Below are 71,425 nucleotides of genomic sequence, written 5' to 3' on the forward strand. Positions count from 1 at the left end.
GTCTCCAGACAATAATTCTGATGGCAAAAGAAACAAATGGGACAGGCAAAAAAGGAAAAAAACGAGAGAAACTGTATTTCGTTTCAGCCTGGGTATCACCATACAAAATGTCAATAAGCCTCTTCTTGAAACTTCTCCAATCTTGACAAACAAGCATCAGCTGATGAAGTGCACACAGTTTCAATAAAAGCTGTCACTTACTGTTATTTATTCATCTTTCAGTCACTTTAATTTTTAAAACTGTAATTTTAAAACTGTATATACTGTATATTCTGTGTATTTATTATTTCACTCCTATTGCCTGTTATTATTGTCTTTATCTTCAACGTATGCTGCTCGGTTGTTTGTTAATTGCCCCTTGAGGATAAATAAAGTTTTCTGATTCTGATAAAAGTGATATGTTCTTCACCTTTTGTGTTGATGACATTTATTTCCACTGTAGCAGCTGAGCTGAGTCCAAACGGCTGAAAATGTTCACCTGGTGCTCTGTCAAACTCTTCTCCTCCTGCTGATCAGCTGGGACACAAAACAGTAACATCACAGTGAGACAAGAACGTGAGAGGGACGTGTCCCAGGATTGAATTTAAAGCCATCATATTTACAGTTTGGATTTGGCGGACGCCCTCTTTATATATAAAGTTGTATATAGTATTTGTATTTGTATTCTATTTTTATCTTATTGTATATTTATTTTATTTTATTCTATTCTGTACAGTTGTGTACTGTATTTATTCTTATTGTATTTTTGTAATTTTTGCCTCATAACTTTTGCACTGTCCACTTCCTGCTGTGACAAAACAAATTTCCCACGTGTGGGACTAATAAAGGTTATCTTATCTTATCTTATCTTATCTTTACTTTTAGGAATAGTAACTGTGAAACTATGGCACTCATGACCATTGATCGATAGTCACGACATTACAACAAGTATTCATCAAGATACTTTTAAGAATATTCTTAACATGGACTCGGATTTTTAAAAAAATTATAAAAAAAAGAATTCTCTCCATCAATAAGAATTTACTGACTGCAACTTGAACGTTGACTCAAAATGACTTAAAATCATCCGGGAAAGATGCATTTGACAAATTATAGACAAAAAAAGCCTGATAAAGGACACATGTCTGTAATGTGTCTGTGAAATGGATGAATGTTATTGACTGAGCGGATAATGAACAAGTGTGTTCTAGCAGCTGCAGTTTCAGCTGCGTGTGCTAACACACACACCTTCCTGTTATCACTTCAAATAGAAACGAGGCTGTAGAGGTTTGGTGCAGGCAGAAAAACAGCTGCAGGGACAATGAAAAGCCTTTTCTGCTCCAACTTCTCCCAGCATGCTGAGCTAATGATTAGTTGGTGTTTTTCTCCAAACACTCTCTCACTCTTCTCTCAACGTGTTCACAATAAACTGTGAACAGACACCGAGGAGAGCAGCAGAAGACCTCATTCAGGAGCTAAACTCAACATGAACTGAACTCACAGTAAAGTTAGCTCGGTGCTTACCTTTAGATGAGACCACAAACCGAGAGAAACTCCGCGATGAAGCCGGAACTCTTTCCAAACACAGGAAACAGATCAGGGAGCAGAGACCCACGTGGTTCACGCTGATCTCAGCTACGATCCAGGCTACAAGGGTGGGCAGATCGATGCAGATATCGACCAGGACGTTGGTAGTGGTTTATGATCGATACTTTAGTTCGTTTCTCTCCTCTAAGTTCACTACTTTACTCCCGTTTCATGAAAAAGCAGCTCTCTCTGCTCGACTCCCTGTCACTACCCGATCCGTACCGGAAACCCGATCGGTACCCCGCATGCGCGAAAGGTTTCTACTTCCGGTCGTAGCGTTTTACGATAGTTATGGGTCAGAGTATCTGTTAAGAATAACAAGTATATCTTAAAATGTTTGCAATAATGAAGCATTTCAGTACAATGTAGACAAAAACGAAAAATAAAAAGAAAGTTACGGATCAGGACTCTCCGATCCTTACTGCGCATGTGTAAAGTCTGACCGTACAAATCGGGTCTACCCGATCCGTACCGCGCATGTGCAGATGTTTTCTTCTTCTTCTGTTCGTTTAATGGCAGTGTACTCCCCAGTGTACGAGGATACCGCCACCTGCTGACCGAGCGAATAAACCCTATTATAAACTGAATTATCGTCATTACAAACGTGTGTTAAATTTGATTTAGCGATAGTCGAGTGTGTTTATGCTTGTCTGTGAGGAGAGGATTGTTGGAATAGTGATGATGATGTGCGCTATCACTGCCAATTGTCAGTAAACACTTCATCTGGCTGATGAATCTACACGTGAGATATTACAAAGTCTGTATTATTAACTCTGTAATTATGTAATTAGGCGCCATTCTTCTTATTTTACGGCGCTGTTGCTCAATCGGGGGACGCTCTCTGTTGAGGAGAAAAGCATGAATTTCTTTGTATACGGATTATCCATTGTTTAAATGTCCCGGGCAGTCGAAAAGAAGGCAGAGCTGTTGAGAAATGCTAGGAGCTAACTGGGCGCTAACCGCATCATTCAAATATATTGAATGTCGCAAAGAGAGGAAGTGACGTAAGATTTGCGCATGCGGGGTACCGATCGGGTTTCCGGTACGGATCGGGTAGTGACACTCCCCTCCTGCACAAACACTTTGCCCCGCCCCCTTCTTCTTGATCTGCTTTGATTCGATGCTGTTTGGACACGTGACTCGAAAAAGATGGCCGATGTTTTTTTTAAATAACCTTTATTTGTCAACAACAATATAAACATATAAGGCACTATTATTTATCCATGCATCTAAATATATACGGTTGAGCATTACAATAAGAGAAATAACAAGAGAAAGAAAGAAAAAGATGCAGAATGTGAGAACATAGACACAAACAGTGTGAACAGAAAGGGAAATCATGATCCACATCTCAGATAGAGAGGAGGCCTCCTTTTAACATAAATAGAACTTATTGAATAGAAATATAAGTTTAGGGGTTTTCTTTTCATTTATGTGTTTCGGCGATGTGAGGGAAGTTGCCCCCCCCCCCTTCTTCAAATCCAATAAAAGTGGTATAAAACGTTTGTGCTACATTTGTGCTGGTTTGTGCTGCAAAAAAAATTAGTTAACGTGAGTGTTCTCGGTGGTCAGGAACAAATGTAATCGCATGGCAGGATGCTGTAAAAGGACCAAACTTCAGCCAGGAGAACAACTGAGATAATCCATCCACAATACGAGGTTAGTCATTCATATACTGCTGCATGGGCTGGGCTGTAGTTACATCCTAAGGTTTTAAAAACTGAGCTTAAATAAATGATTAGCGGTAATAAAAGCCGAGGGAGGTCAACAGGGATCACTGACTGTTTTAGGAGCTTTTTAAGATTAAATAGAAGAAAATACAAAACATTAAACATGTTAACAACACAAAAGCCATATTAAACGCAGACTACTTTAGGCCCGGAAGTACTGTAGCATTCCAGCCGGACTTTATTCAGACGATGCACTTAATGATCATTACGGATGGACCATGGTGGGGTATTCCAACCCATTTATTCACAAATTACCATAGACACATTGTAAGAGCTGTAATCATAACATAAAACAAAATAAACATTCACTTGATATAACCACGTTTCCGTTATGCTAATTAATTCAGAGAAAAGGCACAGGAGGTGCTAGCATCAGCCTACTAGATCACTCATAAACTTATTAACAATCAAGTAATACATTTACAAATTGTCTGAAATGTAAACAACAAGTACAACACAAAAAACATACCTGTTCGCCTTCCAGCTAGATGCTAATTTAAAGATAGATGGAAAACGATAACCTTCTCATTAACCTTTTCTGCAGCAAGCGGTAGCAGTTCGATCTTCCTTCCCGGAAGTTGCCCGTTCCGAATTTCAAAATAAGAGTCTAATCTATATTATAAGGTATAATTCGTTCAGGGATTTAACTGTTTGAAAAATATCAATAAGATAAATAATCTGGGTCATTTACAAGCAGTATTGGTCAAGTTACTTGAAAAAAGTAATCAGTAACTAATTACTGATTACTTCCCCCAAAAAGTAATCCCGTTACTTTACTGATTACTTATTTTCAAAAGTAATTAATTACTTAGTTACTTGGTTACTTTTTAAAAACACGATTTACAACCTGAATAGGTGATAAAGCGATAGATCTTTCAGCCCAATTCTACTTTTTCTACATAATCCATCATACAAAATGTAATCAAATGGAAAAGTCTCATTTTAAAACTTGTTTTATTAGTTTTAATCTTTTAACTTTATGCATCAAGCAAAAATTTAATTATATGCAACATTCTCTGACTTGTTTAATATTTAAACCTATTTTCTGCACATTCCAGCACATAATTTTTTTTGTGTGTGTGTTTACACTCAGTCTTTCAAATAGATGCAAGTAAAACACAGCAGAAAATAAATAACATCAAAGACTAGCGGTCCTTTTGCTCTATTTTCACCTGTAAAGCAGGAGTGGCATGTAATCTAATTACCGTTTTTGCAATAGTAATCCCTCACTTTACTCCTTACTCGAAAAAAGTAATCGGATTACAGTAACGCATTACAAGTAACGTGTTACTGCCCATCTCTGTTACTGTCTCTTTCTCTCAAGTAGGATTCGTCATGTCATCACTGAACAATCGTGCATTGGAAATGTGGACCCGTATGAAATACGGCCGTGGAGTAGAAACCCTGAAGACCAACCGCTATTGATGTAGCCTGACATATTCTCGTACCTTGTCTGTGGAGTCAGTGTGTACAAGTCGTCATTCAAACAAAGGTAAGTCAGCTCGAGTACTGCGAGTAAAATGCGTTTGATTTCCATCCGAACATTCACATTAGTGCAGCATAAATTCATTCATGAAGGAAAATTACAGTGAGAACATGTGGAGGCTGTTAGAGGGATAACATAGTGAGTTCAGTGCATTGATGTGACATTGTCCTGAAGGATTTAGTTATTCTTTATGATTAAAGAAATTGCAATGATTTATTCATATTTATTATAAATAATACTAATTATACATCTTGCTTCCATATTTGTATCCCGTGTCACTAAAATACATTTTATTTTAATTTTATACTTTGATTAATGACCTGCAGAATCTCCTTATCATATTAAGTGATTCATAATTGTCACTTTATGCTTTCTCCATCTCTAAAGTGATGACATCCTTGCATTACATACTTTAGGTTCATTTTCTGCAGGCAGGTTTCTGACAGAGAACAGGCAGATTTACACTATAACCTGCAGCGATGGACACATAAAGAAATGAAAAATGACATGTATGTGCTAACTTTCTAAACACTTTGTTACATTTATGATAAAGTAGATAAAACACATTTATGTCGGCCTTGGATCATAGTTCTTGTTTTTGAACTTTGTCTGTGTGTGTTTCAGGTCCTGCACTCTCAAAGACTGAATGAACCAGCATTGCAGCCACAGGTCATTGTGAGCATCACAGGGAAGGTTGAAGCCGCCCACTGCACCTGTATGGCCGGAGTCGCAGAGACCTGCAGCCATGTCGCTGCTCTTCTGTTTAATGTAGAAGCAACAGTGTTGATTGTGGCACAAGGACTGTTACAGATGAACCTGCATACTGGGTTTTGCTGGGTAATATGACCAAGATACAGCCAGAGGTTGGCCATAAGATAGACTTCTCCTCTTCAGCTGCTCAAAAAAGGCTCTTGATCAAAACATAAACAGACCATCCGTATTTTGTGTTTGGAGTGTTATGGACAGTGTTGGGTAAGTTACTTTAAAATAGTAACTTAGTTACATTACTAGTTACTTCTCTCAAAAGTAACTCAGTTACTTCAAGTTACTCGTTACTTTCAAAGTAACTAGTTACTAGGGAAAGTAACTTTGGTTTTGCTCAGAATTCTCTTGTTAATGTGTTGCTTCCATAACTTTGCCAGTCTTCTAGCTTGCTTACTTGCCACAGTGCACTGTGCCACCTACCAATAGAAAGGAAAAGATAATGTGCATATTTCCACGAGAGAAATCCCACGCCTGGACCGTCATTGACTGCTGCCATGATTCTAGCCTACGTCACAGCGTCATGTGCGCCTTTTACATCCAACACAAAAACTGCAGTCGTGGTGCTTTTGATTGTACTCAGAACTCGGAAATTCTGCCTTCTGAATAGGAAGATGTAGGTAACACCAGACTGCAGATGAGCTGCATACAGAGCTGGACTGGGACAAAAAAAAAGTGCTGGGCATTTTAACTAGAGACTGGCCCACCATTATAGGAAAAATCATAAAGTCTTTGAATGACAATAAACACTGTTGTGACAGTGATGTACACTGTTCTGATGGTATATATGCATCAATCTATCAATCGTTTGTTGTAAGATTCAGATAATTATTTTTTAAAAGCGAGACATTTTAAATGAGAATAAGAAAGAAAAGTATTTCTTTGTGCCCCCCTTTCCCTGTTAATGCCCTACCTGCCCCCCTGGCAACACTTTGCTAGATCCGCACCTGCACAGTTACCAGCTGTCAGCTACCTAAAAAAGGATCCTGGGGTTATTTGTCTCTCAGAAACAGTTCATAACTTCCCTTCAACTCATTCATGTCACCTAAAAGGTAAACCTGTTTCTCCATCACAGCTCTGATGATCCAGTAAGGACATCTCCTGGTTTCATCTTCATGTTTCCCTCTCACCAGATAACCAAACCATATCATGACCAGCAGCTTTTTTGCAGCTGTGGCTCCAGCAAACATCAGCTGATACTAGAAATTAATATTATATAAATTCTAACAATAGCTGATCAAGCTTAAACGTGCTGCTGTTGTTTAGCGCGACATCCGCTGGTTTCCTCTTTCGGCGCAAAGTGAGCGATAAACAAACAAGAGAGCCGATCAGCTGATCATTGATCAGTTTCATGATTGAAGCAGAAACGGGAGAGGGAGGGGGGAGAATGAAAGAAGAAGAGGCAGCTGTGCAGCAAAGACACAGAGTAACTCCAGCTTTGTGTCTTTTTCATTGTAGCTGAATTAAGGGACAAACTGTTCCTTTTCACCTCAATAAGAAACGCGTAATATTTTCTCTGAATACCAGACGGGACGGTTGGCAACTCTAATAACTAATGAACAAAATAAAGTTCAACATCATTAACTTCATAGCACCACCCAGCTGTATAGAAACTCCGTCATGCTAGCTAGTACGCAGTACGGAAAAAGTCAGAATAGCGAAAATAAACTCCAACTAAACTTGGTTCATATCTGACCCAGAGAGACTGCAGGTCATAACTTCTTACCTGAAGTTCAGTTCACACTTGGACCGGCGGCCGCCTCGGGTCTCTTTTCCTTCTGTGTCCCTTTTCCTTCATCCACCCGCTGGCCTCCACCACTTGCTAATGTTACTGAATCTGTGGAAGCTCCGCGATGCCACCACACGAAGTAACGAGTAACGACCCTATCTAAATCCCAGTAACGAGTAACGCGTTCCTGATTTTGGCATAATAACTACCGTGCTCGTTACCACAATAATAACGTAGTTACTGTAACGCGTTACGTAATAACGCGTTAGTCCCAACACTGGTTATGGAGTTTGCAAGTGTTTTGGAGTTTGTACATGCTTTGTCTCTAGGAGCCACCGTACTTAGGGACTAATAAAGCGCTATATAAATACAGGCCATTTTCTAAATAGAGCCGGAAATCCCATCACTACTCAGCAGCACAAATGTGTTCTCTCGGCTCAGCTGTGTCACACGAACGAATCACAGCAGAACAGAAAAAGGGGCGGAGCAAAGTGTGTGTGCAGGAGAGGAGTCGTCTGCAGCCCAAATGTGTTTTCTCAGGGCATCTGAGTCACGTGATCGCACAGTAACGAATCAAAGAAAATCAGGAAGAAGGGGGCGGAGCAAGGTGTGTGTGCAGGACAGGAGTCGAGCAGAGAGAGCTGCTTTTGCATGAAACGGGAGTAAAGTAGTGAACTTAGAGGAGAGAAACAAAGTAAAGTATCGATCATAAACCACTACCAACGTCCTGATCGATATCTGCATCGATCTGCCCACCCTTGTCTCCTGGATCGTAGCTGAGATCAGCGTGAACCACGTGGGTCTCTGCTCCCTGATCTGTTTCCTGTGTTTGGAAAGAGTTGCAGCTTCATCGCGGAGTTTCTCTCGGTTTGTGGGCTCATCTAAAGGTAAGCACCGAGCTAACTTTACTGTGAGTTCAGTTCATGTTGAGTTTAGCTCCTGAATGAGGTCTTCTGCTGCTCTCCTCGGTGTCTGTTCACAGTTTATTGTGAACACGTTGAGAGAAGAGTGAGAGAGTGTTTGGAGAAAAACACCAACTAATCATTAGCTCAGCATGCTGGGAGAAGTTGGAGCAGAAAAGTCTTTTCATTGTCCCTGCAGCTGTTTTTCTGCCTGCACCAAACCTCTACAGCCTCGTTTCTATTTGTATGGACTCAAATGTCGTCATAAATATTTTGTATTTGGGTTTGTTTTGTTTTTTTTGTTTTTTTGTGTCCCGTTTGGATCTTTAGCCATCAGAATTGTTGTCTGAAGGCCAAGAAAGATGCCAAGCGGATTTATTTTACCAAGTGGATCATCATGGCCTTGCCATATTGGTCCATTTGATTGACCTTTATTATAATTATGAATTTATTTTATTTTCAGTTGCCACAAACGGGACAGACACGACTGGGGGACAGGACAGGGAGAGAGAATGAAAGAAAGAAAGAGAGGGAGAGAAAGAAAACCAAAGGGGAGAAGAGACGGTGAGAAGGGGGAGAAGAAAGAAAGAAAAATAAACAAAAAAAACAAAACACCTGGGTCACCTGTAACACCTGGGTCACCTGTATGGAGAAAAAAAACAGAAGAGAAAGCAAACAACAAAGAGCAACATAATAAAAAAAACAGCACCATCACAATAAACTAGCTAGCAGTAGATATCAGTAGATACTAAATAATAAACGATATTGTGCAGCACGCAAGATAGACAGTGCACAGTGTGCTTTGAGGCAGCAGCCAAGAAAGCTGTAGTCCGCGTCTGTGAATACCCATGTGTGCACACCTGTGTGGATCAGCATGCTTGCATTCCAAAGGTTTCTCCATGTAACGATCTGCTAGGGAGTGTGGGGAGCCACAGCCCCGTCCTCCAGGGTATGAAGCAGGCATGGAGGAGATCAAAACTCCAGACATCCAGAGGCCCCCAGAACACAAGAGACCAAGGAAGACCAACAGAGGGGCAGCCGCGCCACTGTCCCTGTAAGAGCTGAGGAGAGTCCCAGATGAGGGCTCACTCAGCAGCCGCGGAGCGAAAGCCAGGGGGAGTTGCAGTGACGCGCCCGTGAGCTCCGCCGGCAGCCAGCTGTGCCTGAGTGACTGAGCCCCAGGCCGAGAGGCCGGGGGCACCCCACCTCCGAAGTGGCCCGAGCGAGCCCCAGGCTCCAGGCCCCGATAAGCGGCCGCCAAGGAGTGAGCCGGTGTGTACCCGGACGCCCACCCCCAGACACAAAGAACCACCAACGCACCGACACCTGAGGGAGTCCGCCACTGGCAGGGGAAGTGGTGGGTGGAGATAGGCCTCCAAACCTTGGAGGGCCTGAGATGTCCCCAGAGAGGTGGCGTCTGATACCCAACCTGACATATAGAGACAGACATACAGGCACACACAGACACAAACATCCATCCCCACCCTCATGCTCTCCTATGCACTTACTCCACACTCAACCAACATGGAGACAGACATAAAGAGACGATCTACACACGATCACACTCCCCAAGCGTACTCTACGAACCGGGTCTAGGTACCCTTGCCCCTGGAGGGGGGAACTGCACCCAGACCCAGGTGGTGTTATCCTTTTCCCTGCGGTGGGGAGAGGCAGACCGCCCCGACTCCGCAGCAGCAGGGAGGCCCCAAACTCCAGACCGCAGCTGGACGGCCAACTCCTCCTAGCCCCCCCGCTCCAGCAGGCTGCAGAGAACGGGGGTGAGAGAAGACTCCAAACCTCCCTCCACCCGCTCATTGTAGTGTTGATGCATGTGTGTTCTAAGGTGCAATTAAAACCCAGGAGGGCATGGAGCTACCTGCCAGAGAGCAGCAGGTAAGTGCATAGTCCCTCCTGTTAGCCCTCAATGTCTACGTGTATTCAAAATTGAGAGGTGGGCAACGACGCCAGGGGTGAAGTGTACACCCTGATGGTAATTTGGACTCTGTGTATCGTGCCCACCCCCAAGATCCTATATGTATGTGTAATGAGAGTGTGAGTAATGTGAATGTCTAAGTTGTGGGATAAAATTGAGGCAGAGGCAGCCAGAAGGGGACAGAGGGGGGGGGTAGCCTCCTCTGCACCCTGGTGACATACCCCTACTCCAAGGCCCTGCATGTGTGGGTGGTTGTGGTGGAGCGGGAAGAGGGAGGCAGCTGGAGATGGGGAGGGAAGGAAGGGAGGGGCAGGTGACCCCTCCCTGGGGCCAGCTCCCCCGCTGACCCCAGTAGGCACTCCCATACTCCGCGACCCGCCAGGAAAAGGGGGCCCAGGCCCATCCAGACTGGGGCCCAGCGCAGCAGCGCCCCCCGGCCCCACAGAGCCCGGGACAGTCCACCCAACCCCACCACAGAGAAAACTGCACCCACCCCACCATCCATTCATCTTCCAGACTACATGAGACAATAGACGCCCAGGCTGAGATCTTCCTCCACCTCTCCTGTATCTCCCCCTCCTGCAGAGAGTTCCTGAGGAGAGGAAAGCTCCTGCAAGATGTGACAATCTCCCCCACCAGTTGAAGAGCCCCCCAGGCGGCTCGACGCACCGGCGGCACCCTGCGCCAGGGATGGGCCCCCATTCACCCACCCGCCCACAACCCCTGCAACACACAAACCAGGACCCAAGGCCCCGAGGCCCGGCCAGGGCCCCAGCCCAGAGACGGAGCGCCCCCAGAACCTCACGCCCATCCCGGACCCACCCAGGGGCAGACAGGCTACCAGGTCAGTAACCCACGTCCGTCAGCACAGACCCTCCCCTAGCCCCGCTGCACGCAGCCGCGAGGAAACAGTCACCCGAGAGCCAAAAGAGCCCCCACCCGGACATGACCGCTACCCCGGGTTGAGCCCCCCAAGGAAGATGCCTCCGGGGAACCCCCCGACGCCCTAAGCCTGTCCCTACCCCCACACCAGTCACAACAGTGAAGGCGGGACCAAACTATGACCCCTCACCCCCACTAGGTGATGGAGCTGATCAAAGGAGCCCAGAGCAATTGATCTGATGTGGTGGTAGAGGCTGTATCAAGACTAATGTAATCTAATAGATAATTTCTATATTGGTTAGAATTAAGATTGTTTTTATTTTTCCAGTTCATGAGGACAGTTTTCTTGGCTATGCATAGGGCAGTGAAGATCATATGGACGATATTCTTTTCTGAAGTGACATTATCTAAGCTGCCCAACAAACACACTAAGGGGGAAGTTGGAATGTTACATTTCAGACACTTTGATAAGTCTTCACATATCTCGCGCCAAAACTTCTGCACTGGTGTAATTGTCTGGTGTATTGCCTTGACAGTGTGAGCAGTTGTTGGAAGATGTAAAGCCCATCTTGAACATCCGATGACCTGTATAGTGCACTCTATGTAGTATTTTGTATTGTATTAATTGCAGACTGGGATTTTTAATCAATTTAAAGGTTTTTAAGCATACCTGAGACCAGAAGTTTTGGTCTAAGCTGACTGATAAATCAGCTTCCCACTTTGCAATAGGAAGGGATATTGATTCATCTAATTTAGAAAGTGTTCTGTATATTTTAGATAATAATTTGGGGGATTTAAGAGTAAGGAAATGTGCCGCACTTGGTGGTGTTTGTAATTCAACTTGACTGAGGTTAAATTTCTTTTTTACTATGGATTTAATTTGTTGATATTCTAAAAATCTTGTCTTGTTGATCCCATATTGTGCAACTAGTCTGTCAAATGGAATAAATTCTGTTCCCTCTAATATATGTTCTAAGTATTTAATTCCTTTACAACTCCATTCTGGGAAATTAATCATATTATTGTTTTGTAATATGTCAGGGTTATTCCAGATAGGTGTACGTTTGCATGGGATTAATGAAGACTCCGTTATTTTTAGAAACTCCCACCATGCTGTCAAAGAGAAGCTGATGTTGATACTTTTAAAGCATTCATGTCTTTTGATGTTTGAGCTAATAAATGGTAGGTCTGAAATCTCTAGATCCTTGCATAGTGCCTGTTCAACATCTAGCCAGGGCTCATCTAAGAAGGTATGTTTTGACCATTCTGAGATGAACTGAAGCCTGTTGGCTAAGAAGTATTGGTGAAAATTAGGCAGATCTAATCCTCCTCTATCCTTGGTTCTTTGTAGCGTTTTTAAGCTAATACGCGGGGGTTTATCTTTCCAAAGGAATTTGGAAATATATGAATCCAGAGATCTGAACCAATCTTGTGATGGTTTGTTAGGGATCATCAAAAATAAGTAGTTTATTTTTGGCGAGATCATCATTTTTATCGCGGCGACCCTTCCCATGAGTGATATGGGTAAAGGTTTCCATCTAGTCAGATCGCCTTCTACTTTCTTTAGAAGTGGGATGTGGTTTAATTTATTTAAGTCAGAAAGCTTAGGAGAAACATTAATACCTAAATATTTAATATTTCCGGATTGCAGTGGGGCAGAGGAAGAATTATGGAAGGAGCAGTTAATGGGGAGAACTGTAGATTTTGGCCAGTTAATTGAATAATCTGAAACTCTTGAAAACCAGTTTATTAGAGTAATTACCTCAGAGAGGTTGGTTTGTGTGTTTTGCAGAAAACACATCATCCGCATAGAGACAGGTTTTATGTTCTATGCTCTTACATTTTATGCCCTTAATTGTTGTAGCCTGTCTAAATGCTGCTGCTAGAGGTTCGATAAAAATTGCAAAAAGTGAAGGGGAGAGTGGGCATCCCTGTCTGGTGCCCCTCAGGAGACAGAAGCTGGAGGATGTCTGGTCATTTGTTCTGATACGAGCTGTTGGGGAATTGTATAATATTCTTATCCAGTTTATGAAAGAGTTTCCAAAACCAAATTTGTGTAAAGTTGCGAATAAAAATTTCCAGTTAACTCTATCAAATGCTTTTTCTGCATCTAGAGATAATATTATGGTTTCGATGTTTTTATCGTATGAGTAGTCTATTAAATTAAGTAATCTACGAGTGTTTGTTGAGGAGTGCCGACTTTTTATGAAACCAGTTTGGTCAGGATGAATTAAGAGGGGGGTTATTTTCTCTAATCTCTTTGAGAGAGCTTTGCAGATTATTTTAAGGTCTACATTTAACTCATTCACTGCCATTGACGTCTACAGCCGTCAATTGCAGTGCATGAGTCAATGGGTTTAACCCATTCACTGCCAATGGCTGGCAGTGAATGAGTTAAAAGAGAAATTGGACGATAACTTGAGGGAAATAAAGGGTCTTTGCCTGGTTTTAGCAGGAGACTAATGTTGGCAGAATTCATATTTGGTGGTAGTCTGCCATTTTCCTCGATTTCCTGCAACATGCCGTGGAATACTGGTGCCAGAATAGTCCAGAATTCTTTGTAGAATTCTGCAGGGAAGCCGTCTGGACCTGGAGCCTTATTATTGGGCATACTTATCAGGGCTTCCTGGAGTTCACTTGGCGTCAGTGGCGAATCTAGTTCCATTGCTTGACTGTCTAGTAATTTTGGAAGAGTTACGTTGTCAAGGAACAGATCAATTTCATTTTTAGATGGGTTTATTTGTGGTGAGTATAAAGTTTCATAGAAGTCCCTAAAAATGTTGTTTATTCTTCCAGGGTCATATATTGTATTCCCCGATAAATCTTTAGCAGCACATATAGTTGTTTTTTCTTTCTTTATTTTTAACTGGTTAGCTAGAAATCGACCTGATTTGTTACTGTGTTCAAAATTCTGCAAGCGAAGTCTTTGTATAAGGAATTGTGTTTTTTTATTAATAGCTTCATTTAATTCTAGTTTTGTCTTGTGTATTTTGTTCAATGTTTCCTGATCTTGGTTGCACGCGTAGGCTTCTTCTAGTGATTTGATGTTTTTTTCTAATTCCTGAATATTTTTGTTTTCTTCTTTCTTTTTGTGTGATGAGAAAGAAATTATTTTACCTCTCATTACAGCTTTCCCTGCTTCCCATAGAACAGCAGCAGATATTCCGGGAGTGTCATTAAAGTCTAAATATGAAGTCCATTCCTTTTTAAAATATTTAATGAAGTCTTCATCTTTAAGCAATGATGTATTAAATCTCCAGTTTTTTCTTGGCGTAGTGTTATTCTTGTACATTAGTGTTAATGATACAGGAGCATGATCGCTGACAGCTATAGGATGAATCTCAGTGTCTGAAATGTCACTCAGCAGTGAGCTGCTGACCAGAAAATAATCCAGACTAGAGTAAGAGTGATGAACATGCGAGAAAAAAGTATATTCCTTACTGTTGGGGTGAAGGGAGCGCCATGCATCACGAAGGCCAAAGTCGCTCATATACTGTTTGATTATATTTGTGGACTGCCAATTGCGCTGACTTCCTGTTGTGTTGAGCCTATCCATTTCTTCATTTAGTCCAAGGTTGAGGTCACCGCCAAGAATGAGTGTGCATTCGAGGTGTTCAGAGAGTGCACTAAAAAATCCGTGGAAGAATGAGGGTTCATCAACATTTGGACCATATATACTTACAATACATAGTTTTTTGTTCAATATTGATAGTTTAATAATTAGAAATCTACCCTCTGGATCTATAACTGTATCGAGTACTGTAAAATTAACATTTTTATATATTAAAATTGCTACTCCCCGTTGTCTAGAATTATAACAGGCTGCAAACACGTTAGGAAACTCAGGTGTTTTAAGTTCGTTTAAACCTGTGACAGGTCTGTGAGTTTCTTGTAATAAAACAACATCTGCCTGTAGTTTTTTAAGCTGGTTAAATATCTTTAACCTCTTTCCTCTGGTGCCAGCTCCATTTACATTCCATGTGACAAACCTCAGCATGCCCATAATTGTGTGTGTATTTCTAATGATGTACACTGGGTGTTTCGTTTAAACGGGTGGAGAGAATGTGGAAACATCCCTTGTTTGTAAATAGAAAGAGCGAGAGGAAGAAAAAAAGGTGTGGTGAGAGGCTCCATAAGTCTGACTATGTGTGTGAATATTCACTAATATGAACAAGCGTGGCTTGCTTATGTGTCCTGCAAGTCTGTGCGTGCTGTGAGGTTGTTGTGAATATGCTGCCGTTGAGCGGATGTGTTTGCGTGATCGTGGTGTGAAAATATGGAGAAATAGAGGGTGTTGTTTGTAGGTTAGTGGGGAAGTAGGTGATCACAGCAGTGAAAGACAAGAGAAAGAAAGAAACCACATGAACTGTGAGCAACAACAACAAAAAAGAAACGAAACGGAAACATTCCAATTAAAGCAATGACGGAGGGTGACGGTGTTATATCTGCTATGACATCATACTGATATTACTAGGTTAAACCCATGTTAAAAGAGAAAGTGTGAATGAATAAGAAACGAGTGTAGCGGGTTCTTATCTGGAGTGCAGTCACGGTGTGGTGCCGGGGTCGCGGTAGAGCTGTCCGTCCACGTAGAGCCAGTCCACGGCGATGACAGCACGGGAGCCTTTCTGGATGAAGCTACGTCGAACTGGGAACAGGACCTTGCGTCGTTCCAGGATCTCTTTGGGGAACTGGTCGTTCACGCTGAAGTCCGTTCCTTTCAGCTCTCTGCCGCGACTCTTCACCTGTTCCTTCTGTTTGAATTGACTGAATTTGGCCACAATAGGCCGTGGTCTCCCGGTCCGCGACCTCACGCCCCCCAAGCGATGTACTCTATCGAAGTCGATGTTCTTTACGGTGTCCTCCGGCAGCTTCAGGTGGATTTTAATGAAGCTTTTCACCGTTGCCTCCGCGTCCTCTCCGGCAGATTCTGGAATACCAGAAAACACAAGATTATCTCTCATGCTACGGGCTTGTAGATCGATAACGGACTCTTTTATTTTTTTATTTTCAATGTTTAGCTGGGTCACGTTATCGGTGAGAGATTTGACCGACTCCTGTAGCGTGGTATTTTCAGCGGCAAGCGATTCCACCTGCTGCTGGCTGAATTCCAGGGATTCTCTCATAGATTTAAATTCCCGGTGTAAAATCTCCACCAGGGACAGCTTCGCATCGAAACTGGACAATCGCTTGTCGATTGACTCCAGGATGTCTGCGATGTCTTTGCCGGCAGGCGATGTTGTACCGGGGGAGTCTGCCGGGCGACATCTCTTCGATGACGGCGTCTCAATTTTGGCCAGGGAGGATGCACTCTGGGCCTTCTGCATTACTAAATCTTGAAAACAGCGGTCGATGTAATCTTGGAGAGCGTCTAAACTCTCCCCGTTGTCCTCCAGGGTGTTAGAGATGATAAAACAGATGTTGTTAGTTATATGACAATTGATTAGTATATTTGGTAATACTGAAGCTTGGAAAACCTTTGTTAAACTCTATGCTGCCATTTGCTTTTTTTCCGCAAATTCTCCGGCGTCTGACGTCACCTACAACATGGGTCGCTTACCTTACTCGTCACTTACCCTGCTCCGTCCTCCTTACCCTCTGCTCCGTCCTCCTTACCCCCCTATATTTTGTATTTGTAAATCAAATGCGTATTTGTGTATTGAGTTTTGCAACTTTGCAAATAAGCATTAAGACTATATGTATTTAAATCCTAACAGTATCTGTAACCAGATATTAACAGAAAAATTTGTAACACTTGGAAATATTTTTTATACACATAGACAAATTCTCATCTGTAGATGCACAAAAGTAAAATGTTCACATATTTTGGTTTACAAAGTTACAAATACGCATTTGATTAACAAGTACAAAATATTTATGACTGTTGGGTCTGTGTTCCCACAGGCCCCGCTAGTTTAGAGACTTATTCCTCATGAAGAGCGAAATCAAGACAGAACATCTTCAACCGGTCTTTAACTCGCTAACGAGGAAAGGCTTTGGTCAGAAGCAGGCAGTGGAGCTCACGCTCCACCTGTCTCTAGCCCAAATCCTTCAAAGAGCAGCTGTCCTCGTAGCCTTTTTATTGACAAACTGTTACAGTTCACACAATAAGACACATCACAAGCACCTCCCACCGTAAACACCCCCCCCCCCCCCCCCGTTACAAACACAAGGTGCTGTGTGTGTGTGTGTGTGTGTGTGTGTCCATGTCCATGCTGTCCAGTCTCTTTTGCAGCTGCTAGAACACACCTGTTCAACATCTATTTAGTCAATCATGTTTATTTCGCATCCACAGACACATTGTACCTGTGTCCTTTATCAGGCTGTAGAGCGATAAGCTTTGATCTTTTTTTTATAGACTTTCCTGGATGATTTAAAGTCATTTTGAGTCAACACTCAACCTGCAGTGAGTAAATTTTAGGTAAAAAATTCCCTGAGTGTCAAATATTTATTGATGGAGAGAATTTGTTAATTTTTGGCGGGGAATATGCTTAAAATGCTTTCTCATTTAAAAACATTTTCATAAAATATTTTGTTCTGGACGTAGTTTTTTTAGTGGGACAAACATTTCATCACTCATCCAAGCGACTTCTTCAGCTGACTGCAGGTTTCCGACCTTATAAAAAGAACATTTGCACAATAACTGAAACTAGCCCACTGGATGAACAATGGGCTGAGGTAAGTTCCTGGATCATTAATATGCAAATTCTCATGACCATTGGTCAAAGACCACTGATCAATGGCCATGAGTACCATTGTTTCAGAGGGTGTCCGTCTCCCAAATCCACACTAGAAGCCAGTTCCACAGCAGAGGGGCCTGAAAGCTGAAGGCTCAGCTTTCTGTTGTGCTTCTAAATACTGTAGGAACTGCAAGTAAGCCTGCAGTGTGAGAGCAAAGTGCTCTAATGGGATAGTGTGATGCTATGAGATCTTTAAGCTATGATGGGGCCTGATCAGTCAAGACTCCGTCCTCTGTTCTTGTTTCACTGTGATGTTACAAAGATCTGTTTTGTGTCCCAGCCGATCAGCAGGAGGAGAAGAGTCTGACGGAGCACCAGACGAACATTTTCAACCATTCGGACTCAGCTCAGCCGCTACAGTGGACAAAAATGTCATCAACACAAAAGGTGAAGAACCTATCACTTTTATTGAAACTGTGCACTTCATCAGCTGATGCTTGTTTGTCAAGATTGAAAAGGATTCAAGAAGAAGTTTGTCATTTCGTATGGTATTACCCAGGCTGAAATGAAAGTGTTTCTCACCAGCATCTACAGTGCAATAATCAATACAACTAAAAAGAAAAATGGTTTGACAAACAGTAAAAAGGCAGTAATAAATCACAACAATAAAAAGGGGTAAATAACATAAAATCTTAATTCATAAACAAACTCCAGTCCAAATAGTCACACTCATACAGGTAGCATCAGCCCTTTCACAGAAGGGGCTAATTAAATTAAGTAGTGTGTGTATCTGGGGAGTATATTGTATGCTGTGTGTGTGTGTGGATAGGAGGCATCAGAGTATAGCTGTGCTAATAGCTGAATGTATGGTTATTGGGTGCAGTCCTGCTTTTCTGAGTCTCCCAAGGGAGTGCAGACACTTTTGTGCTTTTTTTGATAACTGCTGTTGTATTAATGAAGAAGGACGGTTCATCAGCAAGGTGCACACCCAGGAACTTAACACTGCTGACCCTCTCCACAGCAGCACCCTCTATGGTGAAGTCTGTGTGGTGATCTCTGCCAGACTTCCTGAAATCGATCACCATCTCTTTTGTTTTGTCCACATTGTTGGTGAGATTACGGGATCTACACCACACTTCAAGCTGCTCCACATCTATTCTATAAGTGGTCGTTGTCAGTGATGAGACCAACCACAGTTGTTGTCTGCAAATTTCAACAATATGATTAGCACTGAGTCTGGCTTACAGTAATGTGTGAGCAGACTGAACAGCAACGGGCTCAGGACACCCCCCAGAGGAAAGTCTGTGCTCAACAAGATGGTCTTTGATGTGTGGCTGCCCACCTTGACTGTCTGTTGCCGCTTTTCAAGAAGCTGAAAACCCATTTGCAGGTTGCAGGGTCCACGCCTGATAGCATCAGCTTTTCCAACTGCTGCAGAATGATCGTGTTAAAAGCTGAGCTGAAGTCGATGAAATGGACTCTGGCAGAGGGGTGTTCTTCCTCTCCAGGTGTGACAGCATAACATGGAGTGTGGTAGAGAGAGGTCATCTTCTGTAGATCGGTTGGTCCTGTATGCAAACTGAAGGGGATCCAGGTCTATTTGGAGACTGTTCATGATGTGCTTCAAGACCAGCCGCTCGAGGCATTTACTCACAATTGGTGTCCCTTGTCATTGGGGGAGGGGGCTTGTAGTACGTAATGTGTTGGAAGCCCTGCCACAGCATCGTTCCTCACACTGTGTTGAGAAGCGCTCCACAGTCTGATATTGTTGTCAAGGGAGCAGACATTGGCCGGCAACTGTGTCCGTACGTCTGGCTTGTATTGGTTAGCAGCTAGCCTCGCATTAGCTCCTCTATGCTTACCCTGCTTCTGTATCCTATCACACCGCTTTCTGTGTTTCCTCCTGGGTGTTGCTCAGAAAGAAAAGAAAGAAAAAGAAAAGAAAAACAAACAAAACACCTGGATCACCTGTATGGAGAAAAAAAAATTGTGCAGCACGCAAGATAGACAGCGCACAATGTGCTTTGAGGCAGCAGGAAAGAAAGGTGTAGTCCGTGTCTGTGAACACCGGTGTGTACACCTGTGTGCATAGCTGTGTGGATCAGCATGCTTGTATTCCAAAGGTTTCTCCATGTAACGATCTGCTAGGAAGTGTGGGGAGCCATAGCGCCGTCCCCCAGGGTATGAAGCAGGTATGGAGGAGGTCCAGGCCCCAGATATCCAGAGGCCCCAGAGTACAAGGACCCAAGGAGGCCCACCAAAAGGGGGGAACCGTGCCACCCTCCTGGGAAGAGCTGAGTAGAGCCCCAAACGAGAGGTCACCCAGCAGCTACGGAGCAGAGGCCAGAGGGGGTTGCAGTGGCGTGCCCGCGGGCTCTGCCGGCAGCCAGCTGCGGCAGAGAGGACCGAGCTTCAGGCCCAGAGGGCAGAGGCCTGAGGGCATCCCATCCCCCGGAAGGAGCCCAGCCGGGCCACAGGCACCAGGCCCCGCCAATCGGCCACCAGGAGTGAGCCGGTACATACATGAGCGCCCAGCCCCAGACGACAAGGACCACCAACACACCAACGTCTGAGGGCATCAGCCACCGGCAGGGAGTGTGGTGAGGGGAGATAGGCCTCCGTACTTAGGAGGGCCTGAGATGTACCCAGAGAGGTTGAGTCTAAGACCCAACCTGACATATAGACACAGACGAACAGGCGCACGCGGATACAAACGTGCATTCCCACCCCATGTGCACAACCAAATACTCGGCACTCACCCAACGTGTAGACAGACACAAATAGACACTGCACAGACAGTCGCACTCCCCAAACATACTCTATATCCCAGGTCCAGGTACCCCCGCCCCCAGAGGGGCAAGCCGCACCTAAACCCAGGAGATGTAACCCTTCTCTCTGGGGTGGAGGCAAGCGTACCACCTCCTTATCTGCAGTAGTAGGGAGGCCCCGCATCCCAGACCCCAATCTGACGGCCAGCACCTCCTCCCAGCGCCCCAGCCCTGACGTCTAACAGAACCGGGGTGAGTGAAGACCCAACACCTCCCTAAGCCCACTCATATGTAGTGTTGCTGTGTGCTGTTCTAAAGTGCATTTAAAACACAGGAGAGCATGGTACTTGCTTCCTCTCAGAGAGCAGCACGGCTCTTCCCGAAAACCCTTAGTGTCTATATGCATTTAAAATTGAGGGTAGGGCAACAGCACCAGAGGTGGGTTGGAATACACAGACCATCCTTTGGATGCTATAAAACGTGCCCACCCCCAAGGCCCTATATGTATGTGTTATGTGAGAGTGTGAGTAATGTGGATGTCTAGGTTGCAGAATAAAATTGAGGCACAGGCGGCCAGAAGGGGACAGAGGGGGAGTGCCTCCCCTGCACCTTGGTGACATACCTGCACTCCAAGCCCTGTGCGTGTGGGTGTGGTAGAGCGGGAATAGGGAGGCAGCTTAGGATGGGGAGGGAAGAAAGGGAGGGGCAAGCGGCCCCTCCCTGGGGCCAGCTCCCCCGCTGACCCCAGTAGGCACCCCCACACTCTGGAACCCACCAGGGCAAGGGGGCCCAGGCCCATCCGGACCGGGGCCCGCAGCAGCAGCACCGCCCAGCCCCACAGAGTCCGGAGCAGCCCACCCGACTCCATCCCAGAGAAAACTGCACCCACCCCATCAGTCATCTCCCAAACTACACAAGACAGTAGACACCCAGGTTGAGTTCATTCTCCACCTCTCTTATATCGCTCCCCCCACGTGCAGAGTGAGCTCCTGTAGAGAGGAGACCACCTGCAAAGATATAACAGCCTCCCCACCAGTTAGAGAGCCCCCTAGTTGGGCCGATGCACCAGAGGTCCCCTACACTGGGGCTGAGCCCCCCTGCACCCACCCGCCCACAGCTCTGGCGACACAACAGCCAGGACCCAAGCCCCCAAGGCCCAGCAAGCACCCCAGACCGGGGGACGGAGCACCCCCAAGCCTCCACGCCCGTCCCGGACCCAGGCTACCAGACCAGTAACCAACGTCCGCCAGCACCATCTAAGAGCCCCTAACCAGGTCATGGCCACATCCCCCGGGTTAGGCCCTCAAGGGAAAACGTCCCTAGGGACTCCCCAGATGCCCCAAGGCCATCCCTACCCCCGTATCCACCACAATAGCGAAGGCAGGACCAAACCATGACCCCCCCACCCCCACTAGGTGATGAAGCCGATCAAAGGAGCCCAAAGGGATTGATCAAATGTGAGGCTGTTTCAAGACGACTGTGATCTATTAGATGGTTTTTATATTGGTTAGAATTAAGATTATTTTTATTTTTCCAGTTAATGAGGACCATTTTCTTGGCTATGCATAGGGCCGTAAAAACAACGTGGGCTGTGTTTATTTCTGCAGTGACCTCATCCAAGTTGCCCAGCAAGCATACTAATGGAGAGGCTGGAATGTTACATTTCAGACACTTTGATAAGTCTTCACATAACTCACGCCAAAACTTCTGAACTAGTGGACAGAACCAAAGAGCGTGGATGTAATTGTCCGGTGTATTTGCTGTGCAGTGTGAGCAGTTGTTGGAAGGCTTATAGCCCATCTTGAACATCCTATGACCAGTATAGCGCACTCTGTGTAATATTTTGTGTTGTATTAATTGGAAACTGGGATTTCTGATCCATTGAAAGGTTTTTAAGCATATCTGAGACCAAAGGTTTGGGTCTAAGCTGATCGATAAATCTGCTTCCCATTTTGCAGTAGGAAGGGATATTGATTCATCTACTTTAGAAAGTGTTTGTAAGTAAAGTTTTGTAATATGTCCGGATTGTTCCAGATAGGTGTACGTTTGCATGGGATTAATGAAGACTCTGTCATTTTTAGAAACTCCCACCATGCTGTCAGAGAAGAGCTGATGCTGACGCTTTTAAAGCATTCATGTCGTTTGATGTTTGAGCTGATAAATGGTAGGTCTGAAATTTCTAGGTTATTACATAGGGCCTGTTCTACATCTATCCAAGGTTCATCTAAAAGGGTGTGTTTAAACCATCTAGAGGTGAACTGAAGCCTGTTGGCTAAAAAATAGTGATTAAAGTTAGGCAGATCTAATCCTCCTTTATCCTTGGTCTTTTGCAGTGTTTTTAAGCTGATACGTGGGGGTTTATCTTTCCAAAGGAATTTAGAAATATACGAGTCTAGAGATCTGAACCAATCTTGTAATGGCTTATTTGGGATCATTGAAAATAAATAGTTTATTTTTGGCAAGACCATCATTGTTATAGCGGCGACCCTTCCCATGAGTGATATGGGTAAAGATTTCCATCTAGCCAGATCAACTTCTACTGTCTTTAACCCTTTAAAGCCGGTCGGAGTGAACACGCTCCATTTTGCGTAACTATTTTTAAATCCCGGTAGCTCTGCAACCAAGTAAGCTAGCGCAATAATTTTTTTTGCATATGAAACCGGAGGAATTGTACTTACATCTTATGCCATCAGCTTGTCCTAGGTCACAGTTTCCTTCCACATATAGCTTTGCAAAAACTGCATAAAAAGCGCTTGCAGCACCAAAAACAAAATATTTCAGAAACACGCTTTGCCGATCCGATCAGCTGTTCATAACACTTCCTACATCCATCAGCGTGAACTATCCCATGTCCGCCATGACCTGCCCGAAACCGGAAGTGACGTCATTTTGCGGAAATGTAGTTTTTTGCCATCAGGGCCTCATGAGCCTATACTGGTGTTTTTAAAAGTTATATTTGACTTTATGACTTTCTGTGTCATTTCTGGGATGCTTAGGACTCATATTGCACTGCTGGAAATAGTTTATTTTGATGCATATGCTGTTTTCTTTGCAAATTTGCATTATAATATTTATTTTCGTTTTTCCTACAGTATATGAAAATTGGTGTATTTCAAAAATAAAACTAAGAAGACACTCAAAATTAATTTCCTGTGGTGAGAAACTAGTTTGTGCAACTTTTTTGCATTTACAGTTTTGAGGGATATGCCTCTTAAATTTCTCTAACTAGAAATATATGTTAAAAAAACGATTTTCAATTTTTTTGTAGTTTATTGTACTTTTTTGCAATTTATGTAATTACTATGCACTTAATGCATACATATTATTAAAATTTGGGCTATAATGGTTGTATTGATGTATAGCAACTTGAAATACTCCCAAAAATGGCACTACAGCATGTAAAACTATAATATAAGCTCTGGCGGACTTGGTTCTATGGTAGGTCTTCAAGGGTTAAAAGTGGGATGTGGTTTAATTTAGTTAATTCTGAAAGTTTAGGAGAGACATTAATACCTAAATATTTTATATTTCCAGATTGCAGTGGGGAAGGAGAAGAATTATGGAAGGAGCAATTAATCGGAAGGACTGTTGATTTTGACCAGTTAATTGAATAATCGGTTCAAGGTTCTTTATTTGTCACATGCATAGTTATACAAGTATAACACACAGTGAAATGTAGCCTGACACGCTCCTCGACATGTGCAAAAAAATTGGGGGGGGGGGGTGTAGAGGAAAAACATTATATATATATATGTAGTATATACATTGGGTGAATGTGCAGCAGTAGCAGCAAGCAGGTGAATTCTGTACATTAATATGAATAGACATCTGACTATTTTACAGGATAGACAATATAAACATATTTAAAATTAAAGGAATTGAAATGTACATTGTGCCTTGGTTTAGAGTGTCTGGAAGAGAGTCCTGTCTCAGTCAATTATAGATGATGTGAGAGGGCGGGTGTGTGTGTTTAGGGCACGGATGGCTTGGGGATAGAAGCTCCTCTTGAGTCTCTCTGTCCTTGCCCGGAAGATGCGGAACCTTCTATCAGATTGCAGAAGTTGGAACAGTTTGTTGCCAGGATGGGACGGCTTCCTTCAGTATCTGCGCTGCTCTAGTCCGGCATCTCCTGGTGTAGGTGTCCTGAAGCGGGGGGAGAGCAATCCTGCAGCAGCGTTCTGCTGTACGGATCACTCTCTGGAGAGCTTTTTGGTCCTTCACACAGCTGTTCCCAAACCACGATGTCATGTTCTGTGTGAGGATGCTCTCCACAGCGCCTGTATAGAAAATCCTGAGGATCTTTGGAGAGACCCTGAACTTCCTCAGTTGTCGTAGGTGATACAGGCGCTGCCTAGCCTTTTTGGTCTGGACCTGAATGTGGGCAGCCCATGTCAGGTCTGAGGAGATGTGGACACCAAGATACTTGAAGGACTGCACCCTCTCCACTGGAGCTCCATTGATGATAATGGGCTTGTAGTCTCTGTGCTGACCCCTTCTGAAGTCCACCACCAGCTCCTTCGTCTTGCTGACGTTCAGCTGGAGGTGGTTGTCCTGGCACCACGATGCAAGATTCTTCACTTCATCCATGTAGGCCGTCTCATCGTTGTTGGAGATGGCACCCAACACCACTGTGTCGTCAGCAAACTTCACAATGGTGTTGGAGCCATGGGTGGCCACACAGTCTGAAGTGTAGAGGGAGTAGAGCAGTGGCGAGAGGACACATCCCTGAGGTGCTCCTGTGTTGATGGTGATGCTGTTGGAGAAGCACCTGCCCACCCTCACCACCTGAGTTCTGCCAGTGAGGAAGTCCAACACCCATGCACACAGACGGCTGTTAAGTCCCAGATCCCTCAGCTTTGTGAACAGTCTGCAGGGCACTATTGTGTTAAACGCTGAACTGTAATCAACAAACAGCATTCGCACATAGTTACCCTGTTTCTTGTCCACATGGCTGAGAGTGGTGTGTAGGACGTGGGCGATGACGGAGACACTTGAGAAAGAGTTTATCAATGCAATTACCCCAGAGAGATTGGTTTGTGAGTTTTGGAGAAAAAGTAACACATCATCCGCATAAAGGCTGATTTTATGTTCTACATTCTTACATTTTATGCCCTTAATTGTTGTAGCCTTTCTAATTGCTGCTGCTAGTGGCTCAATAAAAATTGCAAACAGTGAAGGGGAGAGTGGGCATCCCTGTCTGGTGCCCCTCAGGAGACAGAAGCTGGAGGATGTTTGTTTGGTCATTTGTTCTGACACAAGCTGTTGGGGAATTATATAATATTTTTAACCAGTTTTATAGCTTGAGGGAAATACAGGGTCTTTGCCTGGTTTTAGTAAGAGACTGATATTTGCAGAGTTCATATTTGGTGGTAGTCTACCATTTTCTTTGATTTCCTGCAACATCCTGTGAAAAACTGGTGCCAGAATCGCCCAGAATTCTTTGTAAAAATCTATTGGAAAGCCGTCTGGACCTGAAGCCTTATTATTGGGCATACTTATCAGAGCTTCCTGGAGTTCACCTGGCATCAGTGACGAATCCAGTGCCATTGCTTGGGTGTCTAATAATTTTGTAAGAGTTATGTTGTCGAGAAATTGATCGATTTCATTTTTAGATGGGTTTATTTGTGGTGTATATAAAGTTTAATAGAAATCCCTAAAAAATATGTTTATTTTTTTAAGATCATATATTGTATTCTCAGATAAATCTTTAACAGCACATATAGTTGTTTTTTCTTTATTGATTTTTAACTGGTTAGCAAGAAATTGTCCGGATTTGTTATCGTGTTCATAATTTTGCAGGCAAAGTATTTGTACTAAGATTTTCGTCTTTTTATTAATAATTTCTTTTAATTCTAGTTTTGTTTTGCGTATTTTGTTTAATATTTCTTGATCTTGGTGTGACACATAGGCTTTTTCTAAGAATTTGATGTTTTTTGATGGTTTTTTTTCTAGTTCCTGAATATTTTTGTTTTCTTATTTCTTCTTATGTGATGAGAAAGAAATTATTTTACCTCTCATCATGGCTTTCCCTGCTTCCCAGAGGACAGATGCTGATGTTCCAGGAATGTCATTAAAGCCTAAATATAGAGTCCATTTTTTTAAAAAGTATTTGATAAACTCTTCGTCTTTGAGCAGTGATGTATTAAATCTCCAGTTTTTACTTGGTGTAGTATTATTCTTCTGTATTAGTGTTAAAGATACAGGAGCATGATCGCTGACAGCTATAGGATGAATCTCAGTGTCTGAAATGTTACTCAGCAATGAGCTTGTGAAGAGAAAATTATTTAGAAGATAAAGAAACTCACAACTCAGATATCTATTTTTTACATGCGCATGGGCAGTCAACGATCCGATCTGCTTTGCACTGATGTGCACAACAGATGAGACACAGAAAAAGCGCCCAGGGCATCCTGAACGTCCTTTATTTATACTTAAAGCAAGTCTCCACAGCAGTAGGAGTGTCATGTATGGAACTCCTTAAAAGGAGAAAGAGAGGGGGAGTGCCAGTCTGTCCGTTTAAAACCGGATGTCACCACATTCCTTTTACACATATGGCTTCAATTTCTCTCTCCCTGTGTTGGCTCCAATTCACAACCTCTTCTTCCTTTAAATGAAGCTACAACTTAAGCATAATCACAAAATTAAAAATCTTTCATCAGAGCTACTGAACAGAAAATAATCCAGACGAGGTTTTTTTTTTTTTTTTGCACTCGTTTTTATTCATTTTCAAATTAAACCGTAAGTCTTTTTTGTAGATGGAATCTTATTTAATGCAACCACAAACCCAAACTCAAAGGGGTCTGGTGATGCCAACCTGTATGGATTGTTGCTAAAACAGTATGCAGTCAGAAGGAAAACAAACGTCTTCTTTCAGCCAGTCAGAGCTGTGCTCGCTGTCCAAGCCTTTTTGTTTCAATCACAAAAACTGGACCAATCCTGGGACAAAAATCAAACACTGCAAAAGCCAAAAAAGAAAAGGTTAAAAACTGTATTTGGTGACTAATCATGTTTGATTCACCCCCCAGGTTTGGGAGCGGTTCTGTGGGCCGTAATGTGAATATTTAAGAAATTGGACAATGTTTCTGTTCAGGCATGATGCAAGGTAGTGCTCCTCCAGTCTGCTTTGTAGGCCATTTTGGAAGCAGCAGTCAGGTGAACAGCAGATGTAATTCCATTTTTCGATCTCCAGGCCATCTTTGAAGAAAAGCATGAATGGTGTGATGCCGAAAAGCATGAATGATGTGATGCCGACTCCATGGTTAAGTCGGTGGCGCCGCACCGACTTAACCTTTTTAACCTTAAAAAAGATGGCGCCGGTGCATGTGGCTTGCTGTCTATCACTGCCAGTGTTGGTTGTTTGTTTTGATTTTATTGACTATTGTAATAAATGCCAACTCTCTCTTGGTGTATGATCGCCTAACCGTACTGGATCTCCGACCTTCTGCCAAAGGCTGGGCAAAGTGGAACCAAGCTGGACATAAAACTTTGCCCCCGCTAATATCGGAGATCCCGGCTCACCTGTGCCGTGTTCCAGATCCACCACTCCGGCAAAAGTGCTGACGCCGGGGTCGAAGGGCTGGCTTCCTGGTGAAGCTGAAAGCTTCTTTAAGGTATTCTCTTAAGCCCTTATCCAGAAAACAAGGAGCGGTGCCAAACTTCTGTTTCTCTCGGCGATCGTTGGAACCTGTCTGTACCTGGCTGGTACCTGTCATCTGCCTGGATGGGATGTTCCAGTCCCGCCGGCGTGGTGTGAATCTGCGGAACCTGCGGCCTCTGTGTCGGGCTTCTAGGACGGCTAGTGACGGGGATCCGCCGCTTACCGCCAGGATTGGCCTGGTAAATGCTAGGTCCCTAGCGAACAAAACGTTTATCCTGAAGGATTTCTACACATCCCGAGGACTGGATTTTCTCTGTGTGTGCAAGACGTGGATGAGCGCTGGGGAGTGCAGCCTCTTCTCAGATCTTCTACCTGGCGATTGCTGTTATTCTAATTCCCCACGTATGTTGGGCCGAGGAGGAGAAATAGCTACGATCTTTAAAAGTCATTTTAAATGTAAGAAGCTATCAACCCCGTCGTTCACCAGCTTTGAACTGTCTGTTTGAGTTGGGCTGCTCTCACACAGTGTTGTGTGCGGTGGTTTATCGGCCTCCAAAATACAATAAGGACTTTGTGTTGACTTTGCTGACTTCTTGGCTGAATTCCTGCCAAAATATGATCGTGTTCATATTGTTGGGGATTTTAATATTCACGACTGTTGTCCTGATATGCCCATGGCGAAGGGCTTTTTAAACCTTATTGATTCGTTTAATCTGGTGCAATGTGTGACAGGTCCCACACGTGAACGTGGACACACACTTGATCTTGTTTGATCTCATGGCTTTTCTGTTTTTAACATAGATTTGTGATGCTGTGTTTTATGACCACAGTCCTGTGATGTTTGAAGTTCCTCTTGCCTGTGCCTCAGTTAAACCTCACGCTGCTGTTCAGCACTGTCGTGTTTTAACTCCTCCACTGCTGAACACTTTTCATCAAGTCTCTCCTTGTGCTCGTGACCTCTCAGTCTCTGTTTCCTCCTCTGCTGTCTTTGACAGGTTTGAGCATGTGACTCTTTCCGTTTTAAAGGAGACTGTTGGTCGTTTTAAGTCTGTAGGGTCTCCAAATGATGCCGTCCCTCCTCAACTTTTAAAAGAGGTGTTACCTACAGTTGGTCCTTTGGTTCTTGAGCTGGTAAACCATAGTCTGACTGTCGTCAGGTGTCGTCCCTAAAGATTTTAAACATGCAGTAGTCAAACCCCTGATTAAAAAACCTGCTCTGGATCCTACGGTTCTTGCAAATTACAGGCCTATCTCCAAACTACCTTTTCTTTCCAAAATTCTTGAAAAGGTAGTTTACAGCCAAATAATGGCCTTCCTGGAAAAGCAAAATGTGTTAGAGGTTTTCCAATCTGGTTTTAAAGCCTTTCATAGCACTGAATCAGCCCTTTTAAAAGTTTTTAATGACATATTTTTAGCGACTGATGCTGGGGACTGTGTTGTTCTTGTGCTTTTAGATTTGACAGCTGCGTTTGATACCGTGGATTATGCCATTTTATTCTCTCGTTTGGAGCACTGGGTGGGCATTAGGGGCACAGCACTGGAGTGGTTCAGGTCCTACTTGGCGGGGCGAACTTTTTTGTGTCAGCCTCGGTGACTATGTGTCGTCCTCCGCTCCCCTCTTGTGTGGTGTCCCACAGGGCTCAGTTCTAGGCCCCCTCCTCTTTATATCTGCTTCCTCTTGGTTCTGTACTGAGAAAGCACGGCATTCCTTTCCACTTTTATGCTGATGACTGTCAGATCTATGTCCCTCTAAAGAAAAAAGGCAGATACCTCACACAGCCATTACTTCAGTGTCTCGATGACATTAGGGCTTGGATGTCTGTTAACTTTTTAAAATTCAATGATAAAAAGACCGAGGTGATGGTTTTTGGCAGCCCCACTGAGACCCCCAATGTGTATGTAAATTCCCTGGCACAGTATGTTAAGCCAACTGTCACAAACCTGGGGGTCAAAGTGGACTGTGAACTGAAGCTTGACAGTCAAATTAAGGCAGTGGTAAAATCTAGCTTCTTTCACCTCAGGCAGCTGGCAAAAATAAAGCCAATTCTTTCACGGCAGCACTTTGAGACAGTGATCCACACCTTTGTTAGCACTCGGCTGGATTACTGTAATGCACTTTATATTGGGGTGAGCACATCATATATTAGTCATCTACAGAGGGTGCAAAATGCCGCAACTCGTCTTTTAACTGGCACTCGAAAGTTTGAGCACATTTCCCCTGTTGTAGCTTCACGTCACTGGCTGCCCATTTCTTTTAGGATTCATTTTAAAATTCTTTTATTTACTTTTAAAGCTCTCCATGGCCTAGCTCCATCTTATCTCTCTGAGCTGCTACAGCCTTATACACCCACCCGCTCTCTCAGGTCAGCTGATCAGCTGCTCCTGAAGATACCCAGGACTGGGCGTAAACTTAGAGGAGATCGTGCTTTTGCTGTAGCAGCTCCAAACTGTGGAACGAGCTTCCTTTAGAGATTAGACAGGCCACTTCTTTATCTGTTTTTAAGTCACTCTTGAAAACCCACCTCTTTACCCTGACCTTTGACACCACGTGAGATGTTGGTTTTTATTTTTATTTTAGTTGTTTTTAGGTGATTCGATGCTGTTTTATCTTGTTTTTGTTTTAATATAGGGCTGTTTTAATTTTATGTTTTATTTATTTATTTCGCTGCTTTCTGTTATTCTATTGTTTTAACTTATTTTCTGTACAGCACTTTGTTCCTGTGCTGGGTATTTTAAAGTGCTTTATAAATAAAATTGGATTGGATTGGATGGGGCCAGGTAAGCAGCCAGAGACAGCTCCATAAGGAGTGGGTTAGCTAAGCCAGTTTTGTCGGTGCTGTCCAACGTCATGTACTGTTCATAGCTGGGTACAGTGATGCAGGTAGACAGAGGTTTGCCACATGATGCACTTAGCTCTCAGACAAAGTTTGGGAACATAGGAAGGCAGTTTTTTGATATTGCGGGGTCCAGTTGGAGGAAAAAGCCTGTGAACTGCGACAGCTTCTGAGCTGGCAGAGGAGAGGGCTAGTCCACCTGCAGCTTCTTAGCTGCACAGTGAATCAGGGGCTGACTGCCGAAGCAGTGGCGGCACATTGGGGCTGTGCACACGTCATCACAGATAATCTGCCTTAAAGGCGTGAATAAAGGTTTCCTCAGCCAGGACACGTGAGGGCATGATATCCCATAGCACGTGTGTTGTACCGAGTGTATTGACTGAAAAGGAACTACTTCAACCTTTGGTTTAAAACTAGTGTTAATAGAGGAAATTTGAAGGTTGAGTTTGTTCCACGACTGCATTTCACTCACTGCCTCTGTTTGTATCTCTGTCACTGCAGGACCAACATGGAGCAAGAAGTCAGCGCTCTCAGGAGGCCGACAAACCTCACAGAAGAAAGGAAGAGAAAACATACAGTTGTGACTTGTGTGGAAAGTCTTTTCACTGTTCGGGAAACTTAGAAAGACACCAACTCATACACAGTGGAGTTAAAACGCACAGCTGTGAGTTGTGTGGAAAGTCTTTTAACCGTCCTGGAAACTTAAAAACTCACCAACTCGTCCACAGCGGAGTTAAAGCCTACAGCTGTGAGTTGTGTGGAAAGTCTTTTAACCGTCCTGGAAACTTAAAAAAACACCAACTCGTCCACAGTGGAGTTAAAGCGTACAGCTGTGACTTGTGTGGAAAGTCTTATACCCAGTCTGGAAATTTAAAAAAACACCAACTCGTCCACAGTAGAGTTAAAGCGCACAGCTGTGACTTGTGTGGAAAGTCTTATACCCAGTCTGGAAATTTAAAAAAACACCAACTCGTCCACAGTGGAGTTAAAACGCACAGCTGTGAGTTGTGTGGAAAGTCTTTTAACCGTCCTGGAAACTTAAAAACTCACCAACTCGTCCACCGTGGAGTTAAACCATACAGCTGTGAGTTGTGTGGAAAGTCTTTTAACCGTCCTGGAAACTTAAAAACTCACCAACTCGTCCACAGTGGAGTTAAAGCGTACAGCTGTGACTTGTGTGGAAAGTCTTTTACCCACCCTGCAAGCTTAAAAACACACCAAGTCGTCCACAGTGGAGTTAAAGCGTACAGCTGTCACATTTGTGGAAAAACTTTCCGCTGGCTAGTCAGCCGAAACAATCACCTACGCATTCACACCAAAAATAATGTTTACTGCTGTGATCAGTGTGGTAAAGCTTTTGTGATATACAAAAACTTACAACAGCACATGTTTACCCACACTGAGGAGAGACCTTATAAATGTGACCTGTGTGAGAAGACTTTTAAATCTCCACATTACCTCAAATCACACCAAAAGATTCACAGCAGAGAGAAACTCTAAAAGTGCAGTTACTGTGAGGTATGTATTTTTCTTTTAACAGTTTTACAATTTTATATGAATGAAGTTTAATTTCAAAGCTTAAAAGTTTTAAAAGCTCCTCCCCTTTCTCTCTATCTAACATTCACACTCCAATGGATGCATCGGAGAGCAGGTTGGAGTCAGTATCTTGTGGGATGCAGAGTAGAGCATCCAGGGGTTTAATCACCAGTCTTCCCATTAAGTAGATTACCTACAAATGAAGACTTAATGTTGCCCAGTAAGCTGAGTGTTGAAATGTAAACAGTAAGATATAATTGGACACTGGCACAGATACTCCTTATTTCAGGCGCCATTAAAAATAAAAATGTTGAGAGAATTCCCTGACTTCCACTGGGTTTGTGTCTTTGTTTAGAAGCAGAGCGACACAGATGGATCCAGTTCTCAACCCTGTCGTCACTGTGGTAGTGGAAAGAGTTTCTCTGTGACTTTTGTGAAAAAACTTTCAATCATCAAGAGAACCTAAACAACATCAACTCAGACACACTGGAGACAAAACGAACTACTGCAAAGAATGTGGGAGAGGCTTCCCTAAACCAAGTGAATTAAACCAAAATTAACTCTGTCACATGGGGTCAAAAACCATCTCTCCTTCACCACTGCGGATCATCTTAAAGTGCATGGAAGAGTCCACACAGGAGAGAAACCATACAAATGCAGAAACTGGGAGAAAAGTGTCTCGCTGTCAGGAAGTTGTAACAAACATGAACGTACATACATGGAGGGGAAACTACAGCTGTGACCAGTGTGACAAATCAAAACATTTCACACCCATTGATTTTGAAAACCTTCAATATGAACTAAAGCCATCAACAGGATGTGAAACGACCACTGATGTGACTTTATATCCAAGAAAAAGATAAAAAAGTCAAGCTGATCTGGGTCTGGGCTGTACTTTGGTGTATTACCACCTTAAACAGTTTGATCTTTTTGTGGTTTCATTGACTCAGTTATGTCAGATTTCCTCTCTGTCCTGGTCTGGATGCTCATCTGTAAAGAAGTAAAACTCGGATCGTTCAGTGGTCTCTAGCAGCTGATTAGTGAGCCAGCACTTCTGTGTATCATGCAGTTGTGCTTCTTTTCCTCTTGTGTCGACTCAGCTCAGTTACTTGGTTAGAGGGTTCCACATATACAAGAATCCTTCCTGGAATCGGTTTTTTGGTATGAGGTGTTCTTGGGAAGACGTCACACCACCACCACTGTGTCAGGCTGTTCCTGTGATCTTCTTTTAATGCCACGTGTAACGGGAATCTCTCGAAAAACTACAGCTCCAACTACAGCTGTTGTTAGATGTGAGATGAGCCTTTCTGTTGTTGAATCTCTCCCCCCATTGAATCTCTTATTGCTGAATCATGACCTCTGACCTTATCTAAGCTAAGTAAGGCCTGCAGGTCTTTAGATGATGATCTGGGTTCTTCAGTGACCTCCTGGATTAGTCATCGATGCACTCTTGCAGTATTTCTAGTCAGCCACTTGCTCCTGGGAGGCTTGAGTACTCTTCCATTTTTCCTGTAGTGTGGATAATGGCTCGTAGTTCGCTTGAGTCCCAAAGCCTTAGAAATGACTCTGTAACCTTTTCATACTGATGTCAGTGACTTTGTTTCTCTGCTGTTTCTTTTGATCGTATCATGATGTGCTGCTGTGTGAGGTCTTTCAGCCGGCTTCCATACATGGTCAGGTTGTTTTTCATACTTTTTTACCCTTAACAAATGAAACCATTTACAGACTATTTTCCACTGACCCAGGTACCTTTGTCATATTTCTTTCCTTTTTGATCATCTGAAACATTCAAATGTTGAGTCCTTCAGGTGTAACCTTGACTGTTTTCCCAGTTGCAGCTTGCAGCTAGGCTTAATCCTTCCTTTTTATACTACTGCTTAGCCACAACCAGCTGTGACAATGTTTATGGCTGGTTTGGTTAAAGTGCCAGTTTAGTAAATAGGAGAGGGCTCTCAATCCCACCAGTGCATAAAAACGTGAGTTCTCTGTCATTGCTCACTTTCTGTAAGAATGTCATGGCCCTGGGTCTTTTGACCCAGCGTTTTGTGTTTTCTATTATTGTGATGTATTTTGGTTCTGGTTTTCTCTTTCTTTGGGTTTTGGTTCTGTTCTTCCCCAGTTTAGTATTTAGGCTTTTCTGCCTGTGTATTCCTGTGTCAAGTCCGGATTTCTTAGTCTGTGTCTTTGCATGTGTGAGTTCTTGTTTTATTTTGTAGGTCTGTGTCTCTCGTCAGTGTTTCTAGTTTCACTCCCCTTGTCTCCCAGCCGTGCCTCCGTCTGTTTCAGGTCTGTTTTTTGTTTAGCTTTTCCCAGTTTAGGTTACTCCCTGGGGTCCGTTCTTCGTACCTCGCCTTTGTAAGTTAGCTGGATTTGATTGTTGACGATTTCGCGTGATCTTGGATCGTTCGGTTCTCCGAAGCTCATCCGGGACTTGCTGTCATAGCAACAGATCCGTAAGCGTAAACCTGCTCGGGAGCAGGTTTACTTTATGTAAACAGGATTAGATCGTGGCCACTCAGGTATGTCCGCTTCATTTATACGAAAGCAACAGCGACATTTTACCACTGTTTCACCATAAATAAATAACATCAATGTAACTAAAGATAATGCAGTACTTGATCCTTTTATTGATTTCACACAGATACATACAGGTCATTTCCTAAAAAAAGGGAAATGTACTATTAATCATTCTATTTCATGTATTTGATTATTTCAGATGTAATTCATATTTTAGAGTAGTAATTGTAAATTACTTCGTGTAATCAAGATGAGAGACCACGGCTATAAAAGCGAAGGTGGATTTGGGAAGTCTGTCGCAGCCATGTCCTGTCCGTATACGCGAGCCACCCATTGCGGAAGGTGCAAGATTGATAAGGAGAGTCCTCAGAATTCAGCGTATATTGCGGGATAGACAGGATCCTTTAGCTCAGCGCGACAGTGTGCTCATAGAGAGATATCGATTTTCCCGTGAGGGTATTATTTACTTAACCAACTTGTTGACGAGGGGGTGCAGGACCACCACCTGTCTTTTTTTGCTCTGCCCCTTTTCTTGGTTGCTGTTATAAACAAACAAACAGATTATTTCAGGGTCTCTTTCCAAGAGACGACAAGCAATATAAGTGATAAATATTACCATTCTGTAGAATATTCTAATATTTCACTTTTACTTGTTCCCATGTTCTAGTGGGTCCTGTCGCTGCTCTAATGTGAAAGAGGATATAATGTAATATAATATAATATAATATAATATATGATAAATCTACCCTACCGCCTACTGGTGTTGGCCAGACGGGCCGATGGCGCGATATGGCAGCCTGGCTTCTGTCAGTCTGCCCCAGGGCAGCTGTGGCTACAACTGTAGCTGCCTCCACCAGTGTGTGAATGTGAGAGTGAATGAATAGTGGCATTGTAAAGCGCTTTGGGTGCCTTGAAAAGCGCTATATAAATCCAATTTATTATTAATATTATTAAATTACTTACGAGTTTAATTTGTCAGCAACTTTCTGCCAGCCCTCTCTCCTTGCTTTTGCAGCCTTTGCAGTGTTCCCTTGCGTTTTAATTAAACTCTGAAACTCCTGAAATCCCTCAATCAAGAGTTCTTGCTCTGCTGCTGAAAAATACTGAGCGCGCTCCTTCGACATTTTCGCCGACCAATCAAAGGGTTGCCGATCAATGTTTCTACTATCGATGCGTAGCCCCTTTTAAGCCACCCAGTGATCTCACGTTACTTCATCCAGCTGTACTAATTGTCAACAACAGGTGTGTTCGGAGAACCGGAATAGCGAGCTCAAAGTTAGCGCAATGATTTGATCTTGGATATAGTAAGCGAGGTACGAAGAACGGACCCCTGTTCTGTTTTTTCCCACCCTCGCCTTTGTTTATTATCTCACTGTCAATAAAGCTTCCTCACCTCAGTTGTGCTGCATCCTGGGTCCTTTAATATCTTACACCTGGCTCGCGTCGCGAACCCTGACAAAGAAAGCATGTTATCCTCAGGCAGAGCTGCAGACGATCAAGAATCCATAACTACTGGATGGTGGACGTTTCTCTAAGCAGACAGTCAGTTCTTGGGATGCCAGCTGGATGTAGTTTCACAACCTTTAACTTAATCTCTGTGTGTTTTTGACATCTTATGCTCTGGTTTAACTTTCAAACAACCTGATTAATGAAAGCACATCAAATAACTCCTGTTTGTCATCAGCGGTGGCTTTAGGATCATCCTCACCTGCTCATGGTTGCAGTTGTTTATCGGTTGAATTGGCATTTCCTTTATAGTGTGATAAGATGTTAATAAGCGTATAAAGCTGTAAAGCCTCTTGAGTGACTTAAATCGCCTTTCTTCCTCAGTGTGATGCTCAATGTGAACTGCAGGTCGTCTTGATGATGTCTATATGCCTTAACGCATTGAGTTTCTTCAATATCATTGGTTAATTAGATATTTAGATTGATAAGCAGCCAAAATTGTGGACCTACTAAAGTGACCAGTGAGTATACAGTCTGGTTATCATCGTGTTTAACTTTGTTCACATGCACTGATGAATGAACAGCTGATGGCTGTAGCATAACACCCACTGTAGAAAACGGTATTCGTTATCAGGAAACATTAAATGCTGAGTGTTTCCTCCCCACTACAGTTGTGATATATCTTCAGGTGTCAGAACTTCTCACAGTCCTTCAATCATTCCACCAAAACACTGATGCTGAAATACCTGACACATCCCTGTACAGCACAAACCCCCCATAACCATCTAAATTAAGATTTTCTTGTAATAAAAGTAGTAAAGGGAAGAAACTTTCAACACTAGAACAGGAGGGGTCCTTTTCACATCGGACTAAAACAGCAGCTGTAATTTGTATTTACTCAAATTACTTCAGGTCTGCACAGACCTCCCCTCACCACCTCCTGAGTACCCAGGAGAACACCAAGGCGTTCGTATATAAAAGCCACTTCACCAATAACTGGTTTCAGCTTTTACCTTGTGACAGGAATGTTCTTTCACCTCAAAATGACTTGATACAAATCATGAGACACATGTTTGACAGATTACACAATAATTTTATAAGCAAATTGACATTTTAAAATATTGTAATACTATCATATGTGAGAAATAATTCCTAGAATAAAGACTGAGCTGCTTAAGACTGAAATCATTGCTTTTGTGTTTTGTGTAATGCTCTCAAAGTTACTCAGAGTTCTCTATGAAAATTATTTATTCAAGCTTTGTATCCCATTATGCATTACATCTAAGGAAGAAAATGGAAAGGTTCGAGTAATGCCAAAAAAAACCTCTCTTTTGCTGATGATGTATTGTTCCATACCTCAGATTTCATATACAGAGAGTAGGGTGCAGTGAAGGAGTTTTCCTGTCCGCAAAATAAACACACAGGTGCATTTAAAACTTTGATTTCTCTGGATGAGTATTACAGTCTTTTATAGTCTTTATTTCAAGAGGTGTTTAGGATAAATGTTTTCAAGGAATTCCCTGACTTACACTATCATTGTGTGTTTAGTAGGGGTGCAACGATATTCGTATCGATATTGAACCGTTCGATACAGTGCTTTCGGTTCGGTACGCATATGTATCGAACAATACAAAATTTGTAATTTATTTTATCAACTTTCCTTCTGACGATGCTGTCTGTGTTGAGCGCTCAGTGAATCTGAGTTCGACTACTCCGCCTAGGCTGCACTGTCGAGCGCAGATTCACTGAGCGCTCAACACAGACAGCATCTCAGAAGGAAGAGCGCAGGGCAAGCTAGCGAGACAGAAGTTAAGCTCTCCTTGCAACATGGACCTCCCCCACCCTCATTCAGATCTGGTGTTTGGAATTATTTTGGTTTTCATGTGACGTATGACCCTGAAGGTAAGCGAGTCATGGACTAAAGTAAAACCGTATGTTGGATGTGCCACGCAATGCTCAATTACATGGGTGGGAACTAGTGTGTTAGCGCAGTTAGCTCGTTAACGTGTTGGCCGTCTAGCCCCACGCACGAGGCGATCGGCGGTAGCTCGTTAACGGAGATTTGCCGTGTTGTGGCGTTAAGGTCAGATTAACCTGAAAGCACTAGTGGGAACACAACGAATATGACTGCACATTTACGCCGACATCATCCTAGTGCAAAGACAAGTGGAAGCAGACAAAAAAAAGCAAGCATGCTACTAACTTTAGCCCAGTCATTTAGACAGCTGTTAGCACATGATTCTCCTTATGCTGCTGAGAATATAGCCCAGAAGAAGCGGATAGTATAGCTTTTATTTTGGAAAGAGCCATTTCTCTGTAATAAACTCTCTTTTCCAAAGATGAGTGATTCCTCAATCAGATACAGGGCTCGCAATATCGCTAGCCCGACGTCCCGGAGCTAGCGATTTTTTCAGTCGGGCTACCAAAATCTATCTCTTCCCTGCCCGTCGGGCTATTGTAGGAAAAATATATGTCAATGCTTTTGCATTCTTTCAGAAATGTAGCTGGGTAATTATGTCATTGGCATCGGTGAGCCACTGTCAATATGTGACATATTGAAATCGCGTTTGAATTTGCGCTTGTTTTTTTGCTTTCACTTTGCAATCGTGCGAACTGTGTATAGAGAGCAACAGCACTGATCTGTGAGTGATGATAATTTGTGCACCAATTCCTCTGACATCGTCTTATTAATCGTTAGCTTACTACGCAAACATGACAAGTGAAATCTCCCGCAGCTTAAACATGTGAGAGGTTGATCGCGCAGAGAATCGCTGAGCTTATGTGAGTGCGTGTGTAAAAGCAGCAGGATATATATTTGACTACGATGACCTGGATGACTGAGAACCTTCACAGACACAGATATATTATAGTTCTGCTGAGCCAAATAAGACAGGTCAGGGTGAAGAAGTGACAGCCAAAGAAAAGCTTACCACAAAACGGAGAAGTTATGACAAATCAGACTATAAGGCAAAAAGAAAGTGCAGCTTTATGATTTCATGGACAAAATAATTTCTGTGTCTGCAATATGACGAGCTAAATAACCAGGGCTGCACATAAGTGGTCCGCAGGTGCGCATTCGCTGTCAAAATAAAAAACACGCACAAGGGTTAGGGTTAAATTTAAAAGCTGTACTTTTGAGTTAAAATATATATTTATAATTTTAATAAATGACAAATTAAAAAGGCATGAACATTTTTTTTGTATCGAAAAAATATCGAACCGTGACACCAAAGTATCGAACCGAACCGTGAATTTTGTGTATCGTTGCACCCCTAGTGTTTAGCAGACTGAAACCGATGGATCCGGTCCTCAACCCTGTCATCAGTAGCGGTTTTAGATACAGGCGACATGGGCGGTTGCCCAGGCGGCATTGTGGTGGAGGGCGGCATCACGGGCATCAGCAAAAAAAAAAAATAATGCTCGTATTGGGAATGGCATAGGCACTGATCGGTTTTCTTTCGCCTATTTGCTGGGAGTAAGGGCGCCCTCCGTTTGCGAGGTGCGCCTGCTGCTTGCGGCACAAGGAGGAAAGGGCGGAGCGGCGAGGATTCTCTGGCTGGCTGGAGCAGCATCTAATAACCAACTCGCAAAATAAAAACAAAACAACAAACACGAAAACACCAGACATTATGATACAGACTTATAATTTGCACCGATGTTTTTCGAAATTCTATATGCGAAAAGTGAGCGCGAGAGCCCTCGGTGCGCCTGCTCGCTGCTGAAGTCAAAGTAAACTTTAATGTCATTTCCGCCATTATGGATTCATGATTTGAATCCTGGGTTGTGTGAAATCCCAGAAATAAACCTTAGACAAAGTGAATCTGTGAACTAAGGTGTAGGTCTGTTAGGTTATGTTGTGGTGATCGTCGAGTTGGTGGATTTGTGTTCATTCTGGAGTGCAAAATTAAAACCAATGTAAGATGGACAAGAAAAGTTCAAAGCCATCAGGTGCTCAGTTTAGAAAAAAGAGAAAAGAAGAGGAGGAGAAACGAGCAAAAGATACAGGTAAGCAGATGTGTGATTGGATGATGGCAGCTCATCCTGAAACAATCAGTGATGCCATTGTAAGTTCATAGGAGACGTTAAACTCGTAGTGAGACTCCTGCTTATCAGGGATGTAAATCCTTAGGTGACGGCCAAGCAGAAAAGCACTCTCCGCCTGTGAGCGAAAACCCCACCCTTTCCTATTGGTCGAAAAATGTACCATGTCAACCAATCAAGAAAATGATATGGCAACATGGCATTTAGTTGTTTAGGAAAAGGGAAGTTTTAGGAGTGACAGCGTGTTTTGAGATGTGAGGGATTTGCGACATTTAGCACAAATCTTGTGTAGTTAGTGTGTAGTGTAGTCAATTGCCCAACATTGGTCATTATTTACTGTGGTTTGCAGACAGAGAGTTACAGGACTCTCTCCCAGACCACAGACTCATACTCATAATACAAGTCAGAGTTATATAAAGAAAAATTAAATTAAAAAGAAAGTTGTGTTTTCAAAATTGAAGTTCAAGTTATTTTTACTTCCAATAGTGTTAACATCCTACACAGGTCATGAACAAGATTGTTTTTAATTTTCATTGTAAGTGGGCTAAAGCATTTAATTAAAAGTAGTCTAACATAAATGTAAATGCTGTAATTTGATTATTTTAATAAACATGTAACTTGGATGGATTCGATGCTGGCGTGACCACAGTGCACACGTCTGCTGTTGCTCACAGTGGTCCAAGTGTCCACTCAGGGAGTTTGTGTGTTCGCTCAGTGTGAGGGGAAAACTCTTAGGAGGCAAGAAACACAGACTCAAAGATGTTTACATGTACATGGGCGATGCCCCGGCACTATCTGTCCTGTGTGCACAACAGATGTGACACAGAGAGAATCGCGCGGGCTCTCAGTACATCCTTTATTTATACTCAAACAAGCTTTCACAGCAATAGGTGTGGCATGTACAGAACTCAATAACAACTCCTTAAAAGGAGAGACCGTTAGCTTATGTGTTGAAACAGGAGGTAGCTTTTTGGCTGTCACAGCACATTTTTTCTGCACACCATGTCTCACTCCCTTTTCCTGCTCTTCTTCCTTTAAATGGAGCTACAAATAAACATAACACAAAACTCAAAATCTTTCAACACTTAGACACATGAAAAATTAGAGGGAACATTGTTTGTGATCATTTCCAGTGTTTAGTGATCTCTGTGCCTCCCTTATATTTGGTCTCTGTGTTTCTCAGTTGCTCCGTCTCCCCTGTCAGTTGTATCCCCTAGTCAACACTGTGTCTCAGGGTTACGTTTCCTGTTTTACTTTGAAGGTCTGTGTCTTACATGAATGTACTGAGTTTCACTTCCCTTGGGTCTCATCATGTCTGATTTCTCCCAGCTGTGCTCCCCTTCTGTGTCTCATTCTCCTCGTTATTCCCCAGTGTATTCAAGCCCTGTGTTTCTCGGTGTTGACGTTACGTCCTTTCTCATGTTGTGTGTCTGTTCCTACATCTCCCAGTGTATGTTTTGTTAGATTTTGCCCAGTTTAGGTTTTGTATGGTTTTCTCTGTTCAGCAATAGAGCTGCTTTGTGACTTTCAGTCCCGCCTCAGTTGAGTCTGTGTTTGGGTCCTTTTCCTGCCTGCACACAGCCATAACATGACAAACCGTGTGTTAAGTTTGCCTTATGAAAACTACGGTGGCCCTGAGAGGCCAAACGGACTGCAACTTCAGAAAACACTTGCAAAAAGAAAAATGCTGCAAAAAGAAAAGCGCTGCAAATGCACACAAAGCACAACGGAAATGGGAAAAAAGACAACGGAAAGCTTCATTTCTAAGGCTACATTAAACATTATCTTTGTTAGAATTACCTTTGAATGTATATTCCAGATATCTGTAGTATTATTAGAATCATGAGATTACAACACATTTACCTCTCCTCCACTTCTTTGAAGCGTGTCCCAGTCCTAGCGCACTGGTTAGCATGTTTTGGTTCGTGCAGCTGGTCCGTCGAGTTATTGTCTCCCCAGGAACATTTCCGTTGTCTTTTTTCCCATTTCCGTTGTGCTTTGTGTGCTTTTGCAGCGCTTTTCTTTTTGCAGCGTTTTTCTTTTTGCAAGTGTTTTCTGAAGTTGCAGTCCGTTTGGCCTCTCAGGGCCACCATAGAAAACAGTTTGACGTGACAAATAAAAGGTTTGAGCTATGATTTCACTTCCTGTATTTCAGAGTGTCGACCCAAACTTTCAGAGTCAGAATATTTGATTAATCTCTGTTGCTGCAAGACAGTAAAAACAATCACTGAATTAACTGGATTGGATAAATTATTATAGTACAAAGTTGCAAACATCACAAACAGCTATAATATAACAATTAACTAAATTATTTTTTATTTTATTTGTTTATTTATTTTTTGCCTGTCCTGTTCAGTTCTTTAGCAATCAGAATTTTTGTCTGAAGGCCAGGAAAGATGCCCAACGGATGTATTTTTTCAAGTGGAGAAAATATGCCAATGCCACATTGTTCCACTTGATTGATCTATATTATCATTGTTTATTTATTTTTTAACTTTCTTTTATTTCATTTTCAAATCCAAATTGTATTTTAAGTTATTACAAGTTGGACAGACAACAATACAGAAAGGGAGAAATAAAACAGAGGGGAAGGAGGGACAGTAAAATAAGATTTCTTTGGCTCTCGGAGGAGGTGGACCCATCTTTCACCCTCTCCCTTCCTTATCTTCCCTGCTGCTGCTTCTATGTCTTTGTCTAGTCTCATCTAACTCTAGCCTTCAAAGAGTCTCTCAGTCATGTTCTCTAAAACCTAAAGAATTATGGATTTGATCGACTGGTCCCGTAACAAAATTGACACCTTTCTGGGTTTGAGAGAGCTCAATTGTCCCGCAGACAATGTTTGCTACCGGATACTCGATGGTCGGTTGCGTTGTGTGTCTGGCTACACTCTCGATGGAGGACATTGAACGACATCTACCAATTTGGAACCACGATAAGAGTGTTCTGGCTGATTGGAGCTGTCTCGGACCTGGCTTATCGAAGAACAAGAAGCGGCTACAGCTGTTCAAAATCCCATAAGGCTGGCCGACATGACAGACGATGGGCAGGGCTGTGAGTAAGACTCTGTTATTGAACAAAATATGGATAAGGTCTTGGAGAAGCTCATGGCTGTGCAATATATCTATATTGCACAGCCATGAGCCATAGATAACATCTTTGAGAAGAAGAATAGGAATTAAGAGAATTGAGAGAATTGAGAGAATTGGTGACCAGTGATAAAATTTAGACCAACTGTAAAAATTGGATGCAGTTGTTCGCACTCAACCCAAACATTCAGCATCTTCACTCATACGGCTATCCAAGGTCGGCTAAGGTCGAAGCTGACTGGAACAACAAAAATTCTCCATGATAACAGGATTGTTGACAGAACTCTTTGTCCCTCCTTCAAGGCCACCTGGGTCCACTGGAGACTGTTGACCTCCGCTCAACCGGGTGTGGTGACACTTTCTGTGAGCTGAACACGGGATACACACAGACACATGCACGAAACATGTACACTGATACTGATACGTACTATCACCCTCCCTCCCCCGAATGCAATGCCACATCCCATGCTTACCTCCCATCTGATGTGGACGTGGAGGCGCGATCGAAGATTGCAGCAGTCCCAGATCCAGCTGTACACACTGGAATATTCTCCCATGTTGCTTAATTTTGTTTTATTGTTTTATGGTCTAATGATGTCTGTGCTCGGAAACTCTGTTTTCTAGTTTCCATGCACCCGTGCTTGCTGCCCTCTCGTCTCCACACTCCTGCAGGAAGAACACAGCCGTAAATACTTCACACTATGGCAAACTCACACTAACTGACATCTAACTGGGAAACTGACAGGAAGTCTCACGCAACGATCCAGCATCGGAGAGAACTCAACCACACTCCTAAGTAGCCCCTCCGATGAAGCTTGACCAGCTGCACACACCTACACCCACAAACAAGAAAAACAAAGAAAAAACAAGGGACAGTGTCGTGGAAAATTTAACAATAACCTGCGACACACCCAGTGAGCTTGATTTGAAGTGGGTTTAATAAACACATTGCAATGTGGAGAGAGCATCCCAGTGAAACACCATCTCTGAATTGTGGCCACCGCCCTTACATCTTATATACAGGCACACAGACAAAGAACATTCCACGAACTCTTACATGTTGGCCCCTCTCACGGGGGGGCTATACCTCCTCCCTCACAGAGAGAATTATGACCTTGTTTTCTGCTTGGCCGTCACCTAAAGATTTACATCCCTGATAAGCAGAAGGAGTCCCACTATCTGTTTAACGTCGCCCATTACAATGGCCTCACTGTGTTAACTTTCCACATGCATGTAAACTAGTGACAGGAGTGCTCTTACTATAGTAAAGTGAGAAAGTGATATTACTATAACTAATGTAATATGATTAAATATGTGATTAATGTATGAGAAAAGAAATCTGCCACCACAACAGCAACACCAAATATACACATGTCCATAAACTATTCAAGAACCCCGGGTACCCAGACGCAGGTAAAGTGTATTTATTAAGCGCTTTTCATAGACAAGCGGTCACAAAGCGCTGCACAGGATTCTTATCATTCTTATTTTCTGGTTTGTTTGTTTCTTCCCCTTCTCATCCAGTCTGTCTCTGTGTGCTGTGATTAGTGTCCTTATGTTTGTTTACCTCCTACCTCCTCAGTCATGTCTTTGTATCTGTCTTGTGTCCAAATCTTTTTAAAGTGATGCTACATCAATGTGCTCACAGACATTTACCTTACACTATGTTCGAGTTACAGTGCATCATCTGTGAAATATAACAGAGATTACAACCTTCAGCCTTCAGTGAGCTTATGGTGAGCCTACAACGTTATTCGTTAACAACAAAGCAAACGAAGCATGGCTTGACAAGTCTAGAAGATAGTTCAAGTTAAATGATTAATTCTAATCTATGTCTCAAAACCATGCAAACCAATGAGTAGTGGAAGAGGTGTAGCTAATGAAGTGGCCAGTGTGAGGGATCTCCCTCCTCCTCGCTGAGTTTCTTTTGCTGCTCTCCTTCGTGTCTTTATAAACTGGTGGTGTTGCCACAGTATTCCTACACGCATTACTGTTTTTATTTACCGATGTGCAATATCTGCACATGCTGCTCCTCTTTCTCACTGTCTGCAGCCCAAATGTGTTTTCTCAGGGCATCTGAGTCACGTGATCGCACAGTAACGAATCAAAGCAAATCAGGAAGAAGGGGGCGGAGCAAAGTGCGTGTGCAGGACAGGAGTCGAGCAGAGAGAGCTGCTTTTTCATGAAACGGGAGTAAAGTAGTGAACTTAGAGGAGAGAAACGAACTAAAGTATCGATCATAAACCACTACCAACGTCCTGATCGATATCTGCATCGATCTGCCCACCCTTGTCTCCTGGATCGTAGCTGAGATCAGCGTGAACCACGTGGGTCTCTGCTCCCTGATCTGTTTCCTGTGTTTGGAAAGAGTTGCAGCTTCATCGCGGAGTTTCTCTCGGTTTGTGGGCTCATCTAAAGGTAAGCACCGAGCTAACTTTACTGTGAGTTCAGTTCATGTTGAGTTTAGCTCCTGAATGAGGTCTTCTGCTGCTCTCCTCGGTGTCTGTTCACAGTTTATTGTGAACACGTTGAGAGAAGAGTGAGAGAGTGTTTGGAGAAAAACACCAACTAATCATTAGCTCAGCATGCTGGGAGAAGTTGGAGCAGAAAAGTCTTTTCATTGTCCCTGCAGCTGTTTTTCTGCCTGCACCAAACCTCTACAGCCTCATTTCTATTTGAAGTGATAACAGGAAGGTGTGTGTGTTAGCACACGCAGCTGAAACTGCAGCTGCTAGAACACACTTGTTCATTATCCGCTCAGTCAATAACATTCATCCATTTCACAGACACATTACAGACATGTGTCCTTTATCAGGCTTTTTTTGTCTATAATTTGTCAAATGCATCTTTCCCGGATGATTTTAAGTCATTTTGAGTCAACGTTCAAGTTGCAGTCAGTAAATTCTTATTGATGGAGAGAATTCTTTTTTTTATAATTTTTTTAAAAATCCGAGTCCATGTTAAGAATATTCTTAAAAGTATCTTGATGAATACTTGTTGTAATGTCGTGACTATCGATCAATGGTCATGAGTGCCATAGTTTCACAGTTACTATTCCTAAAAGTAAAGATAAGATAAGATAAGATAAGATAAGATAACCTTTATTAGTCCCACACGTGGGAAATTTGTTTTGTCACAGCAGGAAGTGGACAGTGCAAAAGTTATGAGGCAAAAATTACAAAAATACAATAAGAATAAATACAGTACACAACTGTACAGAATAGAATAAAATAAAATAAATATATAATAAGATAAAAATAGAATACAAATACAAATACTATATACAACTTTATATATAAAGAGGGCGTCCGCCAAATCCAAACTGTAAATATGATGGCTTTAAATTCAATCCTGGGACACGTCCCTCTCACGTTCTTGTCTCACTGTGATGTTACTGTTTTGTGTCCCAGCTGATCAGCAGGAGGAGAAGAGTTTGACAGAGCACCAGGTGAACATTTTCAGCCGTTTGGACTCAGCTCAGCTGCTACAGTGGAAATAAATGTCATCAACACAAAAGGTGAAGAACATATCACTTTTATCAGAATCAGAAAACTTTATTTATCCTCAAGGGGCAATTAACAAACAACCGAGCAGCATACGTTGAAGATAAAGACAATAATAACAGGCAATAGGAGTGAAATAATAAATACACAGAATATACAGTATATACAGTTTTAAAATTACAGTTTTAAAAATTAAAGTGACTGAAAGATGAATAAATAACAGTAAGTGACAGCTTTTATTGAAACTGTGTGCACTTCATCAGCTGATGCTTGTTTGTCAAGATTGGAGAAGTTTCAAGAAGAGGCTTATTGACATTTTGTATGGTGATACCCAGGCTGAAACGAAATACAGTTTCTCTCGTTTTTTTCCTTTTTTGCCTGTCCCATTTGTTTCTTTTGCCATCAGAATTATTGTCTGGAGACAAAGAAAGATGCCCAACGGATTTACTTTACCAAATGGACCATCCCGGCCTTGCTGTATTAGTCTATTTGATTTACCTTTGCTTTTATTGTTTATTTTATTTTCACTTGCTACACACGGGACAGATATGACTGGGAGAAAGAAAGAGGGAAAGAAAAACAGTGGGGAAGAGGAACTGTGATAAAGGGCAAAAAACAAAAACCAACAAATCTATATATATATCTATCAATCAATCACCTGAAATACAGTTTCTCACCAGAATCTACAGTGCAATAATCAATAAAATTAAAAAGGAAAATGGCTTAAAAAAAGAAGAGTAAAAAGGCAGTAATAAATTAAAAGGGTAAATAACAAAACATCTAAATAAAAAAAAAGAAAACAAAAACTCAAGTCTAAATAGTCACGCTCATACAGGTAGCAACAGTCCTTTCACAGAGTATTGTGTGCATCTGGGGAGTATATTGTATGCTATATGTGTGTGTAGACAGGAGGCATCACAGTAAAGCCGTGCTAATAGTTGAACGGATGGGGAGGTGAGGTTTTCTGGGCCTCCTGGGGGAGTGGAGATGCGTTTGTGCTTTTTTGATAACTGATGTGGTATTAATAAAGAAGGACAGGTCTTCTGTTTTGTCTTTATTGTTTATGAGATTATGGGATCTACGCCACACTTCAAGCTGCTCCACATCCATTCTATAAGTGGACTAATTGTTTTCAGTAATGAGACCAACCACAGTTGTCTTTGAACTTCACAATATGATTAGCACTGAGTCTGGCTTACAGTAATGTGTGAGCAGACTGAACAGCAACGGGCTCAGGACACCCCAGAGGAAAGCCTGTGCTCACCAAGATGGTCTTTGATGTGTGACTGCCTCTTGTCACTTTGTCAGGAAGCTGAAAACCCAATTGCAGGTTGCAGGGTCCACACCTAATAGCATCAGCTTTTCCACCAACTGCTGCAGAATGATCGTGTTAAAAGCTGAGCTGAAGTCGATGAAAAGGACTCTGGCAGAGGGGTGTTCTTCCTCTCCAGGTGTGACAGCATAACACGGAGTGTGGTAGAGAGAGGTCATCTTCTGTAGATCGGTTGGTCCTGTATGCAAACAGAGATTGACAGACCACATGACTTTCGCGCATTGCATGTTGGGTACGAGTGGCAACAAAATCTAAACACTGCATCAAGCGCTAGTATTTCCAGCACCGGTAATCATTAATTCTGCGGTTTTAATCCCTACTTGCATTTTATTTGCCTCCAAAACAGTCATGTACAAAAAAACGGAGAACACGGCAGGTCCGTACAAAGACAGACTTGAAAAAAAGGAAATCTTTCATCACGCACATATTTATTATTATATGGTCCTAAGTGTGAGTGCATACACTCACAAAATGTTTAGTAATTTCAGATCCCTGCAACAAGCCCAGGTCCAGTTTACTTTGGTGATTTGGACTATTCCATTTAACAGATGTGTTTTTTTTTTTCTTTTATCTCCTGTACAGGCCAACACAATCTATTTGTCGTTTCAGGTTGTAGTATTACACAACTTTCAGATCAAATAGAAATAAAATGAGTGTTTCGTAATTCGTTCAATTCTCTTTATTTATAACTGGCATTATTGTTTCATTCTATTATAGAATCTTACAAGAAAGAGGCAAAATTGTATTCAATTGTGCTTTATTAGCTGCTTCGGCAAAGAAGCAAATCAACAATGCAAAAAACTCCCAAAAAACATTGCAAAACAACATAGTGGAAAACAGTTATTCATCACTTGATTGCTTCAATACAACACTTGGGCACATATATGCAGAACTTTTACTGGCTGTTTTGATATCGCTCTCTCTCTTAACCGATGAAATCTCGCTATGGTAACAGCTTTAAACTCTGTCTGACCCAGGTTGATAGAGGGCGCCAGTTTGGATCGCATTCCAGCATTTTGTAGGCTGGTTTTCCTACAAAACACAACAAACATTAGCCCGCAAAGCCACAGTGAACAAAGCAGCATAGCGCAACAAATTCAATTCAAATCAATATAAGACTTATTTGTAACCTACATCAACAATTATGTTATGATAAATTACGTAATAACTACAACAGAAGACTTACCTTTGTGGAAATGCTTGGAGTGTTCTGGGACGTTACATTTGGTCTTCGAATGGCTGCAATCCAGACCATCCATCGGCTCTTTGTTACTTTGGAAACATGGCTTGAACAATTTCTCTTCCACGACATAATCCAATAAAAAGCGATCTCTTTACCCGTCGGCTTCCCGTGGCCGTCATGCGACCGGCTATTGCAGTTAATAATACCACAGCTTCATGCCATTTTTTTTCTTTTTATCGCTGTGTGACTGTTTTCATGTGAAAGCCTGCGTGCGCTAGTACCGCTTGCCACGCGTTCCCAGAATCCTTTGCGGTTTTACCCCGGAATGACGAATGACGTCACATTTTAAAACTCTACTGAAGGGGATCCAGGTCTATTAGGAAACATTCCATGATGTGCTTCAAAACCAGCCGCTCGAAGCATTTACTCACAATTGGTGGCCACAGGCCGAAACTCTATCGTTCCGCCTTATCTTCGGGGGAATGGGCTTGTAGTCCGTAATGTGTTGGAAGCCCTGCCACAGCCATCGTGGGTCCTTGCCACACCTAACGTGGCTGTCCATTTTTTTTGGGCATTCAGCCTCTTTGCTTCTTTAATCCCTTTTGACAGGTTCTTCCTCGCTAGACTGTAAGCTGCAGTATTCCCAGATTTAAAGGCTTTGTTACGAGCTCTCAGCAAAGGGCGAACCTCCCCGGTTAACCATGGTTTTTGGTTGACTTGCTACTTCATGGTTTTGACCACTGTCACATAATCTATACGATTATTAATGTAGTCAGTGACAGACAAGAGTATTCCTGGAGGTCACTAATGTTGTTGAATGTTGTTGGTTGGTCGCAAAACAGTCTGTCAGTGCAGAATTGGCTCCTGGTGAGCAAATTCTAACTTCTCTGACCACTGGCTGGTCCTGCTTAGAGCAGGGCAACATGACCAAAAATATTTGTCACGATATAATTTGAAAATTTGCAATAATGATATAACTGACGATATAATTGACTTTAGACAAAATACTTTACAACTCCACAACTTTGTTAGTGCAAAAAAACAAACAAATCTACGTATTTTCACTTAAACAAGCATGCAACCCTCTTCTCCCACTCTTCACACACTAATAGCAACACCGCAGGAGAAATGCCAGCACAGGCATCCAGTATTTGTAGTTTCTCGTATCTCGCACATCTCGTATCTTCACACCATAGACAATTGCCTTCAGATGAACCCAAAAATAAAAGTCTAAGGGGGTCAGATCGGGAGACCTTTGGGGCCATTCAACTGGCCCACGACGACCAATCCACAAACTGTTCATCTAGGAATGCTCGCACCTGGCACCCATAATGTGGTGGTGCATCATCTTCCTGGAAGAACTCAGGGAACGTGCCAGTTTCAGTGCATTGTCACAACCCGGCTCATAGGAAGTGACAAACAAATGGGAGACCACACACAGGTTTCTAAAGGCTTTAAGACATATTTAATGAAAATAAGGTAAAGCAACTTAAACACAATTTAAAGGACATAACAGCCATAACTGAAACTTCCAAATGAACAAGATGGGTGCCAGACAGAGAGAGCCAAAGCCAGCCAGTGCCCTGCTGGTTCAGTCAAGGTGTCTTTATATACACTGGAACTGGCCTCTCAGTTGTGCTGCATCAATAATTGGGTCAGCTCCACCTACCTGCAAGAAACAGGTAAGAGAAAAAGCAAAACACAAGGCCAGCCCACTGGCCGTCACACTTCCCCCTCATAGAACAGGGTCTCACCCTGAATTGGCAAACACATTTACATTATGAATTTGCAACTAGAAGAACATGCATATATTAAATCCATAACATATATATACACACACATGCAACCTCACTTTTAACACCTTTTGTATGCTCAAAAGTCATCTTCAGCTCAACTCCAACCTCAGCAACCTTGGTACCTAGGAGCAATTTAAGAGGAAGGAAAACGATACTGGAGAGGACATACTTCAAAGCATATGAGGAGTGAAGCTGCTGGTTACAAAGGGGCACGGGACAAAGCATCTGCCAAGACATTATCTTTGCCCTTAATGTGCTGGATATCCAAATTGTAAGGCTGCAAAAAGAGAGCCCACCGCATGAGCCTCTGATTTGGGTTCTGCAATGAGTTCAAGAAAGTGAGAGGGTTATGGTCAGAAAATACCTCAATTGGCCGAGCAGAATCTAAATATACCCTAAAATGCTGCAAGGCCAAGACTAATGCCAAAGCTTCCTTTTCAATAACCGAATAATTCAGCTGATGGGAGTTGAACTTCTTGGAATAGAAACTAACTGGATGTTCAGTACCTTGCTTGTCAGCTTGGACTAGAACAGCACCTGCACCAATGTGGCTTGCGTCCACATACAGCTTGAAGGGCTGATCCAGACGAGGTGCTAAAAGCACAGGTTCAGAGCACAGTAAAGCTTTTACATCCCAAAAAGCTTGCTGACATGCTGCAGACCAAATAAACTTTACTTTGGCCTTCAACAAATCAGTCAGAGGAGCAACCACTGTTGGGAAGTTTCGACAAAAACGGCGATAATAACCGACCAGACCCAAAAATCTCATGAGTTCTTTTTTGGTAACTGGAACAGGGAACTCTTTGATGGCCAACACCTTTGGATCAACTGGCCTCACATAACCTTGGCCCACAACCTTACCAAGATAGGTCATAGTTGCTTTTGCAAATTCACATTTTGCCAGGTTGATAGTCAGATTTCCCCAAACTAGTCGTTCAAACAGAGTGCGAATACGATCCAGATGATCCTCCAGGTGCTACTATATACCACCACGTCATCTATGTAAACAGCACAGCCTTTCAGCCCATTAACAACCATATTCATGAGTCGCTGAAATGTAGCTGGAGCACTGCGTAAACCAAAACCCATGACTGTATATGAATAAAGACCAGATGGCGTGATGAAAGCAGATATTTCCTGAGCTCTGGGAGTCAGTGGCACCTGCTAATATCCCTTCAACAGATCAAACTTGCTCACATATTCTGCTGCACCAACTTGGTCAATACAGTCGTCAATATGAGGCAAGGGATAGGAATCGGGTTTGGTCACTGCATTTACTTTACGAAAGTCTGCGCAACAACGTGGTTATTTATCAGCTTTTTCAACCAACAAACATGGGGAAGCCCAGCTTGATGATGATTGAAATGTTGTTGCACTGCAATGTTGTTTTCCAACATGTTGATGCGGAAGGAGAAAAGAGAGAGCCTGACAGACTGACGGATAAAGGACGAACATGATATGGTTTCAACAAATTAACCTGGCAAAGTTGATTTATTTTCCGGCGATCTGGTGTAGCAATCTGATAATTCTGTTCAGACAGTTTCTGTACCACGGTGTAAGGCCCAGCAAACCGTGCCTGGAATGGTGACCCTGCAATTGGAAGAAAAGCCAAAACCTGGTCACCCGCACTAAATTGCTGCTCTTCAGAACGCCGGTCATGAAAATATTTCATCTTGACCTGAACCTTTTCAAGGTTCTGTTTCGCCAACTGACCTGCCACATACAGTCCGTGCCGAAAACCATTAACCTAATCTATCAAGTTCACTGGTGGTTCACCTGACAACCACTTATCGCACAGCATTGTCAATGGTCCCCGAACTTTGTGGCCAAAGACCAAGTCATTTGGGCTAAACCCAGTACTCTGGCCGTCACAGCATAAAGAGGGAAACACATCATCATGTAGCAATTTCAAATATCCAGTGGCGTTGAGGTTTCCATTGATGAAGAATGGACCCACTATCGTTGTACCCCATATACCACACCAAACCATCACTTTTGTTGTTCCAACAGTCTTGGAGGGATCCATCCAATGTGGGTTAGAGTCAGACCAATAGCGGTGGTTTTGTTTGTTAACTTCACCATTCACATAAAAGTTTGCCTCATCACTGAACAAAATCTGCAGTGTGTGAATGCAGTAACCAATGACCTGGTTACTGCATTCACCAGATATCAACACAATTTCGATCCGCTCCTCATGTGTTAAACTCTTCAACATGTCAATGGCTGTGAACAAAGAGAAACTTGTAAATAAGTCATGAAAGAATAAAGTTACATTGAAACCAAGCACACCATTGTTTTTCTTGAGACATTACCAATAAGTTTGATGTGTCACATGACCCTCTTCCTATTGAAAAAACTAAAGTTGTATCCAAGATGGCCGACTTCTAAATGGCCACCATGGTCACCACCCATCTTGAGGAGTTTGCCCCCTCACATATACTAATGTGCCAATAACAGGACTTTAGAGACAAAACCTGCAGCTCAGATTCTAGCACAAAAAGACATAAACACAGAGCGGACCCGACGCATCAGAATCGCTGAGCTCCGACAGCGTGTCCGTCTACGGGCCGTCGGGTGAGAAAGCCGAGAAAGACAAAGCTGATTCTGATGCGTCGGGTCCGCTCTGTGTTTACGTCTTTGTGTGGAATCCGTGTACCTGCTCTCATTTGCTATTTGGTGGTTGTTGAAATAGTTTTGTGAGCTTTAATCTGAGAATCTGGCGTTTCTGGCAAAACACAGTTCTATTTAAAAGTCAATTCAGGATTTAATGAATCGATATCACTTTATTCAAGCTACTCATCTCCCTCTTCCAACTGCACTTTCAACTGGACCAAGGCCAATCAGAGAGGTCCCGCCCCTGACTATCTCTGATTGGTTTAGTCCACAATAGGGGCATAATGTGTGTCTGTTGTTGACCACACGGAGAGTTGCAGAAATTATTATTATTTTTTTATTATCCAAACAGTTGGTCGCACTGGTGCAACCAAATATTTTTTTTAGTCGCACCACTGAAAGCTTTGGTCGCATTTGCGACCAAATCGGTCACACTCTAGAGCCCTGGGGGGTCATATGATTGTTGGGCTTTCTATGTATCTACTGTACAACATAAAGCGCCTTGAGGTGACTTTTGTTGTGATTTGGCGCTATATAAATAAAATTGAATTGTTTGTTTACCACCACTGTGGTTAGCTGCCACCATTTTACCCGTCTGTATCTGGAAGTCCCACAAGATCTTAGCTCGGTCATTCTCCTCCACCCTACGGGGCGTCTCCCATTTTGACCTTGGGACTTCCAGGTTATACTCGGCACAGATTTAAATAGAACTATACAAGATGGCGCGGCCACGTCCAGACGCCTTCCTGACCACTCCGCTCCGACTATCTACTTTTCTTGTTTTTTACCTATTTTTTGCTCTGGTTTTCATCCCAAAATCCTCTAGTCTTATAGTTTAAGACAGCGGATCACTTATAAACATCGATGCCAAGGTTGCACATCTAATCTTGGACACTTTTAAACCCGACCCTTCCTGTCCGCCAGAGATTCTACGCGGCGCGGAGAACAACAAAGGACGGGCCGCTCATCCGAGGCGCAGAACAAAGAAGCGCCGGGGGAAACGCGCTGGTATTAGGAACAGACTGAGACAGCAGGCACATCGCGCACCACTGCCCAGTATCCTACTGGCCAATGTACAATCCATGGAGAACAAGCTCAACGACCTAAGAGCAAGGGTCACCTTCCAACGTGACATGAGGGACTGCAACATTCTGTGCTTCACGGAGACATGGCTGACCCCCACCGTGCCGGACCAGGCCGTAACTCCGTCGGATTCATTGTTTGTGCTCCACGCGGACAGAACGGCAGAGTCAAACAAAACCAAAGGTGGGGGAGTGTGTTTCATGGTAAACAGAAAGTGGTGTGATGCCAGGAGCATTTCTACTCTCTCCAGCGGCTGCTCGCCACATCTGGAGTTCCTGAGCATTAAGTGCTGCCCTTTCTATCTGCCCCGTGAGTTCACCTCGGTCATCGCCACGGCGGTCTACATCCCACCCCAAGCGGACACAGGTATGGCTTTGTCCGAATTACATGATGTGCTGAGCTCGCTTCAAAACAAGGACCCGGGCGCAGCCCTCATTGTAGCAGGATACTTTAACAAAGCGAACCTCAGACAAGTCATGCCAAACTTTTACCAGCATGTCTCGTGTCCAACGAGAGGGGATCGAATTTTGGATCACTGCTACACGCCATACAAGCAGGGCTACAAAGCTGTCTCACACCCGGCCTTTGGGAAGTCTGACCACAACGCCATCTTCCTCATCCCCCAGTATAAACAAAGCATACGGAGGGAAGAAGTAACCACGAGGGAGGTAAAACGGTGGACTGCCCATCTATAATCACACAAGGAAACTTATTGATAGGTTTGTCTAGCATAAACCTATTGCTGGAATGCCAAGACAACTCTACTACAATGGCAAGACGCAAGTCACCAGAGCTCTTTGTTTTGCTCGTGCACGAGGGAAAGAACCGTCATGAGCGCTGTTCCTGACGCTTGAACCCCAGTCACTCTCAGTTAGCTTACCTGTAGCTCTGCTCTTTATTGTGGTTAGAATAGTATAGAAAAGAATTCAACTTTATTGTCATTGCACATGTCACAAGTAGGGCTGCCACGATTAGTCGACTAGTCACGATTACATCGTTTTAAATTACATCATTGTCAACAACTAATTTAATAGTCGACGAGTCGTTTGAAGTTTTGTAAGATCCCAAAGAGTGTAATAACTGAGGGGTGACTGTGATGGCAGGGGGATATGTTTGCATGTGGGGCTGTGCACACGTCATCACAGATCCTCTTCCTTAAAGGCGTGAATAAAGGTTTCCTCAGCCAGGACACGTGAGGGCATGATATCCCATAGCACGTGTGTTGTACCGAGTGTATTGACTGAAAAGGAACTACTTCAACCTTTGGTTTAAAACTAGTGTTAGTGGAGGAAGTTTGAAGGTTGAGTTTGTTCCACGACTGCATTTCACTCACTGCCTCTGTTTGTATCTCTGTCACTGCAGGACCAACATGGAGCGAGAAGTCAGCGCTCTAAGGAGGCTGACAAACCTCACAGAAGAAAGAGAGAGAAAAAATACAGCTGTGATGAGTGTGGAAAGTCGTTTTCCCTTTCTCGAAACTTAAAAACTCACCAGCTCATCCACCGTGGAGTTAAAGCGTACAGCTGTGACTCCTGCGGACAGTCTTTTCACCGTCCTGACAGCTTAAAAAGACACCAACTCATACACAGTGGAGTTAAAGCATACAGCTGTGATGAGTGTGGGAAGGATTTTACCCGGGCTGGAAGCTTAAAAGCACACCAACTTGTTCACAGTGGAGTTAAAGCATACAGCTGTGAGTTGTGTGGAAAGTCTTTTAACCGGGCTGGAAGCTTAAAAACACACCAACTCATCCACAGTGGAGTTAAAGCATACAGCTGTGAGTTGTGTGGAAAGTCTTTTACCCGCGCTGGAAGCTTAAAATCACACCAACTTGTTCACAGTGGAGTTAAGCCGTATAGTTGTGATGAATGTGGAAAGTCTTTTACCCAGGTTGGAAACTTAAAAAAACACCAACTCATCCACAGTGGAATTAAAGCATACAGCTGTGAGTTGTGTGGAAAGTCTTTTAACCGGGCTGGAAGCTTAAAATCACACCAACTGATCCACAGTGGAATTAAAGCGTACAGCTGTGACTTCTGCGGACAGTCTTTTCACCGTCCTGAAAGCTTAAAAAGACACCAACTCATCCACAGTGGAGTTAAAGCATACAGCTGTGAGTTGTGTGGAAAGTCTTTTACGCAGAGTGCATACTTAAAAACACACCAACTCATCCACAGTGGAGTTAAAGCATACAGCTGTGAGTTGTGTGGAAAGTCTTTTACGTTTTCTGAAAGCTTAAAAAGACACCAACTCATACACAGTGGAGTTAAAGCATACAGCTGTGAGTTTTGTGGAAAGTCTTTTATGTTTTCTCAAAGCTTAAAAAGACACCAACTCATCCACAGTGGAGTTAAAGCGTACATCTGTGAGTTGTGTGGAAAGTCTTTCACCCAGGCAGGAAGCTTAAAAAGACACCAACTCATCCACAGTGCAGTTAAAGCGTACAGCTGCGACATTTGTGGAAAAACCTTCCGATGGCCACTCAGCCGTAATATTCACCGACGCATTCACACCAAAAAGGATTTTTGCTTCTGTGATCAGTGTGGCAAAATTTTTGTGACATACAAAAACTTACATCGGCACATGTTTACCCACACTGGGAAGAGACCTTATAAATGCGAACTGTGTGAGAAGACTTTTAAATCTCCACGTTACCTCAAATCACACCAAAAGATTCACAGCAGAGAGAAACTCTACAAGTGCAGTTACTGTGAGGTATGTATTTTTCTTTTTACAGTTGTAGTTAGTTTGAAGTATTATGTGAATGAAGTTTAATTTCAAAACTAAATGAGACATGAAAACTTCATGTACAGAATATTCAGTCAAATCTGACACAATTCTCCTGAAACTTTCCTGATGTTGGAAAAATGTAAAGTTTTAAAAGCTCCTCCCCTTCCTATCAATCTAACATTTACACTCCAATAGATGCATCGGAGAGCAGCTTGGGGTTTGTATCTTGTGGCATGCAGAGTAGAGCATCCAGGAGTTTAATCACCAATCTTCCCAATAATTAGATTACCTACAAATTAAGAGTTATTGTAAGCCAGTAAGTTGAGTGTTATAATGTAAATAGTAAAATGTAATTGGATGCTGGCACAGATGCTCTTTATTTCAGGCGGTGTTCAAGATAAAAATGTTGAAGGAATTGCCTGACCTTCACTGTCTTTTATGTCTTTGTTTAGAAGCAGAGCGACACAGATGGATCCACTTCTCAGCCCTGTCGTCACTGTGGTGGTGAGAAGACGTTCAATCAGCAAGCGAGCCTAAAACGACATCAACGCAGACACACTGGAGACAAAATGAACTACTGCAAAGAATGTGGGAGAGGCTTCACCACACCAAGTGAATTAAGACAACATGAACTCTGTCACAGTGACGTCAAAAAGCAAGTCTGTGACCAGTGTGGGTCATCCTTCACCACTGCGGATCATCTTGAAGTGCATAAACAATCCCACGCTGTAAATAAACAGTTTCATTGTTACCAATGTGCAAAAACATTCACTTCATTATCTGCTCTGTGCAAACATCAGCAGTATCATGCAGAACCGAAATCATTGGATCACAATGAATCTGAAGAGACAGAAAGATCCTCTTCTGGTTTCAGGATCAGACTTAAAAACCTTGAGATCAGGCTCCACAGAGTTCAGATGGAGTCTCCTGTAAAAAGTGTCAGCTGATGTCACACTTGGATCTGATTTCTCGACTTTCTGGGATTTAGAAAGTTTGAAAGATATTCATAAGATCATTAAGGTTTTTTTTCTTTCCTTTAGGGAATTTTACAATGATATAGTAGTCATTTCTCCAAGGTGGCGTTTGTGTGTGCGGCTTAACTTTATTTAAATTTATTTGCGTATATATTTTGCAAAGTACGAGACTTAGAATCAAAGTCCAAGTCACAAACTCTCAAGATTCCCCCCCCCCCCCCCCCCCCCCCCCCCCCAAGACACTTCACACTTTACAACATCTTTTTCTGTGATAGATTATTGCTCAATAATGTTGATTTGAGGGTTAAGCTCACGAGAGCCAATGACGCTTTTGGCCTTATGGCGCCTCAAAATGCCAATTACCGTCTGAATATTCTAGGGCGCCTACAGCCACCTTTGCTTTTGCCTCTGCGTCACCTGGTCCAGCCTCTAGGTCTGGGTCTGCAGTCAACCGGCCGCATTCCAGGCTATGGGTTGGGCGCCATGGCCGTCGTGGGCAGACCCCCTTCGCCTGAGTCATGGACAGATAGAGCTGGGTGTCATCTGCATAGCAGTGAAAATGTATGCTATGTCTTCTAATGATGCTGCCTAAGAGAACAGACTGTGGCTCATTGTGGCGATTGTGGCTCAAGACTTGGGAGTTCGCCTTGTAATTGGAAGGTTGCTGGTTCGAGCCCCAGCTTGGACAGTCTTGGTCGTTGTGTCCTTGGGCAAGAGACTTCACCCATTGCCTACTGGTGGTGGTCAGAGGGCCCGGTGGCGCCAGTGTCCGGCAGCCTCGCCTCTGTCAGTGCGCCCCAGGGTGAATGTGTGTGTGAATGTGTGCGTGAATATTATATATATATATATATATATTTGTGGATATATGACTGACTTTAATTATTACACATTCGCACATAAATACGTTACGTCATATTCAGTACTTTTGACAGTTCACTCTTCGGTCGCTCCATCTTTTTTGGGAAATTCCACATACATAAATGTAAATTTCAAAACTCAACCCCATCATTTAATTTGTTTTTGATTGAAATTGAATATTACTTAAACTCTCTTAAATTAACTTCCAATAAAAAAGGTTTATCATTGATTGAAATTCATTCGGAAATGTTTAACGAATGAGCTGCTATTGTAATGGCCTTTTTACTTTTTTTTTTTTTTTTTTTTTTTTTTTTTTTTTTGCCTGTCCCATTTGGTTCTTTAGCCATCAGAATTGTTGTCTGAAGACCAACAAGGATACCCAATGGATTTACTTTGCCAAATGGATCATCGTGGCATTGCCGTATTGGTCCATTTGGTCGATCTTTGTTTTTATTATTTATTATATTTTATTTTCAGATGTTACAGACGGGACAGACATGAGTGAGGGATAGGAAAGGGAGGAAGGAAAGGAAAAACAGAAGGGGAGAGGGACAGTGAGAAAGGGGGGGAGAAAAAAAATAAAAATCTCCTGGATCACCTGTTGAGAGAAAAATAGAAAACAAGCAAAAAAAACAAAGCAACATACTAAACACAACACCATCGCATTAATCTAGCTAAGTGTAAACAGCAGTAAATACTAAATATTCAATGTTGTTGTGCAGCACGCAGGACAGATGTGCTTCGAAGTAGCGGCCAAGAAAGGTGTAATTTGGGTCTGCGAGCAGTGAACACCCGTGTGCATACCTGTGTGGATCAGCGTGCTTGTATTCCAAAGGTTTTTCCATGTAACGATCTGCTAGGGAGTGTGGGGGGGCCACAGCCCCGTCCTCCAGGGTGTGAAGCGGGTATGGAGGAGATCAAAACTCCAGACATCCAGAGGCCCCCAGAACACAAGAGACCATGGAAGACCAACAGAGGGGCAGCCGCGCCACTGTTCCAGTAAGAGCTGAGGAGAGTCCCAGATGAGGGTTCACTCAGCAGCCGCGGAGCAGAAGCCAGGGGGAGTTGCAGTGACGCGCCCATGAGCTCCGCCGGCCCCCAGCTGTGCCTGAGTGACCGAGCCCCAGGCCGAGAGGCCGGGGGCACCCCACCCCCGAAGGGGCCCGAGCGAGCCCCAGGCTCCAGGCCCCGATAAGCGGCCACCAAGGAGTGAGCCGGTGTGTACCTGGACGCCCACCCCCAGACACAAAGAACCACCAACGCACCGACACCCGAGGGAGTCCGCCACCGGCAGGGGAAGTGGTGGTGGGTGGAGATAGGCCTCCAAACCTTGGAGGGCCTGAGGTGTCCCCAGAGAGGTGGCGTCTGATACCCAACCTGACATATAGACACAGACATACAGGCACACACAGACACAAACATCCATTCCCACCCTCATGCTCTCATGTGCACTTACTCCACACTCAACCAACGTGGAGACAGACATAAAGAGACGCTGTACACACGATCACACTCCCCAAGCGTACTCTACAAACTGGGTCTAGGTACCCTTGCCCCTGGAGGGGGGAACTGCACCCAGACCCAGGTGGTGTTACCCTTTTCCCTGCGGTGGGGAGAGGCAGACCACCCCGACTCCGTAGCAGCAGGGAGGCCCCACACCCCAGACCGCAGTCGGACGGCCAACTCCTCCTAGCCCTCCCGCTCCAGCAGGCCGCAGAGAACGGGGGTGGGAGAAGACTCCAAACCTCCCTCCACCCGCTCATTGTAGTGTTGATGCATGTGTGTTCTAAGGTGCAATTAAAACCCAGGAGGGCATGGAGCTACCTGCCAAGGAGCAGCAGGTAAGCGCATAGTCCCTCCTGATAGCCCTTAATGTCTAAGTGTATTTAAAATTGAGAGGTGGGCAACGACGCCAGGGGTGAGGTGTACACCCTGATGGTAATTTGGACTCCGTGATTGTGCCCACCCCCAAGATCCTATATGTATGTGTAATGAGAGTGTGAATAATGTGAATGTCTAAGTTGGGGAAGTAGGTGACCACAGCAGTGAAAGACAAGAGAAAGAAAGAAACCACATGAACTGTGAGCAACAACAACAAAAAAGAAACGAAACGGAAACATTCCAATTAAAGCAATGACGGAGGGTGACGGTGTTATATCTGCTATAGGGGTGGGTTTAAAAAATCGATTCATTGATTAAATTCGATTCTAACTGGAATAAAACGATATCGATTCATTAAATCCTGAAATCGATTTTTTTTATACATATGTAGTTTGCCCCGTATGAAACTTGCAAGCGGTTAACATGAGGAAATCACGCGAGAGTTAAGTGACCTGGACGCATGAACCATCATGGCTACTCCCGGGAATGTGCCACCGAGCCTAAAGGCAGATGTCTGGCAACACTTTGGATTTAAGAACTGTGAAGACAGTGAAGAGCCGGACAAAAGCAAAGCCGTATGTAAGATGTGCAAAATGGAGGTAAAGCACTGTGGAAATACCACAAATCTCAGAAATCATTTAACGAGGCATCATCCAGATATCCTGCTAGCAAAAACGGCCGACACCAAGCAACGCTCACTCGAAAAGGCATTTGCAGTGAAGTTTGAATCCACTTCTCCACGTGCCCAAAAGATAACCCAGTCTGTGGCAACTTTCATATGTAAAGCTATACGTCCATACAGCGTTGTTGAAAATGATGGCTTCCAAAACCTCATTAATACGCTAGAACCACGCTATGTTTTACCAACACGCAAACATTTGAGTGAAGTGGTAATCCCAAACATGTATGAAAAAGTGAAACACGATGTTACAGCCTCTCTCAAGTCAGCAGAGAGAGTCGCTATAACCTGTGACAGCTGGACATCCAGAGCAACAGATAACTACCTGACTATCACCTCACACCATATCGACCAGGAGTGGAAACTTGTGTCTCATGTCTTACAGACAAGAACCACTGAAGCAAGCCACACAGCAGCTAATTTATCTGAAATTATGTTCAAAGCAATCGAAGAATGGGAGCTTACAAACAAAAATCCAGTCATCGTAACTGACAATGCTGCAAATATGGTGCGAGCTGTGGAAATAACGGGCTGGTTGCACATTGGTTGTTTTGCCCACACACTCAATTTAGCTTCACAAGCAGGACTGAAAGTTCCAGCTGTTGCTCAGCTGCTTGGCCGAGTGAGACGCATAGCATCCTTTTTTCATCGCAGCACTGTTGCAAGTCGCAAGCTTAAAGAGAAGCAAAAGATACTGAATCTACCTGCCCATAAGCTGGTGAATGATGGGGTGACCAGATGGAACAGCACATTGGAGATGCTGGAACGCTTCCTAGAGCAACAACCAGCAATCTCTGCAGCTCTACTCTCACCTGAAGTGAGGAGAAATGACAGTAATCTCTGTAGTCTTACAGAGGCTGACATAACTGATGGAGAAGATATAGTGAAAGCTTTGAAGCCGCTGAAAGCAGCCACACTGGTTATGTCTGAAGAAAAGTCCCCGACCCTTTCCATCATTGCACCTCTGCATGCACAGCTGCTGGAGAAGATGATCAGTGTCTCTCACGACTCCTCACTGATTAAAGACCTCAAGACTGCTGTATACGACAACTTGAAGTCAAGGTATGTTTATGAATTGTGTGTATATGCCATGAATGAGTGTAACTGTATGGATGCATGTATTACATGAAAATTCTTATTATAGTGAAAAAAAATATATATATTATAAAAATGTTAGTTAAGCCCTCTTGTCTAGTAATAGGCCTTTTGATTTTATATCTATCTATCTATAGATGTTTATATATAAATTATGGAAACAAAGTCGTATATTAATGTTTCTGATCTTGCATGAGTGTATGTAACCATGCACATGTATATCCAACATAATAAACTGAGTTAAATGTGCAAAATCTCTTTTCAAGATATGTGGCCCTAAAGGACAAGCTGTACATTGCATCAGCATTAGATCCTCGCTTTAAGGCCCTGCCATTCTTGTCCAAAGAGACCTGTAACAACACATTCTCTCAGTTGGTGTTGGAAGCAGCAGGTTTGGAGAACGTGGACACAGCTATTGTGAGTTACAGAAACAAAAACAAAAAATTATTGGTTTTTTTGCACTACTCGAGTTAGAATATAAATAGTAATTTCTTTATTAATTAAGTTTTCATTTTTCTACAGCGACAGTCTGATGGTGACACATCTGAGGAAACTGTCCCTGACATCTCTCTTGATGGTGTTGATGAAGTGGATTATGCCCCTCCAATTAAGAGGTCAAAGGACTCTGCATTAATTTTTCTCCTTGGGCCAGCCTACTCAACAAAAACCACAGCACCACAGAAAACACCAACTCAGAAGGCAAAGGAAGAAGTGAATCGATACAGGGACGTTGAGCCTGTTGCACTTTCTGAGGATCCTTTGATCTGGTGGAGGGACCATGAAAGGGAATATCCTCTCTTGGCTCTACAAGCAAAGCAGTATCTTTCCATACCTGGGACCAGTGTTCCTTCTGAACGAGTGTTTTCAACTGCTGGTGACATTGTTACCGCACAAAGGAGCTGCCTGACTCCACAACATGTAGACCAGCTTCTCTTCTTGCAGAAAAACCTTACAGTCTCAAAGAAGTGAGAGGGTAGTTATAAATAAGGCTAAATTGCATTAGTTTCACAGAGGTTTTACAATACTGTTCAGTATGTTTTCATTTTTTGAAGTATTTTAAAAGGCAGTTTTTCATTTTCTGATCGGTCAGTTTCTGTCAGTTCACTTGTACACGCTGTGTTATCCTGTGTGTCTCCAAAACACAATAGTGGATATCAGAAAAGCTGTGTGAGACACTAACAGCAAAACTATTTCTCTGAGGTTTTACTGATGTTTACAAAAGATGTGTTCTATTTGCACTGGATCCCTGATCCACTTGAAATGTATGTATGGAAAAAATATATATACTAATGTTAATTAAAAATTACATTATTTAACTGCTTTAGTATCTGTTCTTAATTTTGAAATTTATGTAATTCATTCACAAGGCTTAGAGGGTTCTTTTGACAGTACATATACAAGGTGAATTATCATAATTTTATATATACTCATATGGAAAAGATATATATAAATCTTATAAAGTTTTTATCTGTCTTGTATGAAACTTGTATGAAAAGCATACAAGAGTGAAAACACATATATCCCTTGAAAAATTATATAATGAAACTTGTATGTTTTGTATACTTACTAAAAAATATATGAAAGTAATGAGAAAGTGGCCACTTTCATGAGTAAATCATGTATGTTTTTACTATTTCTTTTCCATATGGGTATTATGGTTCATATAATAATATTTCGGACTGATTCAAAATCGAATCGAATCGAATCGAATCGTGGATCGAATCGATTCGGGACCTTGTGAATCGGAATCGAATCGATTCTAGAAATCAGTGACGATACCCAGCCCTAATCTGCTATGACATCATATTGATATTACTAGGTTAAACCCATGTTAAAAGAGAAAGTGTGAATGAATAAGAAACGAGTGTAGCGGGTTCTTATCTGGAGTGCAGTCAATATAACCACGGTGTGGTGCCGGGGTCGCGGTAGAGCTGTCCGTCCACGTAGAGCCGGTCCACGGCGATGACAGCACGGGAGCCTTTCTGGATGAAGCTACGTCGAACTGGGAACAGAACCTTGCGTCGTTCCAGGATCTCTTTGGGGAACTGGTCGTTCACGCTGAAGTCCGTTCCTTTCAGCTCTCTGCCGCGACTCTTCACCTGTTCCTTCTGTTTGAATTGACCGAATTTGGCCACAATAGGCCGTGGTCTCCCGGTCCGTGACCGCGCGCCCCCCAAGCGATGTACTCTATCGAAGTCGATGTTCTTTACGGTGTCCTCCGGCAGCTTCAGGTGGATTTTAATGAAGCTTTTCACCGTTGCCTCTGCGTCCTCTCCGGCAGTTTCTGGAATACCAGAAAACACAAGATTATCTCTCATGCTACGGGCTTGTAGATCGATAACGGACTCTTTTATTTTTTTATTTTCAATGTTTAGCTGGGTCACGTTATCGGTGAGAGATTTGACCGACTCCCGTAGCGTGGCATTTTCAGCGGCAAGCGTTTCCACCTGCTGCTGGCTGAATTCCAGGGATTCTCTCAGAGATTTAAATTCCCGGTGTAAAATCTCCACCAGGGACAGCCTCGCATCGAAACTGGACAATCGCTTGTCGATTGACTCCAGGATGTCTGCGATGTCTTTGCCGGCAGGCGATGTTGTACCGGGGGAGTCTGCCAGGCGATATCTCTTCGATGACGGCGTCTCAATTTTGGCCGGGGAGGATGCACTCTGGGCCTTCTGCATTACTAAATCTTGAAAACAGCGGTCGATGTAATCTTGGAGAGCGTCTAAACTCTCCCCGTTGTCCTCCAGGGTGTTAGAGATGATAAAACAGATGTTGTTAGTTATATGACAATTGATTAGTATATTTGGTAATACTGAAGCTTGAAAAACCTTTGTTAAACTCTATGCTACCATTTGCTTTTTCTCCGCCAAAATTTCCGGCGTCTGACGTCACCTACAACATGGGTCGCTTACCTTGTCCTCGTCTCTTTTTACTTGTTTTAACAAATCAGCCTTAAATCGTCTTCAGACTGTGCAGAATGGTGCAGCACGTCTCTTAACAGGCACCAAAAGAAGATTGCATATCACTCCAGTCTTGGCCTCCCTTCACTGGTTGCCTGTAAATTTTAGGTTTCATTTTAAAATTTTAGTTCTAACCTTTAGGGCCCTGCATGGTCAGGCTCCTCAATATTTATCTGACCTGCTGAAACCACATTCATCTTCTCGGGGTTTAAGGTCATTAGATCAGAGACTGCTGGTGGTACCGCGCACTCGTTTTAAAACTCGTGGTGATCGGGCCTTTCAGACTGTAGCACCACGGTTGTTGAATTTTCTCCCACTGTCTCTTCGCTGCACGCACTCCATTGATTATTTTAAGAAACAGCTGAAGACATTTTTATTTAGAAAAGAATTTGATTAATTTCTTCTTATGCTGTTTTTATTGTTTTATTGTTTTACATTGTTTTATTTACAGTTATATTGTTTTTATATTCCCATTTTCTGTGTTGTAAAGCACTTTGTGATTTTTATCTGTGAAAAGCGCTATATAAATAAATTTTACTTACTTACTTACTGTCACAACTTTCAAATACAAAGTTGTTATGGAGTCTGTCACATTCCCCCCCTTTTTTCTTTTTTTTTTCCCCTTTATTTATTTATCCTTCTTATTTCATTGTACTGTATATTGTTACTCTTATTTTCCTTGTATGTCTACTGTACAAACTGAACTGGAATGACTGACCTTTCGCTTTATGGTTTCAATAAAGTTTGGAAAAGAAAAAAACAACCTCTTCGGCCGCTCCCGTCTGCGGTATTTTGCGGCACAATTCTCCACACCCACTGCCGCGCTATGAATTGTGGGATATATGGGACCACGAAGCGTGCACCGGACCACGCTTGATATTTGGGGAAGTCGACGGCGCATTTGGAGCACACTTTGAATTGGGACAGCTATCGTCGCGTGGCGGTGACATAACCGCACTTAAAATGCGTACTTCAAGCGTGCAGTCGCTGGTCGTGTCCAAATTCATGGATTGCATCCTCCTGAGGCCGCATTTGTAGACCGATTACGTCACAGCGACGCGCCGAAGGCTGTCCAAATTCGTAGACTCCTCCGAATGCAGCCGACAAATGCGTCCTCCTTTTCCCCGAATTTGAAGGATGGGTCGGGTGTGTCCTTCGTGGCCTACCATATCCCAGAATTCATAGCGCGGCTCAGCCAAACTCCAGTTTCCAACAATGGCGGTCGCTACTAAGTTTTAAAATTACTCATACTAATCTTTCTGTGTCACAAAATAAACTTTTAACATATTTTCAGGCGAGAAAGTAGCTGTGTAAACATCAAATATCTGCTCGGTTTATCAAGGTATCGCATATTTGCAAAAGTGCTTCGACGTTTTCGGAGACGTCTGCTACCCACCAGCTCGATAGCTAGCCGGGAGCTCGAGAACGGCACAACTCCCGGCACATCATTTTCAGATCACCGCGGACTATCGCTGCTCGGGTTAAACGTAATATATAAGTCACTTAGACAACCTAAAAATGTTATTGTTGGGCTTTTTTTCAGTGTTTTGTTTGTTCGTGAGTAAATCGGTTTGGCTGAGATTAAAGTTATTAGATTAGATTAGATAAAATAAAACTTTATTAATCCCCCGGGTGGGTTCCTCCTTGGTTTTTACACAGCTGACTAAACGTGAAACAGAAAACTGATTAAACAGAAGTATGAGACAGTCGAGAATTTACACCAGTGTCCTGTTATATTTTAGATAGCAAGGAGCAGACGGCTGAGTTTATTAAACTCCACCGAGACAGCGGTGACGCTAATCAGAAGGCTAGACCGTCCAATTTCACGGCCGTTTACTTCTGGCCTACCCGATCTTCTGAGGACCCGGCCCACGTAGACCGCGAAGGCTGGGTCCTCAGGAGGATGCAGCCCATGAATTTGGACACGACCTCTTTCTCATTTATTTTGGTCATGCTTATACACTAATCTTTTCTGGCAAGAATTTTGTGTTTTTGTTGTTTCCTTTATCTTTTCTGAGTTCTCTCTTTGTTACGAGAAAATATTGTTTAGTTTCTTTAAGTACCCCATGCACAGGGCGAACGAATTTTATTTGATTAACTTATTGATATTATTGGCTAAATTTCATATACATAAGTCAAAATTTTCTAACGCAAAACCATCCTTTCGGTGCTTTTTAAATGAAACCAAACAATATGTTAAAACCATACAACATTCTCAAAAGAATGTGTCTATTTTGCTTTCTTATACGAATCCCCTGACATTGTGTTTGCTATTTTGTATCTGTATATCTGTATTTTGTGCTTTGTCAATAAAAAAAAAAAAGCGTGCAGTCTCTTAATTGGGACACAGCCTACGTCTAATGGGAGGGGGCGTGGTCCTCTTCCCGTGACACCACGCTGCAAAGCCCTATGGGAGGTCCGCAATAGACGTGTGCTCAAACACGTGACCGCACAGCTACAAACCACAGCAGAGCAGGAAGAAGGGGGCGGAGCAAAGTGTGTGTGCAGGAGAGAAGCAGAGAGAGAAGCAGAGAGAGAAGCAGAGAGAGCTGCTTATACGTGAAACGGGAGTAAAGCGTTGAACTTAGAGGAGAGAAACGAACTAAAGTATCGATCATAAACCACTACCAAAGTCCTGATCGATATCTGCATCGATCTGCCCACCCTTGTCTCCTGGATCGTAGCTGAGATCAGCGTGAACCACGTGGGTCTCTGCTCCCTGATCTGTTTCCTGTGTTTGGAAAGAGTTGCAGCTTCATCGCGGAGTTTCTCTCGGTTTGTGGGCTCATCTAAAGGTAAGCACCGAGCTAACTTTACTGTGAGTTCAGTTCATGTTGAGTTTAGCTCCTGAATGAGGTCTTCTGCTGCTCTCCTCGGTGTCTGTTCACAGTTTATTGTGAACACGTTGAGAGAAGAGTGAGAGAGTGTTTGGAGAAAAACACCAACTAATCATTAGCTCAGCATGCTGGGAGAAGTTGGAGCAGAAAAGGCTTTTCATTGTCCCTGCAGCTGTTTTTCTGCCTGCACCAAACCTCTACAGCCTCATTTCTATTTGTATGGACTCAAATGTCGTCATAAATATTTTGTACTTGTAAATCAAATGCGTATTTGTGTATTGAGTTTTGCAACTTTGCAAATAAGCATTAACACTATATGTATTTAAGATAAGATAAGATAACCTTTATTAGTCCCACACGTGGGAAATTTGTTTTGTCACAGCAGGAAGTGGACAGTGCAAAAGTTATGACGCAAAAATTAGAATACAATAAGAATAAATACAGTACACAGCTGTACAGAATAGAATAAAATAATATACTATATACAGTAGAATAAAATAGAATAAAAATATACAATAAGATAAAAATAGAATACGAATGCTATATACAACTGAGTAAAAATACAACGATGCCAGAAAAGATTATTGCACTTAGTGTTATTGCACATGTGTGGATGTGTGTGTTTGTTCAGTTAAAGTCTTTGTTGTGGAGTCTGACAGCAGTGGGGAGGAAAGACCTGCGAAATCTCTCCGTCCCACACCGTGGGTGCCGCAGTCTCCCACTGAAGGAGCTGCTCAGTGCTGTCACAGTCTGCTGCATGGGGTGGGAGACGTTGTCCAACAGGGATGACAGCTTAGCCGCCGTTCTCCTGTCACTCACCACCTCCACTGGGTCCAGAGGGCATCCTAGGACAGAGCTGGCCCTTCGGATCACCCTGTTCAGTCTCTTCCTGTCCCCAGCAGAGATGCTGCCGCCCCAGCAGACCACACCATAAAAGATAGCAGAAGCCACCACAGAGTCATAGAAGGTCTTCAGGAGTGGGCCCTCCACCCCAAACGACCTGAGTCTCCGCAGCAGGTACAGCCTGCTCTGCCCTTTCCTGTAGAGGGCGTCTGAGTTATGAGTCCAGTCCAGTCTGTTGTTCAGATGAACACCAAGGTACCTGTAGCTGTCCACAGCCTCAATGTCCATACCTTGGATGTTCAGTGGTTGCAGTGGAGAATGCTTGTGCCTGCGGAAGTCTACCACCAGCTCCTTGGTTTTACTGGCGTTGATCTGGAGGTAGTTCAGCTGGCACCAGTCCACAAAGTCTTGAGTCAGTCCTCTGTACTCCTTGTCGTCCCCATCAGTGATGAGGCCGACTATTGCAGAGTCATCAGAGAACTTCTGCAGGAAGCACTGGGTGGAATTGTGGGAGAAGTCTGCAGTGTAGATGGTGAAGAGGAACGGAGCCAGAACCGTTCCCTGTGGGGCCCCCGTACTGCAGACGACCCTGTCCGACACACAGCCCTGAGTCCTCACATACTGTGGTCGGTCGGTGAGGTAGTCCAAAATCCAGGTAGTGAGGTGATGGTCCACTCCAGAGTTCTCCAGCTTGTCCTTCAGAACCGAGGGAAGAATAGTGTTGAAGGCACTGGAGAAATCAAAGAACATGATTCTCACAGTGCTTCCAGCGGTCTCCAGGTGAGCGAGGGAACGATGTAGGAGGTGAATGACGGCATCATCCGCTCCAATGCCAGGCTGGTAGGCAAACTGTTAAACTGTTAAATCCTAACAGTATCTGTAACCAGATATTAACAGAAAAATTTGTAACACTTGTAAATATTTTTTACACACAGACAAATTCTCATCTGTAGATGCACAAAAATAAAATGTTCACATATTTTGGTTTACAAAGTTACAAATACGCATTTGATTAACAAGTACAAAATATTAATGACTGTTGGGTCTGTGTTCCCACAGGCCCCGCTAGTTTAGAGACTTGTTCCTCATGAAGAGCGAAATCAAGACAGAACATCTGTCCCCCCCCTTGGTTACAAACACAAGGCTGTGTGTGTGTGTGTGTGTGTGTGTGTGTGTGTGTGTGTGTGTGTGTGTGTGTGTGTGTGTGTGTGTGTGACCTCACTAAAAGGATCATAAAAGCAGGAAGCAACATCGGACAGAATCTTCACAAGGGATTTGCTCATGATAAAACACTACAGCCTCTTCCCAGAACCTCGAGAGGCTGGGGAGGGGGACATAGGAATGTCTTGATCCTATAGTTTGAACCAAGACTTTACAAATTTAAGAAGCACAATGACAACATTCAACAATTTGACTTAACAATGACCACAATTTGAGCCTCAAAATTTCAAGTGATAACAGGAAAGTGTGTGTTCTTGATTTTACTACCTGGTGGGATCCACTTTAAAGTTGTCCATAAAATTTAAATGATTAATTTTACAAAAATGAAAGCAATATAT

The 71,425-nt window shown here is 43.1% G+C and overlaps 4 protein-coding genes across 8 annotated transcripts in view; 3 read left to right on the forward strand and 1 right to left on the reverse strand.

Annotated features, from left to right (window-relative positions):
• LOC146662757 (uncharacterized) overlaps positions 1–1,818 on the reverse strand; it is an 8,854-nt gene extending 7,036 nt beyond the window's left edge. For all 3 annotated transcript variants that reach the window (XM_085419332.1, XM_085419334.1, XM_085419333.1), the window contains exons 1-2: positions 1,504–1,818; positions 410–516 (exon numbers count right to left, since the gene is read on the reverse strand). In XM_085419332.1, the coding sequence (XP_085275458.1) occupies positions 410–427 (18 nt within the window). In that variant the 5' untranslated portion in view covers positions 428–516; positions 1,504–1,818. The remainder of the gene's footprint in view (positions 1–409; positions 517–1,503) is intronic.
• Positions 1,819–7,851: 6,033 nt separating this feature from the next.
• LOC146662758 (uncharacterized) lies at positions 7,852–37,553 on the forward strand. 3 transcript variants are annotated; one of them, XM_085419386.1, is made up of 5 exons: positions 7,852–8,160; positions 8,639–8,739; positions 18,011–18,117; positions 31,371–32,387; positions 32,761–37,553. In XM_085419386.1, the coding sequence occupies exons 2-4, from the start codon at positions 8,688–8,690 to the stop codon at positions 32,367–32,369; spliced, it is 1,158 nt and encodes a 385-aa protein (XP_085275512.1). In that variant the 5' UTR covers positions 7,852–8,160; positions 8,639–8,687; the 3' UTR covers positions 32,370–32,387; positions 32,761–37,553. The 3 variants fall into 3 exon arrangements, with proteins under 3 accessions (XP_085275512.1, XP_085275513.1, XP_085275514.1); XM_085419387.1 differs by lacking the exon at positions 8,639–8,739; XM_085419388.1 differs by lacking the exons at positions 7,852–8,160; positions 8,639–8,739 and adding an exon at positions 15,567–17,668.
• Positions 37,554–45,628: 8,075 nt separating this feature from the next.
• Positions 45,629–58,929, forward strand: LOC146662759 (uncharacterized). The gene is made up of 4 exons (XM_085419346.1): positions 45,629–45,913; positions 46,906–47,012; positions 56,369–57,721; positions 58,189–58,929. Exons 2-4 carry the CDS (start codon positions 46,995–46,997, stop codon positions 58,681–58,683), a joined length of 1,866 nt encoding a protein of 621 aa, XP_085275472.1. The 5' UTR covers positions 45,629–45,913; positions 46,906–46,994; the 3' UTR covers positions 58,684–58,929.
• Positions 58,930–60,872: 1,943 nt separating this feature from the next.
• Positions 60,873–64,192, forward strand: LOC146662760 (E3 SUMO-protein ligase ZBED1-like). Its single transcript, XM_085419345.1, has 3 exons — positions 60,873–63,190; positions 63,490–63,640; positions 63,746–64,192. Exons 1-3 carry the CDS (start codon positions 61,920–61,922, stop codon positions 64,190–64,192), a joined length of 1,869 nt encoding a protein of 622 aa, XP_085275471.1. The 5' UTR covers positions 60,873–61,919.
• The last annotated feature ends 7,233 nt before the right edge of the window (positions 64,193–71,425 follow it).

The sequence above is a fragment of the Rhamphochromis longiceps genome, linkage group LG9 (assembly GCF_057381845.1).
Source record: "Rhamphochromis longiceps isolate RC_006_pf linkage group LG9, R_longiceps_female_GT1.1, whole genome shotgun sequence".
NCBI classification, from domain to species: Eukaryota; Metazoa; Chordata; class Actinopteri; order Cichliformes; family Cichlidae; genus Rhamphochromis; species Rhamphochromis longiceps.

What these genes read in the sequence shown, in the direction of transcription:
- LOC146662760 (XM_085419345.1), top strand. Translation starts at nt 61,920, where the DNA reads ATGGCTACTCCCGGGAATGTGCCACCGAGCCTAAAGGCAGATGTCTGG. An exon ending in TACGACAACTTGAAGTCAAG is followed by an intron (nt 63,191 to 63,489) that starts GTATGTTTATGA and finishes TCTCTTTTCAAG; the next exon opens with ATATGTGGCCCTAAAGGACA. An exon ending in AGAACGTGGACACAGCTATT is followed by an intron (nt 63,641 to 63,745) that starts GTGAGTTACAGA and finishes ATTTTTCTACAG; the next exon opens with CGACAGTCTGATGGTGACAC.
- LOC146662758 (XM_085419386.1), top strand. Translation starts at nt 8,688, where the DNA reads ATGAAAGAAAGAAAGAGAGGGAGAGAAAGAAAACCAAAGGGGAGAAGA. An exon ending in ACCAAAGGGGAGAAGAGACG is followed by an intron (nt 8,740 to 18,010) that starts GTGAGAAGGGGG and finishes TTTGTGTCCCAG; the next exon opens with CCGATCAGCAGGAGGAGAAG. An exon ending in AAATGTCATCAACACAAAAG is followed by an intron (nt 18,118 to 31,370) that starts GTGAAGAACCTA and finishes CTGTCACTGCAG; the next exon opens with GACCAACATGGAGCAAGAAG.
- LOC146662759 (XM_085419346.1), top strand. An exon ending in ACAAGTGCAGTTACTGTGAG is followed by an intron (nt 57,722 to 58,188) that starts GTATGTATTTTT and finishes GTCTTTGTTTAG; the next exon opens with AAGCAGAGCGACACAGATGG.